Source organism: Chlorocebus sabaeus, chromosome 5 (assembly GCF_047675955.1).
Source record: "Chlorocebus sabaeus isolate Y175 chromosome 5, mChlSab1.0.hap1, whole genome shotgun sequence".
Taxonomy (NCBI): domain Eukaryota; kingdom Metazoa; phylum Chordata; class Mammalia; order Primates; family Cercopithecidae; genus Chlorocebus; species Chlorocebus sabaeus.
Window position 1 is genome coordinate 20,317,090 of NC_132908.1, and position 54,454 is coordinate 20,371,543.

The 54,454-nt window shown below is 42.1% G+C and overlaps 2 protein-coding genes and 2 non-coding genes across 6 annotated transcripts; 3 read left to right on the forward strand and 1 right to left on the reverse strand.

The window, feature by feature from the left end:
- Positions 1-756: 756 nt before the first annotated feature.
- On the forward strand, positions 757-50,205 carry METTL9 (methyltransferase 9, His-X-His N1(pi)-histidine). 3 transcript variants are annotated; one of them, XM_007987785.3, is made up of 5 exons: positions 757-1,198; positions 14,397-14,587; positions 19,619-19,828; positions 26,700-26,884; positions 49,496-50,205. In XM_007987785.3, exons 1-5 carry the CDS (start codon positions 1,034-1,036, stop codon positions 49,699-49,701), a joined length of 957 nt encoding a protein of 318 aa, XP_007985976.1. In that variant the 5' UTR covers positions 757-1,033; the 3' UTR covers positions 49,702-50,205. The 3 variants fall into 3 exon arrangements, with proteins under 3 accessions (XP_007985976.1, XP_007985977.1, XP_007985982.1); XM_007987786.3 differs by having other exon boundaries at positions 49,499-50,205; XM_007987791.3 differs by lacking the exon at positions 757-1,198 and adding an exon at positions 14,111-14,279.
- Positions 34,888-47,067, reverse strand: IGSF6 (immunoglobulin superfamily member 6). The gene is made up of 6 exons (XM_007987765.3): positions 46,785-47,067; positions 41,510-41,869; positions 38,643-38,749; positions 37,880-37,930; positions 37,408-37,485; positions 34,888-34,998 (listed from the first exon to the last, which is right to left on the reverse strand). The coding sequence occupies exons 1-6, from the start codon at positions 46,849-46,851 to the stop codon at positions 34,909-34,911; spliced, it is 753 nt and encodes a 250-aa protein (XP_007985956.1). The 5' UTR covers positions 46,852-47,067; the 3' UTR covers positions 34,888-34,908.
- Positions 35,478-35,584, forward strand: LOC119621219 (U6 spliceosomal RNA). The gene has a single exon (XR_005237789.1). It is a non-coding gene; the product is annotated as a U6 spliceosomal RNA (small nuclear RNA).
- On the forward strand, positions 35,714-35,820 carry LOC119621220 (U6 spliceosomal RNA). Its single transcript, XR_005237790.1, has one exon. It is a non-coding gene; the product is annotated as a U6 spliceosomal RNA (small nuclear RNA).
- Positions 50,206-54,454: the final 4,249 nt, after the last annotated feature.

Consider the following 54,454-nt stretch of genomic DNA (forward strand, 5'->3'; position numbering starts at 1 on the left):
GGTCTTCTCGTGCTATAACTGATCAAATAAATATCCGGGTTAAACACTGCTCCCAGAGCTGAATTCGCTCTGAGTGTTGGGTCCAACTTCTCTGTGCTAATTCAAGGAAATAAGTCAGCCAAGGAGTCTAACTTGAGGTCTTCATTCTTGGGCAGGGCCATCAATACATCTAAAACATTACTTGTGGGTACCCCAGCTGCGGTAGCTTCCCTAAAAGGCAGAATTTTCACTCATTCCTTACAGAAACACGTAGCCAGCAACTTCTCAGGCTTGGGGAACGGGGCAGGCGGGTCGTGGTGGTGGGAAGGGGAGAGGAGAGGAAGGAGTCTAGCAGGTCGATTCTAAATGCAAATTGGAAACTACGCATCCGAGCGGGTAACCAGTACTGGCAGCATTCGTCTCCGGGAAGAACCTGTGTGTGTGTCAGGATGCACAAAAGGAATGACTCCCCTCTTTGCGCCCCCGGAGTTAACTGCACGACCCGGTCAAAGTCCCGCCGTGGAGTGGGATGACGGTCCAGAGGTAACGACTAAGGCCAGGAAAGCCTAGAGGTCCTTCCGGCACCACCTTAGAGGGGCAGGAGGGCTACAGTTACCGCCTTCGGAAGTGATCGCCTCACCCCTCAAAAAAATTAAAAGCACCTCCGCCATTACCACAGGCCGAGGAAGGGCCGGGACACGAGAACGCGCTCCGGGCGGATGCGCGCTCCCTTTGTCCCGCCTCCCAGCGGCCCGCTCATTGGACCGAGGGAGGACGCCGGGAGAGAAAACGCCGCGGCCGCTCGTAAGTGCTCCGAGTAGAAACTGGTGCAGGGGACAGTGGCGTTCCGCGGTCGGAAGGGAAGGGGGAGGAGCCGAGGCTGCGCGCCGGCTGCTCCTCCCCACCCCCAGCCTCTGCCCTGAAGGGGGCTGGATGGGCAAGTCGGACGCGATGGCTCGAGCTCGGGCGGTGGCGGCTGTGGCCGGAGGCGGCGGTGCCTCCTCCTCCTCGCCCCGGCGCCGGCGGTGATCGGAGCGAGCTGCCGCGGCCCCCGATGAGACTGCTGGTGGGCTGGCTGTGCCTGAGCCTGGCGTCCGTGTGGCTGGCGCAGAGGATGTGGACGCTGCGGAGCCCGCTCACCCGCTCCCTGTACGTGAACATGACGAGCGACCCGGGCGGGCCGGCGACGGCCGCGGGCGGCAGGAAGGAGAACGACCAGGTACGGGTCGGGGCTGGGGCCGGGGCGGGGGCGTGGCGGCCCGGCCTTCCCGCGCTGGGCCCGGCTATTGTGCGGGGCGGTTCCGCGAGGGGGCGGCCCGGCCCTTGCCCCTCCGCCTCGGCCTCTCGGAAAGTTTTCCCCGCGCCTTCCCCGCCGGGCGTCGGCTCCGCGAGCCCCGGGGACCCGGGCCCGGCCCCGCGAGCGCCTTTTGTTCCGCGGCGCAGGCGGGGCATGGCCTCCCCTTCCCCCTCCCGGGCCCGATCGCGAGCGCCCCGGAGCCCCGCATTGTTCCTGGGTCCCGGGCGGTGACTACGGACACCCGGCGGCGGGACTGGGGAACTTTGGGGCCAGAGCGTGACCGGGGGCGCCCGCTTGGCACCGAGGCCTGAGACTGAAGAGACCCGGCCAGATCCATTACCCCCGAGAAACAAAACGAAAAGCCAGCACCTCTTTTTGTCTCGTTGAATCCCAGAACGTACAAAGGGTCGTAAAAGAAATGTAACTGTACATCGCAAGCCATTGAACTCTCCGGGCTGATTCGGGTGACATTTCCCCCTAAGCGCTTAAAAAATGGGTTTGACAGGTTGTCGCTCCCATCCTACGGAACCTTCCCCTCCTACCTAGCAGAGATCTCCTTTAAACTTGAATTTAGTCAGCCTGCTGGAAAGATTGTGTGTGATGAGGAAGAAGATTATGCAAGTTTTACAGGAAGCGTTTTTAAAACCGAACGGGACGGGAGGGAGTTGTAGTTATGCATCCTGAGCGTTGCGCTGTGACCTGGTAGGTAGGCTTTTCATTAGCTCGGTCTTGTGCCGCTTAAACGTGTACAGGTTAACTGTAGAATTAGGTGAGATATTTCGTATTTGACCTTAACATAGTTTGCAGTTAATGTTAAATTCATTGAAAAGAGGCTTTTGAACTCTGCCAGAGTGTTGTCTTGTCATAGCTAGCATTTATAGTACATTTTGCTTTTCCATGGAGCACTAATTATTCCCTGTATCATCTTGTGTCTCATCATTTTCATATATTTCTCATTTTCCTACGTTACTTTTTTATTATGCCAGGTGTTCAGAGAATTTACACCCAGGTTGATTTCATGTGTTTTAATGAGGGTAGAGAATTGTCTAAGAAGGAGATAGAGCAATTTAGAAAAGTAGCATTTCGTTTTTAGTAATATTTATATTGGACTTTTTTCTATTTGTAAAGGAATGCTAAATTTCTGTAAATTTTTTTGAAAGCCTCCAGCCATTGCAGTTTGTTAGATGCAATATCAGTATCATTGATCACTTGTATGATATGGTTAGGAATGTACGTGAACTTAAATTACAAAGCCACATTTATTCCTATGGATTATTTACTCACACTAGTTCATATAGAGACAACTCAAAGTACTGTACCGTTAATTGTACAGTTATCAGAATGTCACATATGGAACAGTGGTGTAGACAATGAATTAGAAATGTCATTTTTAACATTTTTAAGCAGTTGATAGAAATAAGGTGCTGGATAGGAGAAAAAGCGGTTTATCTCCATTGATGTGGGATTATGATTGAGTCTCTTAGCTATTGGTATTTATGATAACACTTATCATGATTACCCCTCCTGCAGCCACTTGATATGTTTTCATTGCTCATAAAAGAATCGCACTTATCTTAAAAATTGAAACACTATTTCAACACTGATTTGTATGGAGGTGGAATTACAGCTGTAGACATAGCCTCAGAATATCTCCCAGCAGAGGATACTTTTCTAATTGTGTACCTTTTTAAAGCTGAATCTGTTAGGTTCTAATGAAGACTAATACTGGTTTCAGATACATTTATTTCAGATACTATATTTATATTGTGTGTGTGTGCGTGCGTGTGGGTACCCCTTCACTAACAACTGGGCAGATAATTTCTTTAGGGTGAAGACTTAATCTGGTATTTTCTGAATATTTGGGGGAGGGGTCAACTCTTTTCCTTAGAATAATGAATCCAGACATTATTTTGACATGAATACATTCATATTATGAAGATAATAGTCCATGAATAAAGATTAAAATGGACAGAAGAAAGCTGTGTAGAAACCACCATGAGATAAAGTAGGAAACTGTCCTTTCTGCACTGTGGCTGAGTTGATAATTTGTTTTCCACTTAATATTCCGGGATCCTGTGTTTGCCTTATAACTCCGTTGCTTGTGAAGTAACTGTAACTGTTTTTCCTCCTTCAGATTAATAGTTTTATACAAGGTCTTCTAAGTGTTCAGTTGGGTGTGTGAGTTCCATAGCCAGCCACATCTGGTTCTTTTGGAGTTGCATAAAAGTAGCGTTGTGGATTTGATTGAACCATACTTAGCGCAAGTTTTCCTTCTGGTTATTTTATTAAGGAATTATGATGGAGGATTCTGTGGTTAAAAGAGAGATCTTGGGCAATATTTATTCATTAAAAATTGCTATTTTGTTAGTGTAGTTTGGAGAGGCAAGGCTCCTTTGGGCTAAAGCTGCTCTAAAACTGTAGTAGCAGTGCCATTTTAGTAACTTGGTTTGGTGTGCTAGCTTCAAAACTGGGATTATGTTTCACTTTAGGCAAGCAAGAAGCAGGGTTTCACTTAGAGCAGGGAAGTGGCCCAGAGACCAGACTGGTCTCACAGACATATTTTTATAGCCTATGAAATAAGAATGGTTTTATATTTTTTAAATGGTTACCAAGAAAATATCAAAATAACATTTTGTAATACATGAAATTTCCTTTATGAAATTCAAATTTATTTGTGTCCACAAATAAAGGTTTTTTTTTTGAGGTGGAGTCTCGCTCTGTCACCCAGGCTGGAGTGCAGTGGCCCAATTTTGGTTCACTGCAACCTCTGCCTCCCAGGTTCAAGTAATTCTCATGTCTCAGCCTCCTGAGTAGCTGGGATTACAGGTGCATGCCACCACACCCAGCTAATTTTTGTATTTTTCAGTAAAGATGGGGTTTCACTGTGTTGGTTAGGCTGATCTTGAACTCCTGCCCTCAAGTGATCCTTCTGCCTGGGCCTCCCAAAGTGCTGGGATTACAGGTGTGAGGTACCATGCCCAGCCCACAAATAAAGTTTTATTGAAAGAGAACTACCACATTCATTTACCTGTGGTCTGCAAGCCCCCGGGCTACAACAGCAGCATATTTGCTACTGTATGACCTGCAAGCCTAAAACATTTACTATGTGGCTTCTTACAGAATAAAGAATTTTTGCAAGAGAAATTCCCAGCTTTCTTAACAAACAGCTTTTTTTTTTTTTTTGGGAGACAGGATCTTACTCTGTCACCCAGGCTGGAGTGTAGTGGCACAATCTCGGCTCGCTGCAGCCTGGACCTCCTGGGTTCAAGCGATTCTCATGCCTCAGCCTCCCAGTAGCTGGGATTATAGGCGTGCGCCAGCACACCCGGCTAATTTTTTTGTAGTTTTAGTAGAGACAGGGTTTCACCATGTTGGCCAGGCTTGTCTTGAACTCCTGGCCTCAGTGATCCACCCACATCGGCTTCCCACAATGCTAGGATTACAGGAGTGAGCTACTGCACCCAGCATCCAACAGCATATTCTTAATCATAGGTTGCAGGGTGGGTAGATTGACTCACTGGGAAGAAATAGAGGCAGGCAGTGAGAAACTGGTAGATACTGTCACTTTTCAATGTTGGCAGACTCAGAATTTAAAAAGACAACAACAAAAAACTTAGGATCTATTCTTTTTGTTGCATTGCACCTAGTGCTTAAAGTCAATGCATCTATTATGGAGCTACTGAAACTATGAAAGGACCCGTAGGCCCCAGGTTCTTGGTAATAATAGCCGTTCAATAGCTTCTCAATTGATGGAGTGAAAAAATTGTTATAGAACTCGCTGAACCAAACCACAGCGATTTCTCCAGGTGACATACTGCAAGGTGTTTTAAAAGCACAGATAACATTAAATTAGTATTAAGGTGTAACTTAAAATTGCAAGTATGTGTATAGGAGTGACTTATTTTTTCACTTTCTTATATAAGCTCAGAACTGTGCTATGCCACAAGTGATGATGAATTCAAGAAATAATTAAAATCCTTTTTTTCCCCCAAATGAAAAAATACTTGGACAGCCTAGCCAGAGCCAAACACTGTGCTAAAGGACGGAGTGTTTCCTGTCCCTTTACCCCTCATTTACCTTGTGGAGGCAGACTGGAGTCAGGCATGAGTTAACAATGCTTCAAGGATAGTCAGCCAGCTAAGCCGGACAGACACTGATGGATTGGTGTCCTCCTCTGAACTGCCTTCGAGAGTCTGGAGGCCTTTGCAGCTGAATACCAAAGAGACTTCGGAAAGGATTTCTTTCCTTCCTCATAATCTGTGTTGAAACCCCAACAAGTGTTTGCTTCAATTTCACAGAATGTTAGGATCTCTTTCTTGTGCTGGATATACCAGGAGTCTTTATGTTTCTCTTTGGAGGTGCCCTAGAAGACCCTAATGGCGTCCAGTAAAAAGCTCTGTTGTGTAGACCCTCTGAAGCTTTGTTAAAAGTTTAGGATTATCCTGTCCTACAGGGAGTGAGTACTTAGTATTTGGGATGAGGATTGTCAGTAATTTGTTATTAAATCAAAGCTGAAGCAATTTAATCTGTTTTAATTGATTCCCCTCATGGATATGAGGGTGCCTGTCACTCTACACATTGAAATCTCACAGAAACAGGTTATGAGTTGGGTTTATATTGTTTGTGGGAAAATGGTGAATGGTCTGAATATTTACTCCTGTGCTGTGCTTAAATGCAAGGTGTCTATGGTGAAATGTCTGGACTGAGTTGATTGCATTGTAAAATCTTAGAATGTGAATTTGGAATCCTTTGCTGTCAAGGTCTGTTGATGGAGTTGGTCTGGCCAACTCAGAAAAGATTCTGTGTTCATAGACCCTGAGCAGTGGAGCTTTTCTGATTGTTTTTGGTAGCACTGAATGCCTTGGGTCTTTGATTACCCATTTCTTTTGAGAGTGGCTGGATGCCCAGACTTACAGTGTGGTTTTTGGGCATTCCCTTGAACTGCACTTCTCCTCTGACCAGCCCTTGCCTTGGAGAGAAAGGGGAAGGAAATATGAACAGTTACTGGCCTTCTATTGTGTGCCAGGCACTTCAAATATGTTATCCCCCCTGGTCCTCATAGAACTCTTGGAGGTTGGTGGTATCATCCACACTTTACATACGGAAGAGTGAGGCTGAGAGAGATAAGAGACTTGCTCAATATCGCAGAGTTAATGGATGATAGAGTTGGGCTTTGCACCTAGCTTTGTCTGGTTTCAAGGCAACACATTTTCTCCTGCTTTATGATGCCCCTCCTAGTAAACCTTGTGTTGTCTGTGGGGTGGTAAAAATAGGCTTGCCTTCATTTTTTTGTTGTTGTTTTTTAGAAACAGGTTCTGGCTCTGTCACCCAGGCTGGAATGCAGTGGCCCGATCATAGCTCACTGCAGCCTCAAACTGCTGGCCTCAGTAGATCCTCCTGCCTTGGTCTCCTGAGTAGCTTCTAAATTTTTTGTAGAGACAGGGTCTTGCCATGTTGTTCAGGCTGCTCTCAAACTCCTGGCCTCAAGCAGTCCTCCTGCCTCAGTCTCCCAAAGTGCTGGGATTACAGGTGTGAGCCACTGCTCCTGGCCTAGGCTTACCTTCTGAATAGGAAACTGCCCTCATTCTGTTGAGGACTCTGTGTGGACACTGAAGTTAGGTAGCTGTGTGCACAATGCTAGTTGAAGATTTTGCAGTTTGTGAATTAGATGAGAATAGGACAGCTGCTTGAAGTTCTGGCCTTTATCTGGTTTGTGCATGCTTTTTGTAAGGCTTAAAGTTGAAAAAAGATTCTTACATGTGTTGTCTTTTTTTCCTGACATCAGCCATTCTCTATTTTTCCATCACCAAGTGGGTGTTTAATTGTTCAATCCTGTTCTGACACTAACTACCTGGAGTTAGGGTCACACTTTACAGAGTTAAGGGCTCAGTCCCACAAGACTGCCCTCGCTTCAGAGGCCAGCTGCAAGTTCTGGGTCCCCAGGCTACCAGTGCTTTTGTCTAACTTGACTGCAAATTTGGGAGTTCCCACAACTCTACCTTCACCCTACCCCACCCCACCCCATAATTTCCTATAACAGAATTACTCATAGAATTTAGGAAAATACTTAGGGGTGCAATGGCTCACGCCTGTAATCCCAGCACTTCGGGAGGCTGAGGTGGGTGGATCACAAGGTCAGGAGATCAAGACCATCCTGGCTAACATGGTGAAACCTGGTGTCTACTAAAAATACAGAAAATTAGCTGGGTGCGGTGGCTCATGCCTGTAATCTCAGCACTTCAGGAGGCTGAGGTGGGTAGATCGCGAGGTCAGGAGATCAAGACCATCCTGGCTAACACAGTGAAACCTGATCTCTACTAAAAATACAAAAAATTAGCTGGGCGTAGTGGCAGGCGCCTGTAGTCCCAGCTACTGGGGAGGCTGAGGCAGGAGAATTGCTTGAACCCTGGAGGCGGAGGTCGCAGTGAGCTGAGATCGTGCCGCTGCACTCCAGCCTGAGCGACAGAGCGAGACTCCGTCTCAAAATAATAATTTAAAAAACCCACCTAGGTTTACTGGTTTATTACAAAGGATACAATCGGGGAACGGCCAAGTGGAAGAGGTGCATAGGGTGAGGTGTAGGAGGTGGTGTAGAGTTTCTCTTTCCTCCGATGAGCCACCCAACCATCATATCAATGTATTCAGCAACCCCAAAACTGCCAGGACCCCGTAGTTTAGGGGTGTCATTACATAGGCATATTGGACTCAGTCTTCAACTCCTTTCCCATTCTTAGAGATTGGAAGGTGGGGCTGAAAGTTTGAACCTTGGACCCACAGCCTGGTCCCCATCCTGAAGCTATCTGGGTCTCCCACCCCTATCAGGAGTCATCTGGTTAGCATACAAAAGATATCCTTATCATCCTGAGATTCTCCAAGGGTTTTAGGAACTCTATCAGGAACCTGGGACAAAGACCAAATATGTATATTTTATTATACCACATTATTTAAAATCAGTCAGTTTTTAAAATGACTTTCTGACTCTGCTAGTGTGCTTAAATCCTTTGTATTTTGGGAATGTTGTATTTTGGATATGTTATATATCACGTTTGATTAGTTGATAAACTCCAAAAATAATTTCAGAAAAACTTTTAACCATATTCTTTGGTCTGATTAGCAAATATAATTTTTTTTTTTTTTTTTTTTTTTTGAGGCGGAGTCTCGCTCTGTGGCCCAGGCTGGAGTGCAGTGGCCAGATCTCAGCTCACTGCAAGTTCCGCCTCCCAGATTTATGCCATTCTCCTGCCTCAGCCTCCCGAGTAGCTGGGACTACAGGCGCCCGCCACCTCGCCCGGCTAGTTTTTTGTATTTTTTTTTTTTAGTAGAGACGGGGTTTCACTGTGTTAGCCAGGATGGTCTCGATCTCCTGAGCTCGTGATCCGCCCGTCTCGGCCTCCCAAAGTGCTGGGATTACAGGCTTGAGCCACCGCGCCCGGCAGCAAATATAATTTTATAGGAAAATTGCATTCCTGCTTTGAACGAGTGATTCATCAACCAAGGTTATATAAATGTTAGGAGGAGTTCATGGGCTTAATGAAAAAAAATTTTTGTTTTTGAGACAGAGTCTTGCTCTGTCACCTGGAATGGAGTGCAGTGGCACAATCTGGGCTCACTACCACCTCCATCTCCCGGGTTCAAGTGATTCTTTTGCCTCAACCTCCCTAGTAGCTGGGATTACAGGTGCCTGCCGCCACACCTGGCTAATTTTTGTATTTTTAGTAGAGACAGGGTTTCACCATGTTGGCCAGGCTGGTCTTGATCTCTTGACCTCAAGTGATCTGCCCACCTTGGCCTCCAAAGTGCTGGGATTACAGGTGTGAGCCACCGTAGCCAGCCAGGAGATTTTTAACACAATATGACCTAATATTTAATCACTTTGGCGAATACTGTCAGACATGCATTCAGAACGCCTGGCAGCCACCTGATTTGGCTGTTTACTACCTGGCCAATTATTAGTGTCTTTGCAGTTGTGTTGCCAGTAGGGAGAATATTGCTATTTACTGTAATTTTTAGATGTTATGTTTAGTTATCACATCCTGTTCTGTACTTGGCATCAGCAGATGGCTGAATGTAATCATTCTCATTTGATTAGAGTTTGTCATTTAAAAGATTCCCTTGTTTATTTAGATCGAACTACATTTGAGTGAGCTTTAAAGGTAGATGCTAATAAGATGCTTTTTCAGATATGATAGGCTCCAGCCAAGGAGTCCAGCCTCACAGTAGGGCGGGCACGTAGTCCTGTCAGTGTGTGAATTTAACGAGCATAGTACTTTGTTCTTGCCTGTGCACCTTTGTTTCTGTAGTCTTTGAGGAGCACACATTCAAAGAACTCACCTGCGGCTGGGCGCGGCGGCTCACACCTGTAATCCCAGCACTTTGCGAGGCCCAGGCAGGTGGATCACCTGAGGTCAGGCGATTGAGACCAGCCTGGCCAACATGGTGAAATCCCGTCTCTACTAAAAATACAAAAATTAGCCTGGTGGGGTGGTGGGTGCCTGTAATCACAGCTGCTTGAGAGGCTGAGGTGAGAGAATCGCTTGAACCCAGGAGGCAGAGGTTGCAGTGAGCCAAGATCGCACCACTGCACTCCAGCCTGGGTGACAGAGGGAGACTCCATCTCAAAAACAAACAAACAAAAACAAAGAACTCACCTGCTTGAAAGTACACGGGAGCCTACAGACAAGCCACCCAGTGCTGTGAGCTCAGCATAGCTTTCTATCTAAGCTGAGTTGCTGGAGAGAGGCGAAACCAGGAGGCCTGCCCATTGGGTTACAGGGGTTCCTGCAGATTTTCTCTCTCCTTGGTATTTCACCTTAAGGGCAAGGTGACTGCTCCTTTAAGGCTCTGAAGCTCCTCTTCAAGATCATAGTCACATTACTTGTTTCCCTTGGTTTCTGATTTTATTTTCACTCTGGAATGTAGGATCCCTGAGGTGAGTGAGTCCATCTTTTAATTCAGTCAGCTGGAGTCCCTAGACCGTAGTTAAGCTGGGATAGTGGGAAACGTTACTGGAGAGTCAGTACAGTGACATTTTGTGGGTAAGTCCATGTATGGGTTCTCAAGCAGGGTCGGTTTTGCCTCCCGGGGACATTTGGCAATGCCTGGGACATTTTGGGCTGTCCCTTGGGGTAGTGCTACTGGAACCTGATGGGTAAGTGCTAGGAATGCTGCTAAACATCCTACAATGTGCAGGCCAGCCCGTGAAACAGAGGATCATTCAGCTCCAAATGTCAGTAGTGTGAAGGGTGAGAAACCCTGGCTTACAGGACTTCCGTTACTATCTAGACCAGGTTATCTTTTCTCTACACACATCTGGTTCTGTTTAATTGGCAGGATAGTCCTGCTTTCTTTTCTTTAGCAGACACACTGGGTAGAGTTAAGCAAAGAGAAGCTTCTTTGAAAGAAACGCTTATAAAACGACGCGTACCTGGAGCAGGAGCTTGAATCAGCTGGAGCTGCTTAGAGACCCTAGGCTTCCCATTTGTTCAGAAGTTGCAAGGTGGTAAATGAAATGTAAAGCACTTGGCTTGGTGCCTGGTGCATGATAGGTGCTCAGTTGGTGTCTTCCTTCATCGCTTGCTTCTTTGCTTGTGGTAATGTAATTTTGTGGTGAGTGGGTAGCTTTAACCACTGTTTGCAAAATTAGGTTTAAGCAAAGCCTTGCAGAGTTTCAGAAATTGACAGAAACCCCATGGCAGCGGTCTCTGTGGTTATCCTTATGTTTCCTCTAGGATTTTGTTAGAAACTCCAAATTCTATCTGTTTAGACTGCCTGTAGATGAACACTTATTGTTTGTCTGTATCTGTGCCAGGCACTGAAGCCATTCATTTTCTCTGCCTTTATGAAGCTCTCAGTCTACCTAGGAAGATAGGCACTGAACAGGCAATTGTCTACAATTATTCAATCCAGAGATTGTAAATATTACCGAAGGGACAAATGGGATGCATGAAAGGGTATTAGAACAGGGGACCTAGCCTAGCCTTTCCTAGGTATATTTTCTTTTTGAAGGAAAATATACCTAGGAAATATTTAGGCTGAAGTTGAACGAACCAGGTGAAGAGAGAGTGGATTAGGTGGTGGGAATTGTGGGGGGCAGAGCAAATACCATGTGAGACAGCCACGGGAAAGGGGCCTTCCAGAAAAAAGAACGAAGGGGTGGAGCAGTGTGATGGAGTGAGGGTCCAGGGGTCATGGTTTGGTAGGGAATGTCATGAGGTGAGGCTGGTGATACAGAATGAACAAAAATTGTGTAGGGCCTTGTAAGCCATAAGCATTTTGAATGTTATCGTAAGGTTCCTGTTAAGCAGGGTAGTGATGTGATCAGATTTGCATTTAAAATTTGTATTTTAAGAGGTTTGCTAGGTTACTTACGTTTTCAGGCCACTTTTAATTTCTGGAAGATCTAACTGCCACCTACATATTTAGGGAGGGGTGTGTGTGTGTGTTAAAAAAACAGTTTTATTAGGATATAATTCACATACCATGAAAGTTATCCTTTTAAAGAGTGCAATCCATTAATTTTTAGTATAATCACCGTATTCTGCAGCCATCACCAGTATTTATTTTGGAACATTTCATCACCCCAGAAAGAAACCTCATGTCCATTAGCAGCCACTCCACATTGTCCCAGCTCCCCAGCCCCTGGCAGCCACAATCTGCCATCTACTTTCTATCTCTGAATTTGCATATTCAAGACATTTCACAGAAGTGGAATTATACGGTATGCAGTCTTTTGTGGACTGACTTATTTCACTTAGCATAATGTTGTCAAGGTTCATCCATGTTGGAGCGTGAAGTAGTGCTTCATTCCTTTGTATGGCAGAATATGCTATTATTTTATATGAATCTATTATCACATCTTGTTTATCCACTATTTGATGGACATTTGACTTGTTTTCACTTTCTGGCAATGCTGCTGTGAAATCGACATTTGTGTCATGCAAATGGTCAGAAAGGACATACGTTTCACCTTTCTTTTCACAGAGAAGAGCTTTGCTCTGTTTTTGTTCTGTAGCACATTCTGTTCAGTAGGCAGTTTCTTTCCTGAAAGACCTGTGTGACAGTAAAGGTTCAACCACACGTGTTAATGTTGATGAATTGAGAAAAATGCTATTAAAAACTTGAGTTTTCCTCTTGGTGCTTGAAAGCACTATTTGCAGTTAATGGTGCCAGTTCCTGCTTGGTTCTGGAAGTCAGAATCTATTGTTGTTCTAGTCCATTTACAAGTGGATGCCAAGGAATTCTTAGCTCCTCTGTTTCACTTGAATGACTTCTCATCCACATTAATAGAATGCACCTGATTGCCTATTATCAAGGTGATGGCTTTCATCTTGATTAGCCATTTCAGAGAATAAAAAATAAATAAAAGTCAGAGTGGCCTCCATATTACAGAGTTCAGAACGTGCACCAGGAGGTCATGAGTATAATAAAAAACGGTTTATGACCTGCACTGGAGCATAACTTCAGGCACAATAAGTATTAAGAATTAGAAAATCATTAAGCGAGAACATTTTCAGACCGAGGGAAAAAAATGTAGGCAGTGAATGTAAAAAGCTTCATAGCTTGTCATATAGAGTAGGAAAAATAAAGATAGTTTTATATATGAAGTCCAAGCAGTTTTGATAACTGTGATGAAATGGCAAATTAGCACAAATCAGTCCACAACTGGAAAGGCTTGGTTTACCCAGTTTAGGGAACAGAGTTTGTAAAATGATTAATCTCTGAAATTTAATGTGTCTGTTTGTGTTGATTTGTAACTAGTTCCTTTTAATGTTAGCATCGGGAATGTTACTTAAGATTTCACTGAACATTTAGTAAGCTTAAGATGACTGTAAAGCTGGTCCACCAATTGTGCAAGTGCTTATGGGACGTCTACCGCTGATAAAAGGTCATATTTGTCAGGGGGAAGCAAATTACTCTTGGCCGGTTGACTGACTGGGAAAAATTTGTGTTTCATGACAGATAATGGGTTAATAGTAACTGATATACTTAGTAGTTTCATCACTGTACCTAAGGGGCTTACTCTTATTTCTCAGGCCATGTTAGAGGAATCTCATTGCTATTATTACTGTAGGATTCTCACTATGTGCTTTGTGTTATGTTGAGGACTTGCCTACATTATCTTATTTAATCCTTGTAGTACCCTACCAGGATAGATAGACACCAGTGATGTCTCCAGTCTACAAATGAATGGAGGCTCAGAAATTAAGTGATTTGTCTGAGCTCACATAGGAAGGGCAGAGCCGGGACTTGATTGGGGGCTGACACTAAAGCTGATACACAGTCTGCTTCCCCACCTCTCTGGTATGCTAACTCATTTATTATGAAAGATTATAAATTTCATCTGTAGGTGAAGCTCTTGAATTTTGTTCTAGAATGTGGATTCTGGGTAGAGCCAATTCCTGGAAATCTGGGTCTTAGCATGTTACTACTTGGTCTTCTCATTGATTGCAGTATGACCTTAAGTAACTTCTTAATCTTTCTTGAGCACATGTTGCCTCTGTAGGAATGTCATATGACCTATTTGTAAAGCACACCTCAAGATTTCTAAAGATCTCTTTTAAATAGCCCACAAGAAGAAAGGCAACTTAATCTGGTCACTGGAGTGTTAAATTCTGTTGCTTACTTTGCTATTTGGGTTTGTTTGGTGGTTTTGAGTTAAGGCATTGGATAATGTGACTGTTTTCTTATCTAAAAGCAAGGATACTGCCAGCTGTTTGCCTTCTCATGTTGAATCTCAGTGAAAGAGAGGCCAGCAGAGCTTTCTAAATCTCAGTGATACAGTGACTGAAGCACTGGACTGGGAGTCCGAGTGCCTGAGCTATGGTCTTGTTCTGCTGCCTACTAAGCTGAATGACCCAAGAGCCTCTCCACCCTTCCCTCACCCACTCTACTTACCTTGAGGGCTGTAAGAAAATGAAATGAGAAGTCATGTCTGAAGAAGTGCTTTATATTTTATAGGTTATATGAGTATAAGAAATGATTGTTCTCGGAGTATCATGAGATGGTAGGTAATATTTGGAAATCTTAGATTTAATTTAGTCTTCTGGTTTTTTGTTTTTGGATTTCTTAGGTGACACTTTGGTTATGTGTTTTAATTTTTGTTCTTCTTTTTTTTTTATAGTGGTATGTGTGCAACAGAGAGAAATTATGCGAATCACTCCAGGCTGTCTTTGTTCAGAGTTACCTTGATCAAGGAACACAGATCTTCTTAAACAACAGCATTGAGAAATCGGGCTGGCTATTTATCCAATTATATCATTCTTTTGTGTCATCTGTTTTTAGCCTGTTTATGTCTAGAACATCTATCAATGGGTAAGTGAATCTTGGACATTTATTTTTTTTCTTTATCCTTAGGTTTACAAAAGGAAAAACAGAAAAAGAAAAGTTATCTTGTTCAGCATGTTGACTACCTGAGCTACAATACTTCTACTAGTCAGAACCTTGGCAGTTAGTCCATCGTTTTATCTTTCTGTGATTCTGCCCTTTAAATTCACCATACCATGACAGCCTCATTAGTATGTGTATTCATAGCGGGAGTTACTTAGGGTAGTGCTTCTTGGCTTTGATGTACTTGTAGGAATCACCAGGGGATCTTGTTAAAATGCAGATTATGAGTTCGTAGGTCAGGGGCTAGGCCTGAGAGTCTGCTTTTTTTTTTTTTTTTGACACAGTCCTGCTCTGTTGCCCTGACTGGAGTGCAGTGGCATGATCTGGGCTCACTGCAGCCTCCGCCTCCTGGGTTTAAGCGATTCTCGTGCCTCAGCCTCCCAAGTAGCTGGGATTACAGGTGTGCACCACCACACCTGGCTAATTTTTGTATTTTTAGTAGAGATGAGGTTTCACCGTGTTGGCCAAGCTGGTCTCTAACTGACCTTAAGTGATCTATCCACCTCTGCCTCCCAAAGTGCTGGGATTATGGGTAGGACCCACTGCACCTGGTGAGTCTGCATTTTTAACAAGCTCTTAAGACGATGCCAGTGATGCTGAATGCTGCTGGTTCTGGACCACAAAGTAGTAAGACTCCCGGAACCAAGCCCTGAAGCTGAGGGCTTTACACCCTTAGGCTGAAAAGTAAAGATCTTTGCCTTAAACATACTTCGAAGTAGCAAATTGTTTTTGGGAGATCTAATTAGTCCAACAATGGATGATGGCTTATTTTGAGTGAAGAGTCCTGCGTCTGTTCTTAAATAATGTCTAGGTTCACCAGAATTTTATAAACTTATTGTGGAATTCTCTGTCCCCAGAGTGGTTCCCTCATATATATCCATAGAAAAAGCTCTACGAGTTTTTTGTTTCGTTTTGATTTTCCAGTCCTTTCTTGGCCATATTTTCAGGCATTCCTAAGGACCTAGACTCTAAAATGCCAAAGAGAAAAGCAATAGGCTCAATGCTTAAAAAGCCTCGTTGGACCACTCAGACCACTGGTTGAGCCCACTTTTCTTTTCCCCTGAGGTTTGGAGCCAGTTTCTACTGACTGTCTGGATCCCCAGTGTATCATCTGGTCCTTAAATATGTTTTTAGACACTGCAAGCCATTTCTCAAGATTTCTCAGTTGATTTTCTTCATTGTTTATGTGAAATTGCCATACGTTTGCTTTGGCAAGCAGTTGTTATTTTTATATGGGTAGTTGAGTTGATACAACTTGGTCTGACATTTTGTTCCTTAAATTGGTTATATCGAATTTCTGTTCTATACCATTTATTCTTCCTCTGGAATTCTGATGAGTCACTGTAGCAGAGATTCTTATCCTTTCTGGAGTCCTGTAGCTCTTTGAAAGTGATAAAAGGTAGGAATCCTCTCTTCAAAAAGTGCTTACATTCAACATTTTATGTATGATTTTGGGGGTTTCAAACTTTTATTTCCCCTTTCCTCTACCCATAAGACTCTGGTTAAAATTCCCTGCTCTAGAATTTCACAGTTTGATCAAAGAGGCAATACAGTTAGTAAACCCCTTTGGCTTCCCTTACTTAAAACTCTTCTGCTTTTTTCTTCTGAAACCTACCCTGCTTTCAATCCTTCTTGCCTGGTGTCCTATTCTCAACTAAAAATTAAATTTAGGGCCCATCAATACTTTCCAGCCATGGCAGTGGGAGATTATTACTACAGGTGGCCATCTCTCACAGAAATCATTACGGTGGTATTGTCTGGAATTACTTTAAGATACTTACCAAACTTCCTTTATGCTGGAAAGGAGAAGGCTAAGTAAGGAAAGACTTAATAGATGTTCCAGAGTTTATTTTATAAGGAAGAGGCACACCTCTTCATAGACTCTTAAGTCTAGAGAGAACTTAGATTGTGACCAGAGAACCTAGGATGGTTATTAAACACTAAAGTTAAACCCAAATTAGGGGGTCATATCTCTTCACGGTTTGTGTTTATGGGAAGCTTTGTACTGGGCTCGGTATTTTAGGTGAGACTGTTCTTCATTGTGCGAGACTGCCCCCCACACTGCAGGAAGTCTTAACTTTTCTGGCCTTGCCCACTGAATGGCAGTAGTACCCCCAGGTCCTTGTGATTACTGGAAACTCTCCTGTCTACTCCCATTGCCCCCTAGAGGGCAAAATCCATCCTGGTTGATAAACACTGGGCTTGATGGATTTTGATTTATTTTTTGACAGTGTTAATCTTTTTGTAGAGCCCCTGTTGCTCATGTTCTTTGGAAATAGGACAGTCCTTCCCCTCTCTCTCTAGTGCCTTCTTTCTTTTTTTTTTTTTTTGGAGACAGGGTCTCACTCTATTGCCTAGGCTGGAGTGCAGTGGCACAGTCATGGCTCACTGCAGTCTTGACCTCCTCAGGCTCAAGCAATCCTCCTGCCTCAGTCTTCCAGGTAGCTGGGACTAGAGGCTCATGCCACTGTGCCTGGCTAATTTTTGTATTTTTTGTAGAGACGGGGTTTCACCATGTTGCCCAGGCTGGTCTCAAACTCCTGGGTTCAAGAGATCCTCCCACGTTGGCCTCCCAAAATGCTGGGATTACAGACGTGAGCCACCATGCCCAGCCTCTGGTGCCTTTAAATGTAGACCAGTCAGATGAACTTGTGAGCTCTGAGCTCAGGTGACCTCTAGTTCTAGAATTTTATAATTATCATGTCAAGATTCCTCACATCCCAAGGAGATGGCTTGGGAAGCATGCTCTGGGAAAATTTAAGCAAAATGACTATTTTGTGACTTACTTTTGGTCTTGTGGCAAGTCAGCATCAGTATTTGAGTGAAACTCACCTCCCCTCAGCCATGCTGCCAGTAGCCTCTTTCTGCTGTGACTCTGGTTTCTGTGTTAAATTTTGTATAACTACTTCAGCAAGTTCAGATTTGCTATTTTCTTACTGTAATATATGAACAATTGAGGATTAAAGCAACTTGTCTTTTATGAGACATGATTGTCTTTAGTAAGCAGTTGTAGTTGGTAGCACACGTTTAGTGGTCTCTGAGGTCTTTCTGTCTCCAATTTTCTAGCATTTCTGTGGGGCAGAAGATTTACTGTAAACTTAGTTAAACTTTCCTATGGCCATAATCGAAAAAGGAAGGGGGACTTTGTTACATGAACTCCATTATTTGTATTTCTTCCTAAAACTGGTCTTACATTGGGCACCATGTTGCATGCATCTTTCCAGTCACTGTATAGCAGCAAACATTATGTAACTTATGATTGTTTCCAGAGAGCAGCAGTACAGAACAGGTTTGCCTGCCACTTCCTAGACCAGTGGTCCCCAGACTGTTTTCCAGAGTCTGAGGAGGAAGTGCCTCAGGAACTGCTTCAGGCTGCAGAGAAAGGCCTAGAAGTGGGCTGACCACAGCTCCTGGGCTCCCAACCTCATTCGAACAGCAGCTGCTCTCTTAGGATCTTATATTGTCTGTGAGTTCCACTTCATTTAAAGAAAGGGTTCTGCTGCTTAATGGAGGGTTGAGAATCCCTGCCCTAGATAAACTAGAATTTCAGAGCTAGAAAACAAGTCCAAAAATAGGGAGTGCATTTTATTTCCCAGGGTGATGCATCCATGAGACTTGGCTGGACCTAGAGTTGCTTTTCTGAGGGTTTTCTTCGATCTCCATTTAAACTCCCCTCAGTCTCTTTTTTCGATGGCATTACTATGGTTTTGAGTGTTTTCTAGGACCTTTAGAAATAATAGGACCCAGACAGTTGAAACCATATAAACTGACATAAGTATGAATCTACTTTAATGCATATTAACCGACATCACAAGGACCACTCTTTTCCCTCTTTTCTCTAGTGTCTCTTAAAAATCTATCATACTAAAGCTCTTCTTTTCCTGATCCATGGTTTAATTCCATATTCGAAATCACTTTTTTTTCCTATTTGGTTTCTCTGCTACTGTGGTCTAGCTGTGTTAGCATGTCATCTTTTTCAACTGATAAACATGTTTTCTGTTACTCCTTCCACTTTTCCTTCCTATTTTGACTTAAGTTCTTCACATTCATCTCTTATTTCTTCTTCCTTCCCCTGTCATCCGTTCCCCTTTCCACCTTTTATTTCCCTCTTCCCATGCTTTTTTGGGACATTATTTGCAACTCCAAAGACAAATGGTATCTGGAGGCATTTTCTTATTTTATTAACTTTGTCTTCTAATCATAGAAATGATACAAAAGATAATATCTTGGCCGGGCGCGGTGGTTCATGTCTGTAATCCCAGCACTTTAGGAGGCTGAGGCGGGTGGATCACGAGGTCAGGAGATGGAGACTATCCTGGCTAACACGGTGAAACCTGGTCTGTCCTAAAAATACAAAAAATTAGCCAGATGTGGTGGCGTGCGCCTGTAGTCCCAGCTACTTGGGAGGCTGAGGCAGGAGAATGGCATGAACCCAGGAGGCAGAGCTTGCAGTGAGCAGAGATCGCGCCACTGCACTCCAGCCTGGGCGACACGGTGAGACTCTGTTTCAGGAAAAAAAAAAAAAAAAAAAAGGCCAGGCGCAGTGGCCTATGCCTGTAATCCCAGCACTTTGGGAGGCTGAGGCGGGTTGGTCACTTGAGGTCAGGAGTTCGAGACCAGCCTGGCCGACATGGTGAAACCCCGTCTCCACTAAAAATACAAAAAATAAGCCAGGTGTGGTGGTGCACGCTTGTAATCCCAGCTACTTGGGAGGCTGGGACAGGAGAATTGCTTGAACCCAGGAGGCGAAGGTTGCAGTGAGCCGAGATCGTGCCACTGCACTCCAGCCTGAGCAACAGAGTGAGACATTGTCTAAAAAAAAAAAAAAAAACTTAACCATGTAATAAGTGATTATGGTTGTTGGTGCTGAGTCACTATATTCACTTTGTATGTGTATGGTGAGGGGTGGTTAATTTGCATAGACACTTCGATTTTTGTCCTTTTTTTTTTTTTCAGGTTGCTAGGAAGAGGCTCAATGTTTGTGTTTTCACCAGATCAATTTCAGAGACTGCTTAAAATTAATCCAGACTGGAAAACCCACAGACTTCTTGATTTAGGTGCTGGAGATGGAGAAGTCACAAAAATCATGAGCCCTCATTTTGAAGAAATCTATGCCACTGAGCTTTCTGAAACTATGATATGGCAACTTCAGAAAAAGAAATACAGGTATAAGTTTTAGACATGGGATATATTTTTTGGTTTTAGATTCCTTTCTTCTTGAAAGTATATTATTTAAAGGATACGAATCAAAAATGATCTTCCATGATTAGGAATTTAAAAAAATCATTTAATACATAAGTAGCTGGAAGTGTAGAGAAATAATCTTCTGGTGGCAGTATTTTCCTGGAGCAGAGGGGTTGGCACTATAGGGAAGAAAAGGACTAGCGAGAGATAGCTTGGAAAAGGCAGATCAGAAGAAGGGACTTCTTCCCTAATAAGAATCTGGCATTCTCAAAAAAAAATTTTTTTAAGTAGTGTTAAAATATACATAGCATAGAATTTACTATTTTAACTATTTTTAAGTGTACAGTTCAGTGGTATTAGGTACATTTACATTGTTGTACAATCATCACCACTATTCATCTCCAGAATTTTTTATCTTCCAAAATGGAAACTCTGTACCCAATAAACAGTAACTCCCCATTTTTCCCTCCTCCTAACCCCTGACAACCACCATTCTACTTTGTCGATGAATTTGACTATTCTGGGTACCTCGTATAAGAGGAATTATATACATTAGCTCCTTGCGACTGGCTTATTTCATGTAGCATAATGTCTTCAAGGTTTACTCAAGGTTTACTCATGTTGTACCATGGGCCAAAATTTTCTTTCTTTCTTTCTTTTTTTTTTTGAGACGGAGTTTCGTTCTTGTTGCCCAGGCTGGAGTGCAGTGGCGTGATCTCGGCTCACTGCAACCTCTACCTCCCAGGTTCAAGCAATTCTCCTGCTTCAGCCTCCCAAGTAGCTGGGATTACAGGCGTATGCCACCATGCCCGGCTAATTTTTTTTGTAGTTTTAGTAGGGATAGTGTTTCACTACTTGGCCAGACTGGTTTCGAACTCCTGACCTCAAGTAATCCAGAGTGCTGGGATTACAGGTGTGAGCCACCGCATCTGGCCCAAATTTTTTTTTAAGGATGAGTAATAGTTCATTGTATGCATGTACCACATTTTGTTTACCCATTTATCTGTCAGTGGATACTTGGGTTGTTTCTGCCATTTGGCTGTTGTGAATAATGCTGCTATGAACATGGGTGTACAGATACCTACTTGAGCCCCTACTTTTTCTTCTTTTGGGTATAGACCCAGAAGTGGAGTTGCTGGATCACACGGCTGAGTCTGGGTTTAATTTTTTGAGGAATTGCAATACTTTTGCATTGCTGCCGCACCATTTTACATTCCTACCAGCAATGTAGTACAAGGGTTCCAGTTTCTCCACTCTTTAACAATACTTGCTATTTTCTGTTTTGTTTTGCTTTTAACATATAGTCGTCAGTGTTAATTTTGGTTTTAAGGTCATCTGGAGCTTGAAAGACTAGGAAGAAGGGTATTTTTTTTTTTTTGAGATGAAGTCTCACTCTGTTACCCAAGCCGGAGTGCAGTGGTGTGATCTCGGCTCACTGAAACCTCCACCTCCTGGATTCAAGTGATTCTCCTGCCTCATCCTGCTAAGTAGCTGGGACTACAGGCACATGTCACCATGCTCGGCTATTTTTTTTTGTATTTTTAGTAGAGACTGGGTTTCACTATGTTGGCCAGGCTGGTCTCAAACTGCTGACCTCGTGATCCGCCTGCCTTGGCCTCCCAAGATTTGTTGGGATTACAGGCATGAGCCACCGCACCCAGCCAGAAGAAGGGTATTCTTATTTCAGTATGATTTATTGATTGGGAGATTTCTGTCTCTTGGCGCAGTGCAGAATGGGGGAGGTAGAGCTGGAGTCGGCCTCCTTCTCTGTGATATTTTTGGAAGTCTGGTTAGCCTTAGAGAGAAAGGAGAAAGAATTATGTAATCACTCACTTTCCTATCCACATGTTTCTACTTTTGCAGATTAACCCTAGAGACACCATCAGTGTAGCTTTTGGAGCAGCACTGGTTTGAGCATTTGCAAAACATGGAAATTTTTAGCCTGGAGAAGGGAAGATTACTGTGAACAGATACTCTGTGGGATTTTTATATGGAAGGAAAGGAGTAGGTGTAGTCTTTGGTATAATCAGGCACAGCTATGCCTTAGAAGTTGAGTTACAGCTTAGGGAAATCGGTCTTCCTAGCTTGAACCGTTTAAGTCCTTATCACTGTCAGTGTTTGAATTGCTGTTAGGGATGTTATAGGAAGAGACATTAGGAAGTTGAGTGATTGGAAAGCCCCTTAGCTTTAGCAGTCTGTCTCAGATAAGGTTCTGGTGGGTCTGCATAGTAATAATTGACATGTTTTCCTTCAGTTAGAAATTAATTTGGCATTTCAAAATTTGGAATGCTTTGACCTTTGTTATACCAGTGGCTTAAGTCAGGCTGAATTCCTAATCTGATTCCACCTCCCCTTTAAAAAATCCATGCTTTGAAGTGGGTCGAAGAGGAAGGTGTTAAACCCATCTTCAGATGATTAACCACCCCAGCCTTCTTTTTCTTTTATTCTAAGTGTCTAAATGGAATTTTCAGTGAAACTTTAGATGTTTGAATTAGTAATATATCTGGAGTGTACATGGTATGTAAAGGTATCTACCACATAAAAAATACTTGGTTTAATTTTTTCCCTTGTATACAGCACATAAGCCAAAAACCTGCAGTTTGACCTGCATGGGAAATTCATACTGATTGGCATTCCTTTCATAATGTTAGTATGAAGTGAAAATCTTTTCACAAAAGTGGTAAATTTTGTAACTATTGGTGCAGTTTGAGGTTTTAACGAGGAAGTGGTATCTTTATTTCCTAAGTTTAGAGGTCTCCCAATCCAAGATGGCAAGGTAGACTTTCAGCTTAATTTTACAGTTTTTTCTTCCTTTTGAGATTAGAACTATTTTCTGTTTCTCTTCAATTTCTGGGCCATGAAAAACAGGCTTTTTATTATTAATTAATATGTGCATTTTTAGAGACAGGGTCTCTGTCACCTGGGCTACAGCATGGTGGCATGATTATAGCTCACTGCAGCCTTGAACTCCTGGGCTCAAGTGATCCTCTCACCTCAGCCTCCTCAGTAGCTGGGACTACAGGTGCCTGCTTCCATATCTGGCTAATTTGAGAGTGTGTGTGTGTGCGCACGTGTGTGTGTGTTTTGTTTGTGTGTCATATGTTTGGAGACACGAGTTTCACTATGTTGACCAGGCCAGTTTTGAACTCCTGGCCTCAAACAGTCCTCTTCCCTTGGCCTCCCAGAGTGCTGATATTATAGGCGTGAGCAAAACATGCCTTTTAAAATAAAGGTTCTGTAATTTTTCGAGACGAAGTCTCGCTCTGTCACCCAGGCTGGAGTGCAGTGGCACGATCTCAGCTCACTGCAACCTCTGCCTCCCGGGTTCAAGTGATTCTCCTGCCTCAGCCTCCCCAAGTAGCTGTGATTACAGGTGCACGCTGCCACACCCAGCTAAATTTTTTGTATTTTAGCAGAGATGAGGTTTCACTGTATTGCCCAGGCTGGTCTCAAATTCCTGAGCTCAGGTAATCCGCCTGCCTTGGCTTCCCAAAGTGCTGGGGTTACAGGCGTGAGCTACTGTGCCCAGTTAAAGTTTCTGTATTTTAAAAATAGGTCAATAAACAGAAAATGGCCCAGTTTTTCCTTTATCTTCCCAAGTTGTCATTGTTTATGCCAGAAAACTCAATTGTAAAACTAAAAGATGTGGTTTTGGTTTTTACAGTAAGACAATACGTTTTCTTTATATTGTTGGTGTTTCATTTTTTATTTAGGATTTATCAAAATACTGATTGCTTATTTCCTTAGAGCTGTCCCAACCTGAGATGGCAAAGCATCTTTTCCTTTTTTTTTTTTTTTTTTTTGGGAGACGGAATCTCACCCTGTTGCCCAGGATGGAGTGCAGTGGCACCATCTCGGCTCACTGTACGACCTCTGCCTGCTGGGTTCAAGCAATTCTTCTGCTTCAACCTCCCGAGTAGCTGGGACTACAGGTGCATGCTGCCACGCCCGGCTAAGTTTTTGTATTTTAGTAGAGATGGGGTTTCACTGTGTTGCCTAGCTGGTCTTGAAATCCTGAGCTCAGGTAATCCGCCCGCTTTGGCCTCCCAAAGTGCTAGGATTACAGGTGTGAGCCACTGTGCCTGGCCCTTTTTTTTGAGACAGGATCTTGCTTTGTCGTCCAGGCAGGAGTGCAGTGACGCAATCATAGCTCACTGTAACCTCAAACTCTTGGTTCAAGCCATCCTTCTGCCTCAGCTGCCCAAGTAGCTTAGCTAGGACTACAGGCATGTGCCACCATCCTTGGCTATTTTTAATTTTTTATAGAGATGGGGTCTCGTTGTGTTGCTCAGGCTGGTCTCAAACTCCTGGGCTCAAGCAACCCTCCCAAAGTGCTGGAATTACAGATGTTAGCTACCACGCCTGACTGCTTTATCATTCTCTAAAGAGAAATATATTTTACATCCTTCTGGAGGTATTAACTCATTTTCTTGAAAATAATAATCCGCTGAATAGATATCCTCATTCTAGGTTTAGAAATATGTTTTAGAAAGAGGAAAATTCTGACAACTTGTTAGGATTCCTGGGCTAATAGGCAGTTTTAGTGGGGCTAAGCAGTTTGTCTTCATCAGTGGAACTGAGTGAGTTTTCAAACAAAAATCACAAAACAGAAGTAAGGATGCACTTGAACTTCTATAGGTATAGATTTAACTGTCTTGGTGTTAGTCATCGTTTTCTGTTATGAGCGTATATTCCTCTTCCAAAATTACCAACACAGAGGCTACCTATCTGAAACTAATTCTGAGGTAGATTTAGTGAGATTATTTAAATTGGAACATGCTGATGATGTTTGGCTTCTGCTTCATTGCAGATAGACATAAGATTTTTTTGTTGTTTTGTTTTTTAAAATCAAATATATAATTTGTGTTTTACAATTTATGACTTTAAATTGGCTGCTTAGCTAAGGCATTAATATATACAAATAGTCCTTTCTTTATTCATTTCCATTTTTTAGAATGGGAATTGATGACATTTTTGTTCTGAAAGTAGTCTTCTGATAAGTGTTTGGAAACTCTTTGAATGAGCTAAATTGAATTTCCAAAATTACTGTTACAGTTGACTTAGTACAACAAAGTGATTTTGAAGCCAGAATGCCCTACTTACTTCAAACAGTATTTAGTGCATTGAAACACCTGCTCCAGTAAGGAATCTGACTAGTCCCTGGAAGTTTGTTAGGCTGCTATTTGGAAGAGGCTTTAGTTTGACAAAAATATAGATTGAAAAGAAAATGAAACTAAGTGCTTTGTGTTTTTAAAATTCTGCTATTCAGAAATGCTATAAAAAAATCATTATGCTAATGAGGGTTTCAAAACAGCCCTCATTATACTTTTAGAATTTTCTGAGCTATCTTACAGTATCTGCTCAACATTACTAAAGACTTGTTTACCAAAGATCCTTTTTTTATGTTTCCTTTTTTACCTGTCTCCATCATAACATGTCTTACCTACCACATTCTGATTGGTATAACCAAGCAGGAGTAAGTAATTTGTAAAATTGCCTAATTGTGTGGCTAACAAAGACTCGTGATATAAAAACTCCCCCTTTCTAGAGATAACATTGTAGAGGACTGAAAATGTTCTCTGTGTTCTGTGTGTGTATATGAAAGTGAGAGATTGAGGGTCGAGAGTGGTGTTTTTTTTAAACCATGCTCTTAGTGTTAATAGGATGTCCTGGGCTTTATATTTTCTGTATAGTTTTTGGTTTTTTTTTTGTTTTGAGATGGAGTCTCGCTCTGTCCCCATGCTGGAGTACAGTGACGTGATCTCGGCTCACTGCAACCTCCACCTCCCTGATTCAAGCGATTCTCCTGCCTCAGCCTCCCGAGTAGCTGGGATTACAGGCACACACCACCACACTCAGCTCATTTTTGTATTTTTAGTAGAGACGGTGTTTCATCATGTTGGCCTGGATGGTCTCAATCTCCTGACCTTGTGATCCGCCCGCCTTGGGCTCCCAAAGTGCTGGGATTACAGGTGTGAGCCACCGTGCCTGGCCCTTTTTTGTGTAGTTATTTAGATATGAAGATTCTCAAGTATGAAATATGTCTTTCCTGGGAACAGAAATGTGCTCAAAGGTCATAAGTTTATCAATGGAAATTATTTTATACCACTCCCAAGCCATTTTTAAGAATAGAAGGGATCCTAGGAGTAGAAAGCATTAATTATATGAAATATTTTTTGATTAAGTTCCAATGAGTGGTAGAAAGCAGGACTCTTGTTCTATACTGATATTCAAGAATTTGATGTTTTAGTTTCATAACTTTATCAGGTTACATCTTCATACTTACTAAACATGATTAGTTCTTGTAAAGAAAATTTCATATGTGTTGAGATTTGGAAATAGGTGAAATGTTAAATTTAAAGAAATATGGGCCAGGCATGGTGGTTCACGCCTGTAATCCCAGCACTTTGGGAGGTTGAGGCAGTCGGATCGCTTGAGGTTAGGAGTTGAAGATCAGCCTAGCCAACATGGTGAAACCCCGTCTCTACTAAAAACACAAAAATTATCTGGGCGTGGTGGCACCTGCCCGTCATCTCAGCTACTCAGGAGGTGGAGGCAGGAGAATCGCTTGAACCCGGGAGGTGGAGGTTACCATGAGCCGAGATTACTCCAGTGTACTCTAGCCTAGGCAACAGAGTTGAGACTCCATCTCAAAAAAAAAAAAAAAAAAAAAGAAACATGATTGCTATTTTTCTCTTCCCTGGCTATGTCATTATTGCAAACATAAATTATAACAGAAGATTTTGAACTTAATTTAGAAGACAAAGTTAAAGCCTTTACTGTCATCTCAGTTATTTTAAAAGATGTCTTTAGAGAGATGTTATGTTAATACAGTTATTTCTGATTTTTCTAGAGTGCTTGGTATAAATGAATGGCAGAATACAGGGTTCCAGTATGATGTCATCAGCTGCCTGAACTTGCTGGACCGCTGTGATCAGCCCCTGACTTTGTTAAAAGATATCAGAAGTGTCTTGGAGCCAACTAGAGGCAGGGTCATCCTGGCCCTGGTCCTCCCTTTTCATCCCTATGTGGAAAACGGTAAGTGTGGTCAGTCAGGCTGGCTGTTACCAAGGATAGCTGTTTATTGGTATTTGTGATTTTGTGCTGTGTACAATTAAACATTGTCTAGTATTTCTCATAATAGCCTGCAGTTTAAAGTAATCCAGTTAATCCATGTAAAACACCACCTTGGTTAATGTTCACCTAAAGGTGGACTTTATAGAGATCTAGCATTCCCCCTGCAGTAGTAATAATTAATATTTAGCTGGGGCTGACTGCTTGAGATTGAAAGCCAAAAATGCATCTGTATCTCTGGTTTTAAATGGAACTTGAACCATTTATTTATTAGTTTTATAACTGAATCGAGCAATAAACAGTTCCTTTAAATCTGGTCATATATACTTGCTGAATGTCATGGCTGTTTTTGTTTTGTGTTTTGCATCTCTTGTGCCAGACTCTAAAAATGATAAATGCTCTTATTTGTTTTTTTCTCTTTTGAAGACCATATGTGTTGCAGCATGTATCATTTCTTTCTGTAACATTTGATTTTTTGATTGCATGGTCTTGCTTTTCAGCAATATTGAATGAAGAATATGTTAGAAGAAACGGGTTGATTTCATATCACTTCATAGTTACTGTGACTTCTGGCCATTCTGACTTAATGCCACATTAATTTATAGTTTTAGTTTATGTGGTTTGCATTTTAGGTCATCTTGAAAGTTACGACTTGAAGTCTCCTGCATTTTCATAAGTTAATGTACATTAATATACAATTATTTATTTTATGAATTATACAAGTTACTATTTAAAAATCTTTAGTGTTTCTTTTTTTTCTTTCTTTCTTTCTTTTTTTTTTTTTCCGAGACAGAGCCTTGCTCTGTTGCCCTGGCTGGAGTGCAATGGCGCGATCTCGGCTCACTGCAACTTCCACCTCATGGGTTCAAGCAATTCTCCTTCCTCAGCCTCCTGAGTCCCAAGTAACTGGGACTATAGGCACATGCCACTATGCCTGGCTAACTTTTGTATTTTCAGTAGAGATGGGATTTTGCCATGTTGACCAGGCTGGTCTCTTAACTCCTGATCTCAGGTGATCCTCCCGCCTCTGCCTCCCAAAATGCTGAGATTACAGGTGTGAGCCACCATGCCCGGCTGAAAAATCTTTAGATTTTCTATTTTATTGCCTCAATTGACCTTGACTTCAGAAACTCTTAAGAGCTCACAGACATTTTGAAGAAATCTATTACTATTTTGCAAATGTCGTCATCATCAAATATCATGAAAATCTGTGTCTTAAGGAATAATGCCCTTGTTTCTTATAACCATTGGATTCTGTGTGGATTTGTGGTGTCACAAATTAATTTAATTTCTTGTTTGTTATTTTTTCTCCCCAGATCTTACTGCCTTCAGATTTAATTCTTGTCTTAATATTTACCAAATGGTTTCAGATTTGTGTTGATAATGGGGAAAATGGGGAATTCTTTCTATATAGAAGGGTGTAGAAAAGAACAGAGAGAACAAATCTCCCGTTTCCCATCTTAGATCTCCATTTTATGTTCCTGTTGTTGAGTGGCTTGTCATGGTAAACAAAAAATGCTTTTAAATGTGAGTGTACATATATCATCTATATGTTGCAAATTGTCCTCCTTTGTGATTCAGCAACCTGATCTTACTTCAGTGCTACTACTCCCTGTGTAATTAAGCCTCAGCTCCAGCTCTCTACACTGCACTCACTAGTCATCAGGTTGGAAGGTCCTGCGTTCCTGTGTCCTGTTGGACAACCACATGATAGAACTTTAATGCTACTTCCTGGCATAGCAGGAGGTGAAAGAGCAGGGGGAAGAAACATCAATCTAACCACGAATTTTATTTCCTTGTGTGTCTGATGCTAAAAATGGAGAGGAAGTCAAGCTAGACAAGAGGGCAGTCTCCACGAAGGGTGGAAAACAAGCTCCTTGATTGTGGATGTGCAGAGCTGCCTGTTGAGTCTAAGGAGTCTGGCATGTGACACACTGCAGACCTGAGACAAGAAGCCTTGTTGCTATAGGTGACTTTTAGTGACCTGTAAATTTTGCAGACGCGCCACAGCACTCTATTATTGCTTTTTTTCTCTGAGTCACTAGATCTTGATGATTTCCATGTGAAACCGTGAGGACTGGGAGGTGCAAAATGGTCTTGCTGTGTAGATTTATGAATGCTGGACTGTTGGAAGATATCTGAGTGTGCTTTGCATACCTGCCTTAATTTATTTTTTTTAACTAAAAGTAGTTGTAGGTGAAATGATTACTTATATAATTGTTTTGTTAAATGACTTGAAGTTGAACCACAGCAGTTTTGCTTTTTGAAAAAAAGTAAAATGAAAAAAAATTCTAATTTCAGTTTATTTGGCTTACTGACCCAGTTTTGGCTAGGGGTTATTGAATATAGTGAGAATTATTTTAAGTAACCCCCCAAAGAAGGAAAGATATGTAGTCAAGAAAAGGATAATTATATTATAAAAATAAAAATTTAATGGTGTTTACTTTTTCAAAAATGTAATTTTTATTAAAAAGTAATTCAGTAATTTAAAAAAATAGCTTAAACAACTTACTAGAGGGTTTACAATAAAAAGTTTCTCGGCTGTGCGCAGTGGCTCACGCCTGTAATCCCAGCACTTTGGGAGGCCAAGGCAGGCGGATCACGAGGGCAGGAGATCAAGACGATTGTGGCTAACACGGTGAAATCCCGTCTCTACTAAAAATACAAAAACAAAATTAGCTGGACGTGGTGTCGGGTGCGGTGTCCGGCGCCTATACTCCCGGCTACTCGGGAGGCTGAGGCGGGAGAATGGCGTGAACACAGGAGGCGAAGCTTGCAGTGAGCCGAGATTGCGCCACTGGACTCCAGCATAGGTGACAGAGCCAGACTCCGTCTCAAACAACAACAACAACAAAAAAGTTTCTCATTCAGTCCAGTTCCACATCTTGTTCAGGTTTCTTTAATATTCTTTAAAAGATAATCTATGCAAATATAAGTATGTATGTACATTTAAAAAGTTGTTTATACAGACAGTACCCAATTGTAAATACTTCTGTTGCCTTTTTCCACTTAAATGTATCTAGGAAAGTAGTTCTTACCAGCACATATGTCTCCACATGGTTGTCCAGATGTAAGCTGTAGATGCCGGAGCTGGCTTGGACTGGTTCATGAGAGCTGATTGTTGTTTTGGTAGGAATTTAGTGAACTGGTTGTTAAACATGGCCATTATTGAAATTGACCATTATGGGAGTATTTACATTGTAAAAATTGGCAAACACTGCAAATAGCCTTTTTCTTCTCCAAACTGGTAGTTACACATTTACCAGCACACCACTAGATGTATAACTTTACTAGAGGAGGTCTCTAGATAGCAATTTGCTTTGTAATGTTTAAAAACAAAACACCCTCCCCTCCCCTCTTTTTTCTTTTTCTTTTTTTTCTTTTCTTTTTCTTTTTCTTTCTTTTCTGACAGGGACTCGCCCTGTTGCCCAGACTGGAGTGCAGTGGTGCTATCATAGCTCACTGCAGCCTTGACCTCCTGGGCTCAAGCTATTCTCCCACCTCAGCCTCCTGAGTAGGTGGGACTACAGGTGCATGCCACCACACCCATCTAACTTTTGTATTTTTTTGGTAGAGAGGAGGTCTGGCGGTGTTGCCCAGGCTGGTCTTGAACTCCTGGGATTAAGTGATTGGCCTGCCTTGGCCTCCCAAAGTGTTGGGATTATAGGTGTGAGCTACTGCACCTGGCCTTGTTTCTAACTTTAATGAAAATATTTCTACTTTACGATGCTAATTTTTTTTTTTTTTTTTTTTTTGAGACAGAGTCTCGCTGTGTCGCCCAGGCTGGAGTGCAGTGGCCGGATCTCAGCTCACTGCAAGCTCCGCCTCCCGGGTTTATGCCATTCTCCTGCCTCAGCCTCCCGAGTAGCTGGGACTACAGGCGCCCGCCACCTCGCCCGGCTAGTTTTTTGTATTTTTTAGTAGAGACAGGGTTTCACCGTGTTAACCAGGATGGTCTCGATCTCCTGACCTCGTGATCCGCCCGTCTCGGCCTCCCAAAGTGCTGAGATTACAGGCTTGAGCCACCGCGCCCGGCCTTTTTTTTTTTTTTTTTAATTTGAAGTTGCTGTTGTTTGGCTGGAGATGGTTGTGTTGTTTGATTGTTTGTTTGATTTTGAGATGGAGTCTCACTCTGTCACTGAGGCTGGAATGCGGTGGCACGATCTTGGCTTACTCGCTGCAACTTCCGCCTCCTGGGTTCAAGCAATTTTCCTGCCTCAGCCTGTGGAATAGCTGGGATTATAGATGTGTGCCACCACGCCAGGCTAATTTTTGTAGTTTTAGTAAAGACAGGGTTTCGCTATGTTGGCCAGGCTGGTCTTGAACTCCTGACCTCAAGTGATGCCCCCGCCTCAGCCTCCCAAAGTGCTGTGATTACATTTCCCTCTTAAAGTTGTGCTATAGACTGTGTGTTTGTTGATATATATATCAACAGATATATATGTTGAGGCTCCCACCCCCCAACGTGATGGTAGTAGGACGTGGGGTCTTTGGGAGGTGATTAGGATTAGATGAGATTATGAGAGCAGAGCCCTCCTGAATGGGATGAATGCCCTTTTAAGCGTTCTGAGAGACCTTGCGTCTCTCTGCCTTCTGCCATGCAAGGATACAACACGAGGTCAGCAGCCTGTACCCTAGAAAGAGGGTCCTCACCAGAACTCAACGATGCTGGCACCCTGATCTCAGACTTCCAGCCTCCGGAACTGTGAGAAATAAATTTCTGTTATTCATAAGCCACTCAGTCTATGGTAATTTGTTTTTGTAGCTCAAACTAAAACAAGTTGTTTCAGTATTAATTCTTTTTTCATTGTCATGGGAAACTCAAATCTAAACAGAAAGTTACAGTTTAGGCTGGGTGTGGTGGCTTATGCTTGTAATCCTAGCCCTTTGGGAAGCCAAGGTGGGCAGATCACCTGAGGTCAGGGGTTCAAGACCAGCCTGCCCAACATAGTGAAACCCCATCTCTACTAAAAATAGAAAAAGTAGCCAGGTGTGGTGGCGTGCACCTGTAATCCCAGCTACTCAGGAGACTGAGGCAGGAGAATCACTTGAACCCTGGAGGCAGAGGTTGCATTGAGCCGAGATCACGTCATTGTACTCCAGCCTGCGCATCAAGAGTGAAACTCCTCAAGAAGAAAAAAAAAAAAGTTACAGCTTAATCCTTTTCAGTGAAAATGTTTCTGGATGCTCAGATAGCAGGACAATTAATACTGTTGGGGTTTGTTGAATGGTCTTTATGGAAAGGGGTGAAGCTTCATGGTGAGGGACTGACGTATGCCACATATTTCAATTTAAATGCTGAAGGAACATTTTTCTGTAGCAACATTGTTCAATTGCATTTATAGAAGGGCATTTGAAGGCCTACTGTGTACCAAGTGGAAATACAGAGATAAATGAGAATCATGCTTTCGTTCTTAAAACACAGAATAGTACAGAATATAGATATCAACAGATAATGGCAGGAAATTGTGGTAAGAAATATGTCAAAGTAAGTACTGAAGAATTAGAGACGAAAAGATCTGTTAGCCTCTGGGTGAGTTAGGGAAGGTTTCATGTTGAGGTGAGCTGTGTTTGTAGTCTGAAGCATTTTACCAGGCTGAGGGGAACGGCATGTGCAAAAGCATGAAAGTGTGAATAAGGTTTGTGTGGGGGTGGAGCAAGTTCAGTATGACCCAAGGATAGGTTGCAAAAGAGGCCTTTGATTGTGTAGTGTAGCACTCAGTAAATATTGTTGGCACCTGAAATCAATGACTGTACATTCCAAACTAATCTGAAAGCTATTTCCTTTTGGTGTGGGTTTGGTTTTCTTGTTAATTTCGAAATATACTTTTGAACACTGAGATCTCTGAAACTGCTAGATCTCTAGAAGTGTAATTTGGAAAGAAACTTGCTTGTAGCTTTAACAAAATAAGGAATTTCCCAAATAAAACTTGTTTTGAAGTTTGAAAATAAATACTGTTGGTGGGATAGATGAATAAATGAATGAATACTGTGTATACACCAGATATTCTTACATATGACCTAGAGGAATGGAACTCTTTGCAAAAGTATATTTCATATTTCAGCTTCAAAATCAATCTTTGAAACATGGTCCTTGCTTACATGGGAAAGGCATATTGTGAGTCAAATACTAGTTTATCTTAGGGATTTTGTCTCCTGGTTAGTTACACAATGAACAGTGTATTTTCAGCCCTGAAATTCAGTACCAAAATGTAATGCTTCCCAGAAATTAAAAGTAAATGATTGAATTCAACACTTCTGTTCATTTTGATGGTATTAGTGCTTGCCCTTTTTTGCAGTCTGGCTTAGAAGCTTATTACTTTACCTGAGCTAGTGGTCTCAGAGCGGGGAAGTATACACTGCAGAGTACACAAGACAGTTTATTTTGGAATATGGCAGGAAAATGTTAGCATTTTTTATTTATATTGCTGCTTATGCCATTGTTTAATTTCTGTTTTTGTGTATAAGGTACAAACGTACATATTCACGCATATACTGTATACAAAACACATGTAACCCCACACATATACACGTGTGCACTCACATATATACACAGATACACATAAAAAAATGAGGTTCCATGCTGCCTCCTTTCCCCTGCCCATTTTTCTGGGCACATACGATCCAGGAAAGTTTGATACCACTGATTTAAACCATCAATGCAAAAACACTTTCAAAGGCATCTTATTTTAAAATTCAAAGTTTTATAAAGAATACACCTTAGGCAATACCAGTTTAAAAGAAACACTTTAATGAAATAAACACGGTAGGTTGTAAGGTTGTAATTTGTGTCTAATAATGAATGCATACTTATGGGCACTTTAGATTTTTTTATACCAAAATAGCTTTCAAAGGACAATTTATGTCATGTTTTCTTAGTGAAGTGGTAATGAATTCCATAAATATCCTTGCTGTACCATGAATCCTATCTGACATTTCCCTCCTAAATTGGTTAAAAATCAGTATTATAGGCTGGGTGCAGTGGCTCACACCTGTAATCCCACCACTTTGGGAGGCCAAGGCGGGCAGATCATTTGAGGTCAGGAGTTTGAGACCAGCCAGGCCAACATGGTGAAACCCCATCTCTACTAAAAATACAAGAAAAAAAATTAGCTGGGCATGGTGGCATGCACCTGTAATCCCAGCTACTTGGGAAACTGAGGCAGAAGAATGGCATGAACCTGGGAGGTGTAGGTTGTAGTGAGCCGGATCGCACCACTGCACTCCAGCCTGGGCAACAGAACGAGACTCTGTCTCAAAAAAAAAAAACAAAAGAAAAAAAAATCAGTATTACAAACGTGCTTGTAAAGTAGATGTGTTACCCACATCTTCCCTGGTGCTGTTATTTGGCACAACACTGACATCTAGAGTCAGTTGTGGCTTATTTGTTCTGAAGTTTCCTCTGTTTAACCTTCAACTTTGGATTTTCTGTATTTTGGCTTTTATGGTCTTACTGCAACCACTATTCTATTCTCCTTTTGCTGGTAGCATGATGTTCCATATCCTGGCAGGCAAATGTGCGTTACCCCATTGCCCCATTACAACATCAGAGGGAATAACTTTCACTAAGGTGCTTTTCAAAATGAATGTCTCTAACTCAAATTTTGTCACGTTGCTCCCTCTCAACTTATTTTGATTGTCCCAAGATTTCCACAAACCATAAAGGTGATTCTTCCACTCAAGACTGAGGCATATGGTTTGGCTTCAGATTTTCAGGATGGCAGTCATCACACATCTCATGTTGAATAAAGCAAACTCAGGATACATGTTTAAAATAGAATTTTTTTTTTTCCCTTGGCAAATTTGGAAGGTATTTTTCAGTTGTATTTTGTTGGGTTTTGGTATTTTGATAATGACTGTTAGTTATAGTTTCCTTACATTCTGGCATCCTTCTTTGTAGCCAGTTGTCTTTTCTGTTTACCTTTATTTTTTTTAAGACCTGATGATATATGTTCATTAACACTGCCATAGTTCCTGGAGTTGGATTTTCAGTGACTTAACTGAAAATTAAAACGTTTCTGTGGTCTTTCATAGTTGGAAAGTACTCTTCTGTTTTCATAAGTGGTGTTGTCTTTCTCCTACAATAATAAAGAAATAGAAAGCCATATTTAAGGTTATGTAACCAATGAAGCCACCTGCCAAGGAACATGCAAACCATTGGGCCATCTTGGATTCTGGGTCCTAAGTGCCCATACAGTAATCTTAAAGGCCAGGTTGCCATTTCCCCATCCGTATATAGAGTAGGATGTGGGAACTGAAAAATCTTTGTTTTTTTTTTTTTTTTTTTTTTTTGGTTGGATGCTATTGTCAACATCCTGGCTGGGAGCTTTACAATTCTCACTTCTAAGACTGCTTTCAGGCCACATACCTTGGCCTTGTTGTTGAAAACATATCCCAGCCTCAGAAAGAAAAATGATTTATAATTACTCAGCATGGCATCTTAGTAATTAGACCACCTATCATCTTTATGTATTCATATACACACTGGAGGATGAAACGACTACTTAAGACGATATTCTTTCCTTGGCAGAAATCCTTTGTAAAAGTTAGATTTTTAGCGCTTGCTTTGGCAGCACATACACTACAATTGGAACAATATAGAGAAGATTAGCATGGCCCCTGGGCAAGGGTGACATACAAATTCGTGAAGCATTCCATATTTTTTAAAAAGAAAAAAATTAAAGTAAAAGTTGGACTTAAAGTCGCCTTATTTCAGTCTCCTGATGCATTTGCCCTCTTGGCTGCTGTTTAAGAGGAAAATATCTTTACTAGTGTATCAGTTCAGCTTATTTTGTGCTCGCTTTGGCAGCACATACACTAAAATTGGAATGATACAGAGAAGATTAGCATGGCTCTTGCACACAGATGACACGTAAATTTGTGAAGCATTCCATAAATTTTAAAAAATAAATAAAAATAGGCTGGCCGCGGTGGCTCACGCCTGTAATCCCAGCACTTTGGGAGGCGGAGGCGGGGGAATCATGAGGTCAGGAGATCGAGGCCATCCTGGCTAACACAGTGAAACCCCATCTCTACTAAAAATACAAAAAATCAGCCGGGCGTGGTGGCGGGCGCCTGTGGTCCCAGCTACTTGGGAGGCTGAGGCAGCAGAATGGCATGAACCCGGGAGGCAGAGCTTACAGTGAGCAGAGATGGCGCCACTGCACTCCATCCTGGGAGGCAGAGCTAGACTCCATAAATAAATAAAAATAAAAATAAATTAACCTTATTTTGTATACATTTTAGCTTATTTGAGCTATTTCATCATGCATCATGGAAACAAAGTATCTGTTCTACTGGAATTAAGATAACATTTCGTTTGTAGAACCTGTATATAAGACTTTAAAGAAATACTTTCGACCTGGCGCAGTGGCTCACGCCTGTAATCCCAGCACTTTGGGAGGCCTAGGCGGGCGGATCATGAGGTCAGAATATCGAGACCATCCTGGCTAACACGGTGAAACCCTGTCTCTACTAAAAAATACAAAAAATTAGCCAGGCGTAGTGGCGGGCGCCTGCAGTCCCAACTACTCACTTGGGAGGCTGAGGCAGGGGAATGGTGTGAACCTGGGAGGCGGAGCTTGCAGTGAGCCAAGATTGCACCACTGCGCTTCAGCCTGGGTGACAGAGTGAGACTCTGTCTCAGAAAGAAAAAAAAAAAAAAAAAGGAAAAATACTTTCAGGATGTGTTATAAGTATAGATATATTCTTCTTTTCAGTTCAACTCCAGACACTGGAGAAATACTCATTTTTTAGTATCATTAGCTGCATCTTTTCTAATGTAAATTTATTTTCACCTTATAAGTAATAAGTAATTTTTTTCATAATTTGACCCACAAACGTTTGCAGTATCTACTGAATGCCCACCACTGCATGCAGGATACCGTACAGAGTAGCTTTTAATCTGTCCTTTTAAAGCATCATTGTCTGTATTGAGAACATTGCTGGTGTCCAATGTGTTTCTGAAAGTTTCCATGTCACTAAGAAGCCAGCCTGGGGCTATTTAATATTGTATCAGATATCTTTTGTTATGTATTTATTAAAACAGGTTCTATATAAAAATGCATTTCATGTGAAAGTTCTCTTTCATTGGGAGGCCGAGACGGGCGGATCACGAGGTCAGGAGATCGAGACCATCCTGGCTAACCCGGTGAAATCCCGTCTCTACTAAAAAAATACAAAAAAAACTAGGCAGGCGAGGTGGCGGGCGCCTGTAGTCCAGCTACTCGGGAGGCTGAGGCAAGAGAATGGCGTAAACCCGGGAGGCAGAGCTTGAAGTGATCTGAGATCCGGCCACTGCACTCCAGCCTGGGCAACAGAGCGAGACTCCGTCTCAAACAAAAAAAAAAAAAAAAGAAAGTTCTCTTTCAGACTCTTCTGAAGGAAAACATGGTTATTGACAGCTCCTTGGCAGCTTAGTTTTTTCAAACATGCTTTATATCTGTATTTACTTTTTTTTTTTTTTTTTTTTGACATTTTACACTTACAGATCGTTGGTTTGTTTCCACATGTCTCTTATGGTATAGTTCTTGAGCAATTTCCTGAAAAATACGCCGAACACTCTTCTATAAAGACAAACGAGAAAAAAAAAATCTCTCCTTTGGGAATATAATCGATGATAACTACACATCATCAGAACTTTTCTTGCTTTATTGCCACCGGTCTCAAAAACTACTGCCTCCCCCAACCCATCTATGCCTACCGTTAACTCTTTTGTATTTGAGAACTTTAAATGGAATTTATGGTTGGGAACTGTCCAATTTAAGTCACAGTTTACCCCTTGAGATTATTTTGTCATTGACTTTCTCAACAATAGGAAACAGTATCTATAGTTGAAAATTACCTTGATACTCTGTTTAAACTTAACATTTAAATATTTAAAAACTAAAAATATTTCAGTTTTGAAATAGTTACAACCAGCCACAATTTAAAAAATATTTTGCAAGTGTTGGTCTGTACCTTTTGTGAGTCTTCTTTTATTTCTTTGTTTCTTAGAGGGTTGGATTTTGACTGCCAAGAAGAGAAGGAAAGTCTGTGAAACATTTTATGTACTCATGACAATGGTGGCAGATATCACATGTCCTAATAAGATTAAACTAATTTAATATTTAAATGATATACAATAAGAGTTAATAATTTTTACATCATTTCCGAGATGCTTTTATGCCATTAAAAACTAATTGAACAAACTGATGTTGATTGTAGGATTTATAGTAATCCTAACATAATGGTATATATCTCCCTTCTTATACGCATAGCCAAAAGGTTTTCTTTCTCAATAACTTTAGCCCTTTTTGAAGATTTTAAGGCGGCTTTTAGTCTCTTCATCAACCCATTTTTGTTCTTAAAGGCTGTTCTTAAAGCTTTCGTAGATAACAGTAATATCTTACCCCCCACCTGCCCACACCTCACCCCTACAGCAGAAAGATAGCATAGTGGATGGCTCTCTTCTTAATCCCATGTTACTGGGCTTTAAAGAGAAAACACTGCAAATTGTGTCCTCTGGCTAATAATTTCAGTGATGAGAGTGTATGATGCCTTCTTCGAAAGACCTCTTCTGCAGGTGGTGTTTTCTGCAGGTGGTGGTCCCTGCAGGTGCACAGGAAAATATTAATTAGGGAGCTCTTGCTGAGGCCCGTAACTTGTGGAGAGGTGGAAATTATTTTTCTTTTGATAATATTCAAGGATATAGGGACATTGCATGCAAGAAGATTTGACTTACTTTGGAGAGGAGTATGAAGGCCACGCATACACCGGTCACATAGACAGAGAGCAGTGATACAAGAGCTGTCAGGAAGCTCCACAGTTCCTTGCTGAGCAGCTTAATTTCTTAATTACAAAAACAGAAAGAAACACAGTCACTATTAAAGCCTGTTTTTTCAAATACGTTAGTATAAAGTATCCTTGACACAGCATGTTAGAGGTGGAACGTGAACTTACTCTGCTTGCCTATTCATAAACTAGATCTCAAAAGGTACTCAAGTATGTGATAGTTAAAGCCAGTTCATCAGTTCTTTAAATATGTTAAACTAAAAATGTTACTTGTTTTTAAAAATTAAAAAAATTCAACCAACCATTTGTCGTATTGCTGAGCATCACTTTTTAGATAAAGGATTATTCAAAGTTAGATAAACATTTCCAGACAGTTTGTTCAAGGGCATCTAAAATCTCTTTTGGTAGAAATGGTTTACCAGCATCATCAAGAGCCTGCCTATGTGGTTAAGATACTTTCACATGTATTTGTTAAGGATGATATTTATAACCATGGAACTGGTACACATAGCTGAAGAGTCCATCTGTGAAAGAACTTGGGAAGGCCATACATTGAGGAGCGCAGTGCTCACTGCGTGCTTGAAAGACAGGCACTTTTGCCGAATGTGCTCTTCTTTTCTTTATGATAAAATTCTGGAAATAGAGTTATTGAATCCATTTTCACATTCGGAATTTCTCTGTCCTTGCAGAAATTGTCTTGTGCTCTGGGTAGGGGATTAAGTAACATACCATGTCTCCAATTACCTGACTATTTGGAGTACAAAATATAATTAGATTTGTACTTAATGTCTGAATAGCCTGTACTTTCCTACTAAATATCTCATAGAAGAGCTTGGGCGTGATTACTCACGCCTGTAATCCCAGCACTTTGGGAGGCCGAGGCGGGCAGATCACTTGAGGTCAGGAGTTTGAGACCAGCCTGGCCAACATGGTGAAACCCCATCTCTACTAAAAATACAAAAATTAGCTGGGCATGGTGGCACATGCCTGTAATCCCAGCTACTCAGGAGGTTGAGGCAGGAGAATCACTTGAACCTGGAAGGTGGAGGTTGGTTGCAGTGAGCTGAGATCATGCCACTGCAGTCCAGCCTGGGCGACAGAGCAAGACTCTTGTCTTTAAAAAAAAAAAAAAAAAGTTCCCACAGATGCTTATCCTGTGAATGCAATTTATGCAGCATGCATTTTTTTTTTTTGTGAAACTAACAAATTAACCACATCTATATAACTTAAATAAAAAAGCTTCAGTGCTAAATTAAGAGCTCTGTAGAAAAGACAGGAAGTTGCCATGTCTGCCTTAACACTTTCAATTCTGCCTTTCACTTTCACTTCACTTTATATAAGCCTTGCAGTTTTGAGATCTTCATCTTTTTACAAGCCATTTTTCCTTTTGACTAACATGTTTTTAGAAGGCTAATGCAGTGAGACATACCAATCTCTAAAGCTGTGTGTGTTTTCATATCAGTAGCTAACATTTATTATTTGCTATATGTCAGGCACTATTAAAAATGCTTTATGTGCCTTAACTTGTTTATAATTTAGCTGACAGCTGAGAATAAACTAAGGTTAAATGACATTTGAATATCAAAAGCCCGTTAGAACCCTAGTAGTTTAAAAGCAGGGATTATAATACTGGATGATTCACCTTCCTCAGAGTCCTATTTTGAAATCAAAGGGCTGGTCGATTTTGAGTTCATGTTTTAACAATCTCAGTGCTCATCGTACCAGGGTCCTTCCTACGGGAAGAGACCCCAGTAAGGTGAGGAATTGCTGTTGTTCTCTTTTTTCTTTCAGAATCATGTAAAGCTTTTTCTCTGAAATTCCCCCCTTTTTTTTTCTTGGAAATTTCTTAATCTCAGTCTACTCAAGGGAATGACTTGGTGAAATTACTGATAGGATTTAGCTATGTTTGATGTCCTTGCTCGGGTGAGGAATTGTCATGGGTTTTATCAAATCTCAGGAAGTGAGAGTTCTGTTCACTGATGACTTTCCGTTCACTGATGACCAGGCGGAATGGGAAGGGTCAGGGATCCCTTAGTAGCTTCCTTCCCAATCTGTGCTTATTTTCCATGTTGCATAGTTTCTCTGGGTCCAATTTATTGATCTTCAACACTTCTCTAGTGCTTTGTTCTAGGTGGTGCATTACCAGACTAGTTCCTGAGAAAGCTGATAGTTACTCACCACAAGCTTCCCTTTGGACATGGTACTTTACACTAAATCACTGTGATACACAAAAGGGATGAACATGGCCGGTCAGCTGCCACTATGGAGAGAGAATGGAGCACCCAGCAAATCACTGACTTTGTGTTAGTGGATGTTTGAGATAGATTGGAGTAGTTCTTTGGTTTTGTTTTTCTGAGACAGAGTCTTGCTCTGTCGCCCAGGCTGGAGTGCAGTAGTGCGATCTTGGCTCACTGCAGCCTTCGCCTCCTGGGTTACAAGCAATTCTCCTGCCTCAGCCTCCCAAGTAGCTGGGACTACAGGTGCCCGCCACCACACTCAGCTAAGTTCTGTATTTTGAGTAGAGATGGGGTTTTACCATGTTGACCAGGCTGGTCTTGAACTCCTGACCTCAAGTGATTTTGCCTGCCTCAGCCTCCCAAAGTGCCGGGATTACAGGTGTGAACCACCATACTCAGCCCGTTGGAGTAGTTCTTTAGTCCAAACCTCATGATGACTTGTGCTCAGATCACACCCTTCACTGACTAGAGTATTAACATAGCAAATTTATCTCCTGATTTCTGCATGTGAGTGAGGTAATGGTTTTACAGGCCTGAACGAGATGCAGTGATGCACTGAAATAAAGCCTCGCTGACTGACCTCTTACCACCAGTGTGGTCCCTCCTCCCGTCTGCTTAGCTCTCGCTTCCGGCACACTGGGGAATGCTATTCCACAGATGTAAATTGCACTGTCGTTTGCAGTCACTCTGTTTACAGTGAGGGAAACTTGGTTTTCCATGAAGGCTTCCCTCACTGTGAACTTGTCTGCCTCACTTTTGCACCCGTCCAAGCACAGGTTCTCAGGCTGTTGAGTCCCGTAGCGAAACCACAGTCGTGTTGGTTGCTCAGAAGGGCATCCGGTTGCGGAGAAGGTACACTTTATGGTGACGGCCTCGTGAGTGTAGTCCACTTCTAGGTACCATGGTTGTGTGACAGAGACAGTACAGGCGCCCACAGCACCTGCGGGAGGAAGCAGATGAGTGGGTTAATGGGCCTGTCACCTCACTGTCTGCACTTTTATTTTACTTATATTTTTGAGGTAGGAAACCCAGCCATTCTGTTATTTTTCTTACCTTAATCCCAATATAAATAAGACTAAAAACAGACACCAGTGGTCCTCACTTGTCCCAACTCCTGTTTTTTGACCTTGACTTGCTGGGTCACATGATGTCTGTTGACTTGAGGCCAGCCCTAGAGAGGCTTCAGGGGAACAGAGTCCTGCACAGAGGTGGCACTGTATTGGAGTCAGAAGTTTGGGGTCTGTCCGTGACTCTTGCTCCTTACAAGCTTTCCTTCGATCCAGTCACTCAATCTCCCAGCCCACCTTCTTGTCCACACCCTGGCCCCCCCAGAGTGCGGTGCTCAGTGTGGTGACCTGTGTCCCCAGACAAATGCTGCTGCCGCTGATGGAGCCTATGAACAGCAGCGATGTTTGTGCTTTGTGGGAGTTGAGATCGCCAGGAATTCATGGCCATTCACAATTGTTCCTTTGTGAGCCTCATGTCCCTTTGGGAAACATGATAAAAGGCAAGTTGTACACCTGTGGAAATGCAGCCCTGGCTTAGCCTACCATGTCTTTGATTACCGAGCAGGGACCAAATGAGCTCGCCAGGCCATAGCTAAGCAGATTTGGTTTCTTCCTGGCGTGTGTGCTGCGTTGTAGGCCCTTGTAGCATTTATCTTATTTAATTAACAGTATTGTGATAAAGGGCACAGACTTGAGTTCAGATCCTAGCTCTGCCTGTTCCCAGCATTATAATCTCAGGATCTCAATTTCCTCATTAGCAAATGAGGATAGTATTGTTGACCTCATGCAGTTAGTGTGACATTCAAGACGATGCCTAAGAAGTGTTAACCTGCCTAAGCTATAGTAAGTATTAAATACAAGGGAGCGATTGCTGCTGCAGCCGCCACTGCTACTGTTTCCACAGTGTCAGATGGCTGTTCGAGAGATGGTTGTGGATGTCTCTCCACGAGGTGTTCACAGAGCTGGGATGAGTCACCCAGTCCAGTGCACTGTCCACCATGCGGTGCTCTTCCAAGTTATGAGGATTGAGTCCCCCACCTTGGCCTTCATATCCCGGGCATGTGAAGCTGGAAAGCCACTGGAGGGCACAAATGGAAAGACCCACCCTAAACCCTTCTTGCGGCAGGGGAGGCCATAGGTAAAATAGTATTGGTTGAGACAAATTGGAATTTGTCAAGTTTTTGGTCTGACTTCCGCCTGGTCATATGTTCCCAAATGGTCCTATTTGTGTGAGTTTGTCCTTTGCTACTGTAAATGAAATTGAAAAGTCATCCAAGTGGACTGATGCTTACTTTTCAGACAGGGGCTTTTTTTCTTTTATCGTTTCTCTTATGGATCCCCATTCATAACAGCAGAGGAATTAAAGTTAGAATCATGGCGTTTGTGATGCGAGTCTCTTCTCATCATATGTTTTTGTTTTTGTTGTTTAGACAGAGTCTCTGTCTCCCAGGCTGGAGTGCAGTGGCGCAATCATGACTCACTGCAACCCTGACCTCCTGCCTTAGCTTCTCAAAAGTAGCTGGGACTACCATGCAGCACTGTGCCCAGCTAATTTTTGTATTTTTTGTAGAGACGGGTCTTGCCTTGTTGCCCAGGCTGATCTTGAACCTCTAAACTCAAGCGACCCACTTGCCTCGGCCTTCCAAAGTGCTGGGATTACAAGTGTGAGCCACTGCGCCTGGCTTTCTTCTCATCATGTTATATTTTAGTATTTGTGCGATGTGAGATGAGCTGGGAGCTCTGTGGTGACCTGATAAGTGCAAACCAGACAAGAGGGTGCAGTCATCTGGAGGAGGCCTGCAAGCTTCTCAGAGCCTCGTGTCTGCGGGAGGCCCAGCTCAGCTCCATCTCCAGCCAAGGGGATTGGATCCCCTGTAAGTCTGGTATATACAACCTCATGTCTCCTGCCCAGACTCAAACACCTTACAAGTATAGTGAAACGTTTTATAGTATATTCTGAGTGGAAATTTAAAATGGAATTGGGTCTGCCAAAACTTAACAAGGTTAATCACTGTCTCAGTCTCAAGTCATCTTTCAGATAATGTTTTTATTTTTATTTATAAAATTATTTTTAAAAAGTGGACGATTCCATTATTTACACATTTTTATTTTTGAGATAGGGTCCCACTGTGTCGCCCAAACTGGAATGCAGTGGTGTGATCTCGGCTTACTGTAACCTTTATCTCCTGGGCTCAAGCAATCCTCTCACCGCAGCCTCTGGAGTAGCTGAGACTACAGGTGTACACCACCATGCCTGGCTAATTTTTTTATTTTTGGTAGAGACAGGGTTTTGCGATGTTGGCCAGCCTGGTCTTAAACTCCTGGGCTCAAGCAATCCACTTGCCTCAGCCTTCCAAATCAGGTAGTGTTTCTAAAAGGGAAGCTAAAGAGCCAGGTGTGGTGGTGTGGCCATTAGTCACCGCTACTCAGGAGGCTGTGATGGGAAGCTGATTGAGCCCAGGAATTCCAGGCTGCAGTGAGCTGTGATGGCACCACTGCACTCCAGCCTAGGCAACATTGTGAGACCCTGTCTCTATAAAAGGAATAGAGGCTGGGCGTGGTGGCTCACGCCTGTAATCCTAGCGCTTTGCAGTGCCGAGGTGGGCAGATCACCTGAGGTCAGGAGTTCGAGACTAGCCTGGCCAACATGGTAAAACCCTGTCTTTATTAAAAATACAAAAAAATAGCCAGCTGTGATGGTGGATGCCTATAATCCCAGCTACTTGGGAGGCTGAAGCAGAAGAATCGCTTGAATGTGGGAGTCAGAGGTTGCAGTGAGCCAAGATTGTGCCACTGCAGTCCAGCCTGGGTGAAAGAGGGAGACTCTTGTCTCAAAAAACAACAACAACAACAACAAAAAAGGGTTGGTGTGGGGAGCGGGTAGCTGACTTTTAACACTTTTCTTTAAAAACTAGTAATATAGGATAAAAACAGGTAATTGTAACTTCGGAATTTCATATCTCTACTTATTTCCACCTTCTTCCCAATTAGTCTGAGTGTGGGAGAAAACCAACTGTAATGATTTCCTATGTGAGCGGGGACTTGTGATGAAACTGTGGTTCCCTCCCCCTACCAGTTAAGCAACCTATTAACAAAAAAGAGAAGTTTGGATATGTCACACCACAGCCTGCTTCTGTGAACAATTTCTTTTAAGAAGCCTTATATTCTGGGAATTGTTTTTTAAAAACAGTATCCAATGAAAAGGTTGAAAATTTATTTCCTCTGTGGAGGGAATGAAAAGATTATTATTATTATTTTTAAAAACCATATTGAGGCTGGACATGGTGGCTCACGCCTGTAATCTCAGCACTTTGGGAGGCCGAGGTGGGCGGATCATGAGGTCAGGAGATTGAGACCATCCTGGCTAACATGGTGAAACCCTGTCTCTACTAAAAATATAAAAACTTAGCCGGTTGTGGCAGCGGGCGCCTGTAGTCCCAGCTACTCGGGAGGCTGAGGCAGGAGAATGGCGTGAACCTGGGAGGCGGAGCTTGCAGTGAGCCAAGATCGCACCACTGCACTCCAGCCTGGGCGACAGAGTGAGGCTCCGTCTCAAAACAAACAAACAAACCATATTGAAAGTAAGTAGAGAACTAATTCTTGACATTTAAACAAAGCTGTCTATCTAGTAAGTAAGAACTAAGTAAATGTCTTGCCATGTTGCCCAGGCTGGAGTGCAGTGACATGATCACAGCTCCCTGTAGCCTCAAACTCCTGGGCTCAAGTGATCCTCCTGCCTCAGCCTCCCAAGTAGGTGGGGCTGCAGGTGCATGCCATCACGCCCAGCTATTTTTTTTATTATGTAGAAATGGGAGTCTCGTTATGTTGTTCATGCTGGTCTTGAACTCCTGGGCTCAAGCGATCCTCCCACCTTGGCCCCCAAACAGGCATGAACCACCACGCCCAGCCCAAAGCTTTGTTTATGATATTAGATTTCAAATTTCTAACATATCAAAGTAGCAAAGTAGTACAGTCAGCCCCCTGCCATCACATGGCTTCGACCCAATCTTGTTTCTTTTCTCCTCCCACCTACTCCGTCACTCCCATATTATTTTGAGCAAATTCCATCCATTTTATCTGCATATCTTTCAGAATATATCTCTAAAAGACAATAATTCTTCTTTAAAATAATGCTAATTAAAAGTCTATGAAAGTAATATATACTTATTAGCAAAAAACAGATTATTAAAAGTAGAAGCAAAAAGTCACCCATAGTCCTTTTGCCTGAAATAACTCCCATTAACATTTTGATGTATTTCTTCACAGATGAGAAAAAATTAATTTTAAGAAGTTTCCCCCCTTCCCTGCCCTATAATGCAAATTGTGTGGGCAAATCTGAGATTATTAGATGCATTGAAAATACTTTCTCTTTTGTAGATAAAAAAACGGGTAGGCAGAATTTTAAAAACATATATTATGGGATGGCTATTCTCTATATAAGGAATTGTGGCAGTTCTTTTTCTTAAATGAAAAGTATTTTTATAGAAATTTTTCTTTGAAAATATTCAGCAAATAATTGTTTATTGCTTTCTATGTGCAAATCAAGTTTGTATGATAAATTGTTGATGTACCTACAATTTTAAGAATATTTTCAGTCCTTTGTTTGGTCAGATTGTCTCCAAAGCAGCATAATAGCAAAAAGACTTTTCAAGGTTAATATGAAACTTTTCCTCAGTTGTTTTTTTATTATCTATTTCTCAGGGGAAAAGGGAAACTTATCCCCTTAGGCAGTTTCCATAATGTTATACATTAAAAATTAATCTGAAGGAGCTTAAAATATAAATGCATTAGGTGAAAAATAGCAATTGATTTAAATAAAATGAAGGAGGAGAAGAAAAAGAACCTTACCGACACAAAACAGAATGAGGTTGGTTTGCAGATGGCGCGCGATGTTGCTTCTGCTCACAGTCCCCATTTCTGTGTGTGCCGGGGCGGGCTGGGGTGTGTATTTGAAAGGAAAGTTGGCTTTCTTTTTTCAGAAGGGAAGAGCTGAAGAGAGGAACCTCTTATGAAGGAACCATAATCAGGAACTTTTTGAAATTGTGCAAGGATGGTTTGTAACTCAGCTTCACCATTTAACATTGAGATTTTGGCCTGGAGCACATTTAGAAATGTGCATATCATTTTTTTCCATGGATTTTACAGCCCTCATAGGTGTTAGATGTTTTTGGGTGAGATTTTGATTTACACGTAGCACATATTCCCAGGAAGAAGGAGTATTGTTTGACAGATAATTCATACTTGGATTTTTCAGAACAGTTCAGTCACTGTCCAGGGTATCTGCTGTGGGTGCCACTCTGGGCCAGTAACTACTGGGAACAAAGACACAGCAGAAGGAGAAGTGGCTTTGTGTAGAGACAAGAGAAAAGTTAGTAAACAACACATTCTAGTGCAGTGAAGAAATAAATTGTCTATTATTAACTAGTTGTACTCCAGTTTTGAATTCAAAGACACCTGCCTTCCCCCCTTTTTTTGAGACAGGGTCTCTATCACCCAGGTGGGAGTGCAGTGGCAAGATTCAGCTCATTGCAGCCTCAGCTTCCTGAGTAGCTGGGACTACAGGTGTGCACCACCACCCCTGGCCAATTTTTATTTTTTTGTAGATTCTGTGTTGTCTAGGCTAGTCCTGGCCTCAAGCAATTCCCCTGCCTTCGCCTCCCAAAGTGTTAGGATTACAGGTGTGAGCCACTGTGCCTGGCCCAAAGACCCCCTTTTAATATGTTGAGAAACAAATATGTGGGTCCTCTGTCCTCCGTGTCCTCTACCCCAGTGCTTAGTAGGGATTCAGTAAGGGTCTTCTTTGTAAGGCAGCAGAAACAGACTCAGGCTGACTTAAACAAAAGGAATTTATGCAAGCATTTGAAGGTAGCTCCTAGAGTCACTGGGAGGGCTGGTGAATCTTGTATGGGATCCACAGCCAGGAAGAATGCCTCAAATCACACCGTAAACAGGTCTGAAGAGGATGCTGCTGCCACTGCCAAACACTAGGTGCCATCAGCCCTTTCGTCAGCATCCCTTAACCACTGCCCCGGCCCCTTGGTCTCACTGCTGTTACTCCACCCCCAGAGAAGGAGAAGCTCACATCCCCACTGCTCTGGGTCACTGGCTCTCCATTCCAGGGCGTGGGCAAGTGTGCCTGGCTCAGGCTGCGTGCCAGTGCCTCAGCTGCACGGCAGGCCAGGTAAGCAGCTCCCAGGCCTTGCCTCTCTCCCAGACTCTGGGCAGGCAATTCCCCAGACATGGGAAGAGCGTCATCTGCACCACTGAAAATTATGAAAAATCTCTCCACCATGATATGATGTCTGTGCCCTTGGCATCTGCTCATGATATATTTTCTCATTAACAGAAAGACAGAAAGTTATTCGCAATCTGGCTTTTTTTTTTTTTTTTTTTGAGATGGAGTCTCGCTCTGTCACCCAGGCTGGAGTGCAGTGGCATGATCTCCGCTCACTACAAGCTCCGCCTCCCAGGTTCACACCGTTCTTCTGCCTCAGCCTCCCAAGTAGCTGGGACTACAGGTGCATGCCGCTACGCCCGGCTATTTTTTTTTGTATTTTTTTTAGTAGAAACGGGGTTTCACCGTGTTAGCCAGGATGGTCTTCATCTCCTGACCTCGTGATCCACCCGCCTTGGCTTCCCAAAGTGCTGGGATTACAGTCGTGAGCCACCATGTCTAGCCTCAATCTGGTTTTAACATTTCAACAGATGTATGTAGTTTTTGTATCACCATAGTACCTAAAAAGTACCCCCAAAGTTAAATATACTATCATCTCTGTGTGTGTGTCTATAGTCAGTGCCAGGTTTGTATGTGAATTTGAGGACCTTCCCTAGTTCCCTTGTCCCCCAGGCATCTTCTGCTCATGTTTGGAAATGACTGATAGAGGCTTCATCTCTAGTCCAAGAAATGCCGGATGGTGCATCCATCCTACTGTTCCATCTCTTTGTGGTCCTGGAGCTTAATGTTTATAAAATTGTTCTGAAAAGGCAAGGAATGAGTCAGTTTCCCTTGAAAAACTCCATGATGATCTGTTTTTATAAATTAAAATCCTTCATGAGCTGTTTTTATTTTCAGCCTAATAAATCTCTTTGGGTAATAAGTTGCCTAAGTTTACTACACCAGTGGTATTTTCTTGCATTTGTCCAAAACTGTCTTTCAAATATTACATGTTACTCTCAGTTGCAGTATTCCAGCATTTAATAACCAGTTTTCTAAACCCATTAACCATTACACCCCCCAGTCAGTCTACTGGCAGATACTACCCAAAACTGTCAGAGAAAATAAGTGTGGGCCTTGGATCCAGACAAACCTGGGCTTACGTTTCCATGCTGACACTCATTAACCTTGCAAGTGTGGGCAAGTTCTTCAGCCCTTCTGAGTCTATTCTTTATCTCTGTGCCCACCTGTCTCAAAGAGTACATGGGAAGTATGAAAGAGGTAACTCATGAAGCCCTCAGGCCTGGAACATACCAAGTCCTTGGTGGATATGACTTCTCCCTGCTTCCCTCTTTAAATCACTTGTTTGTTCAAGAATTTAACTGAATGTTTTTATTTGTATTAGTAGGTGGCAAGTGGGAGAAACCATCAGAAATTTTGGAAATCAAGGGACAGAACTGGGAAGAACAAGTGAATAGTCTGCCTGAAGTTTTCAGAAAAGCTGGTTTTGTTATCGAAGCTTTCACCAGACTGCCATACCTGTGTGAAGGCGACATGTATAATGACTACTACGTTCTGGATGACGCTGTCTTTGTTCTCAAACCAGTATAAACACGTGGAGGTCAAAGTCTTCAGAGTCCACATCCTCCGGGATGTGCCCTTGGAAGAGGGTCTGTGTTCACAATTATGTGAAGGGAGGACCCTTGGGGACTGCCATTCTAAATATCATGTAGGAATTTAAAAAGCCAAAATACTAATTATTTCTTTGTAGTGTGTAAAGGAATGTTTTTAAAAGACAAAAACCCAACTCTTTGTGAATTTTTATCAACTCTTTACTCAGAGCCACTCTCCAACGCAGGTCACACTCCAATTATGATGGAAGATATTTTTTATACTTAATTACAGTAGGGACTCATTCCCAGAAAAAGCAATAGTCACGACTTCACGGAACCAATCAATGGATTGTTTTTTGAAGACTGGCAATAAAGCTGTCCATCTAATTCCAAATACTGGTTTTCAGGTATAGCCGCTGATATTCTTTCATGTTTAGAAATTCTTTCTGTTATTATTCAAGAAAATGTTTTTAATCATGCTAATAAACTTTTTTGGAGATGACTTTGGCATCATGTTTGAATTAATATAAGGCTCCCCTAGATTTTTTATTGGTTTGGCTTCAGGAGTACCCAAATAGTAGCATTATGTGAATGACGCAGATAATTTGAATAGCGGGGAAGGAAGGCTTCAGACTCGGGGGAAGGGGAGATGATTGCAAATTGCAGTGAACACTGAGGCAGTAAAAAAAACAAAAACAAAAACCCAGCCTCATTCAGATATAGAACTTCAGGGACCACCTCCACTCCCCAGTTAATGCTGCTGTGAAAATGCAAAATAACCTGGTTCTGACTTTTCATTGCTCATGTCCCACACACTGAACTTTTGTTTTTTTCTGGACAATCTCAGGTTCTCAGAATTGAAACATTCAGTGTTGTCTACTGACAAAATGCAACTAAAAATGTTTTAATTCAACTTCTTACTCTACACTTGTATACCTCTCTCCCAGAGCTTGGCTCTTCCCTGAAATCCTTAAAGGAGTTTATTATTTGCCAAGAATATGGTTTGATGAAGACCATGTCAGACTCATGCATTCTGGAATCCGTGAGTGCCTCCAACCATAAACCCAGAAACGCTGCAATAAGGAACCCATTAGCAAGATCAATAACCATCGTGGATATTCCAAAGAGCAGAGCACTTAACCCAGAATCTGAAATCTCAGTAATAACAGAAATGTCGATATGAGATTGTGGTTATTAACAATATGTTATTCTCACAAGTTTATTTCTTTTTTCATCCAGGTGTTTCATTAAGTATTCTCATTTATATGCTTATAGAAGTCATCAAATCAACACATTCACTCCAACACCTGGGTATAAAGGTGAATTAAAACCTGAAGAATTACTTTATTATTCATTAAGAACTGCATTCCCACATCCTCACACCAATATCTTCCACTGTTACTGTGCAGTCATACTAAGAGTTGGGTTATGTGATTTATGCAAAATTGTTACTGGTGTGTTCTAATGATTTTTTTCCAGGAATTCAAATAAGTGAAGTACAAATACTTAGCACCATAGATTGTAAAAATAGAAAGAGGAAATGAGAAAACTTAATGTCGTTCTTGTACAGCTGAGTTTTGCTTCTTTATAAACTGTCTGTCAAAATCAGGGGTTGCTGTTAGACTGTCAAGCAGAAGTGATGGATGTTCAAAGAGGCGGGTTGCCCCAAAGTGTTTTCTAACTTTCAAGGTGAGAATTTTATGTTCTAATAAAAATACAACTCATTCTTAACCACCCCCCAAAACAGAGAAAACACATACATTTATGCATTTTAAAGATAAAAGTAGTTTCTCAAAAAAAATCAGTAGTTTCTCTGAAAACCAGCTTATTAGAAGTGCTGTTTTATGGTGAAAATTGAAACCAAATCCACTCACATTTCCTATCGGGTCTTGAAATTCTTGGTGGTGTGTCACCGTTCCACTAGATGGCAGTGTTGCTTACTGAGTGTCAATGGCTTTTTTCCCCGTAAATGGAATCATGTTTTTCTCCCCACAAAGTACAATAAAGCTGCCTTGTCTGCACCATTCCTCGTGTAAGTGCTTCATATCAAGTTAAAACTCTACTAGAGAAATCAAGAAGAGCTTTATTTGTGGTCAAAGCAAGCTAACCAATTGACCTTAAAGGTTGAAATGCAAGCTACACCTGTGATTCCTAGCTCCCTGCACCTGCATTTTAAGCTCCTAAAGTGCTCAGACCACTGATCTCAGAGAGGAAAGGAGGTACAATGCCCTTAGTCATTTATCGCTTGTATAGAGTAGTTAAAGCAATACTGTATTTTCTGCCATCCAGTGTGACCTGTCGTCAGTTTTTACATGGTTGGCTTTTAATAGAAAAAAAGTCGGGTTGGAAAATAAAATGTAGATGTTTCAAGTCTTCCTGAGCAAAGCTTTGTTTTCCCTTGGTTCTGAGTATAGTATTAATAGGCTATACTGAGTATGTTAATTACAGTATTAATGAAGCAAGATGTTTTCATTAATTGCTTCCCGCTATTTGGTTACTGATAGAGGTGTTCCATGATCCTTTTTCTCTAGCAATGACAGAGTATCATGGGCTGCCAGTGGCTACAGTGATCTACCATGTTAGTGCAGATGCTTAAGCACCCCCCAGTTACCTTATATCCAGTGCTTCTACTGGCTGGAAGATAGTGCATGGAATCAGGGCAGCCTGGACTGAGTTGTACTGTCTAGGAGTGCACTGAGCACACAACGGGGCTCATAAGTAACTTGAAACAAATCAGGACTATGTTGCCTAGGCTGATCTTAAACTCCTGGCCTCAAGTGATCCTTCCACCTTGGCCTCCCAAAGTGTTGGGACTACAGGTGTGAGTCACTGCCCCTGGCCTAGCACTCCCTTTATCTTGCAAAACTGAAACTGTGTTCATAAACAAGAACTCTCCATTCTCTCCACCCCATCCTCTGGCAACTCTCATTCTACTTTCTGTCCCTTTGACTACTCTAGGTAGTCATGATCCGCCCCATGATCCAGTCACCTCCTATATAATTGGAATTATACAGTATTTGCCTTTTTGCGACCGGCTTATTCCTCCTCCTCCTCCTCCTCCTCCCCCTCCCCCTCCTTTTTTTTTTCTCTGAGATGGAGTCTCACTCTGTTGCCCAGGCTGGAGTGCAATGACACAATCTCAGCTCACTTCAACCTTTGTCTCCCGGGTTCAAGCAATCCTGCCTTAGCCTCCTGAGTAACTATGATTACAGGTGTGCACCACCATGCCTGGCTAATTTTTGTATTTTTAGTAGAGATGGGGTGTCACCATGTTGGCCAGGTTGGTCTCGAACTCTTGACCTTGTGATCCACCTGCCTTGGCCTCCAAAAGTGCTAGGATTACAGGCATGAGCCACCGCGCCCGGCCCATGACTGGCTTCTTTCACTTAGCACAATGCCCTCAGGATTCACCAGTGTTGTAGAGGGTGTTGGAATTAACTTCCCTTTTTTTTTTTTTTGAGACGTCTCTTTCTGTCTTCCAGGCTGGAGTTCAGTGGCGCAATCACGGATCACTGCAACCTCCGCCTCCTGGGTTCAAGCCATTTTCCTGCCTCAGCCTCCTGAGTAGCTGAGGTTACAGGCACCTGCCCCCACGCCTGGCTAATTTTTGTATTTTTAGTAGAGCCAGGGTTACACCATGTTGGCCAGGTTGGTCTCAAACTCCTGACCTCAGGTGATCCACCCGCCTCGGCCTCCCAAAGTGCTGGGATTACAGGCGTGAGCCACCTTGCTGGCCAGAATTTCCTTCCTTTTTAAGGCTGAATAATCTTATTGTATGGATAGACTATATTTTGCTTATCCATTAGTGTGTTGATGAACTCTTGGGTTGCTACTGTCTTTTAGCTGTTCTGAATAACCCTGCTGTGAACATGAGTGTACAAGTATCTTGTGACCCTGCTTTTAATTCTTTTGGGTATATAACCAGAAGCGAAATTACTGGATCATGTAATTCTATTTTTAATTATTTGAGGAACCACAATGTTGTTTTCTGCACCATTTAACATTTTTGCCAACAGTTCACAACCATTCCAATTTCTCCACATCTTCACCAACATTATCTTGTTTTATTTTGAGATGGAGTCTTGCTCTGTCACCCAGGCTGGAGTGCAGGCACGATCTCAGCTCACTGCTACCTCCATCTCTTGGGTTCAAGTGATTCTCCTGCCTCAACCTCCTGAGTATCTGGCATTACAGGCACCTACCACCACGCTTGGCTAATTTTTGTATTTTCAGTAGAGATGGGTTTCGGGGTTTCGCCATGTTGGCCAGGCTGGTCTCGAACTCCTGACCTCAGTTGATCTGCCAGCCTTGGCCTCCCAAAGTGCTGAGATTACAGATGTGAGGCACCATGTCCAGCTATTTTATTTATTTATTTTTTAGTAGTAGTAGCTATTCTGTTGGGTGTAAGGCAGTAGCTTGTGGTTTTGATTTGCATTTCCCTAATGACTAGTGCATCATTTGTTTTTATAGTACAACTTGTATGGCATTTGGCTTCATTTACTAGTAAACTGTGCTTTGTAGCTTGCTATCTATATCGGTATCACTGAATTGGAGTCAGTATTCAGTGATAACAAAATACTTCTTTTTCACTGTGAAATTTTATACTTTTGGAGAACTGGGAGAATATTATTACATGACTGAACTTAAGAATTCCCTCTGGATTTGGGTCAGTATGCTGTATTCACATGGATTAAATAATATGCTTTTGTTACAAAGTCACTTTAAAATTACTTTCAATACATGTAAAATGA

Bases quoted from the DNA above. Each gene is read 5' to 3' on its own strand.
- METTL9 (XM_007987785.3), top strand. From the start codon at position 1,034: ATGAGACTGCTGGTGGGCTGGCTGTGCCTGAGCCTGGCGTCCGTGTGG. The intron at 1,199-14,396 runs GTACGGGTCGGG...TTTTTTTTATAG, and splicing joins GCAGGAAGGAGAACGACCAG to TGGTATGTGTGCAACAGAGA. The intron at 26,885-49,495 runs GTAAGTGTGGTC...TATTTGTATTAG, and splicing joins TCATCCCTATGTGGAAAACG to TAGGTGGCAAGTGGGAGAAA.
- IGSF6 (XM_007987765.3), bottom strand. From the start codon at position 46,851: ATGGGGACTGTGAGCAGAAGCAACATCGCGCGCCATCTGCAAACCAAC. The intron at 41,870-46,784 runs GTAAGGTTCTTT...TTCCTCCCGCAG, and splicing joins CCTCATTCTGTTTTGTGTCG to GTGCTGTGGGCGCCTGTACT. The intron at 34,999-37,407 runs GTAAGTGTAAAA...TTATTATTGTAG, and splicing joins TGGAAACAAACCAACGATCT to GAGAAAGACAACACCACTTA.